A 72,089-nucleotide genomic window follows, 5' to 3' on the forward strand; every position below is an offset into this window, starting at 1 on the left:
GTAACCACAGTTGGTAGGGACTGCTCCACCCTAGGCATCCTAGTTGGATGCTCCTCCTCAGCCCTCCCATCCTCCCTGCCCTCTTCGTGAAGTGCCTCATACTTGTTATGCAAGGGCAGTGGAAGAGGAGGAGAGGGCTGGGGTGGACTTGTCTTACTGCCTTTGACAGGGATTTGTATCCATCCCTCCCTGTTTCCAGGGGCAGTTCCCTTATCAGGGGCGAGCTGCAGTGCCTGCTCCCACAGATCCATCTCCCTTTCATTTTCCCTTATCAACCTGAGCCTGGATACTTCATCCTTCAGCTCAGCCACCTCATCTTACAATTCTGCAACCAAAGTGAGCAGAAAGTTCACCTGCTCACACCTGGAGCAATTGTTCTTCCCTTCCCCTTCTATACAGTGAGTGAGAGGCTCCAGCACTCCCTGCATCCAGTAGCCTGGACTCCTATGTGTTCCAGGGTTGAGTCTGTCTGTGTGCACACACTTTTCCTGCCCTTCATAGTGCGAGTGACAGGCATAGTGCACAGTGATACTGACAGTCAGAAGGAGAAAAAATAAAACTCCCACGCACAGGCAGGTTGTGGCTCTGCAGCCAAAATGGCGGCATACGTCACAAGCGGCGGGGTTTTAAATCTCCTGCGGCTGATGTCACGAGCCCCCGTCACAGCCTCACTCTCTCTCGCGAGACAAGAGCTCTGCCATTCCCCCCTGCTTACCTTAATGTCTCTCAGAACCACGGAGAGCAGCAGAACGGAGCAGAAAAACCGATCCCAGCAGCAATACCCGCAGTGCTTTCTCACTCTCTCGGCTCAGCAGCCATTTCCATAGGAATAGGCTTCCCAGGGAGGAGGTGGAGGCACCGTCCCTGGAGGTCTTCAAGAAAAGACTGGATAAGGCACTTAGCGCCATGGTTTAGTTGACTGGATAGGTCTGGGTGATAGGTTGGACTGGATGATCTTGGAGGTCTCTTCCAACCTGGTCGATTCTATGATTCCATGATTCTATGAAACCTCCCTTCAGGTAGTTGTCAACAGCAATGAGGTCACTCCTGAGCCTCCTCTTCTCTAGGCTAAACAACCCCAGCTCCCTCAGCCTCTCCTCATAGGGTTTATGCTCCAGGCCCCCCACCAGCTTTGTCGCCCTTCTCTGGACACATTCCAGCACCTCAACATCTCTCTTGAATTGAGGGGCCCAGAACTAGACACAGGACTCAAGGTGTGGCCTGACCAGTGCTGAGTACAGGGGAAGAACAACTTCCCTTGTCCTGTGAGAGGCCTCGAGCACAAGCCCTACGAGGAGAGGCTGAGGGAGCTGGGGTTGTTTAGCCTGGAGAAGAGGAGGCTCAGGGGTGACCTTATTGCTGTCTACAACTACCTGAGGGGTGGTTGTGGCCAGGAGGAGGTTGCTCTCTTCTCTCAGGTGGCCAGCTCCAGAACAAGAGGACACAGCCTCAAGCTGCGCCAGGGGAAATTTAGGCTGGAGGTGAGGAGAAAGTTCTTCACTGAGAGAGTCATTGGGCACTGGAATGGGCTGCCTGGGGAGGTGGTGGAGTCGTCGTCCCTGGGGCAGTTCAAGGCAAGGTTGGATGTGGCACTTGGTGCCATGGTCTAGCCTTGGGCACTGTGGTAAAGGGTTGGACTTGATGATCTGTGAGGTCTCTTCCAACCTTGGTGATACTGTGATACTGTGATACTGTGATACTGGCCACACTGTTCCTGACCCAGGCCAGGATGCCATTGGCCACCTGGGCACACTGCTGCCTCATCTTCAGCTTACTATCTATCAGTACCTCCAGGTCCCTTTCCTCTTGGCTGCTCTCCAGCCACTCTGTCCCCAGCCAGTAGTGCTGCTTGGGGTTATTGTGGCCAAAGTGCAGAACCCTGCACTTGGCCATGTCAAATCTCATCCCGTTGGTCTCTGCCCACCCATCCAGGCTGTCCAGGTCCCTCTACAGGGCTCTCCTGCCTTCCAACAGATCAACACCTGCTCCTAGCTTGGTGTCCTCTGCAAACTTACTGATGATGCACTCAATCCCCTCATCCAGATCATCAATGAAGATATTGAACAGGACTGGGCCCAGCACTGACCCCTGAGGAACACCACTAGTGACTGGCTGCCAAGTGCATGTGGCACCATTCACCACCACTCTTTGGGCTCTGCCATCCAGGCAGTTCTTGACCCAGCACAGCATGAATCTGTCCAAGCCATGAGCTGCCAGCTTGGCTGGGAGATTCTTGTGGCAGACAGTGCCAAAGGCTTTGCTGAAGTCCAGGTAGACTACATCCACAGCCTTCCCCACATTCACCAGGTGGGTAACCTGATCATAAAAGGAGATCAGGTTACAGTATCACAGTATCACAGGATTAGAGGGGGACTATTCTGGCCCCTGCCTCCATCTGCCACTTCAGGAGTCCAGTTGTCCTGGAGACAACCTGTCCCACTATTGAAGATTGAGGCAAAGAAGTTGTTAAGCACCTCTGCCTTTTCCTCATCCTTTGTCACTATATTCCCCTCTCTATCTAATAAGGACTGGAGGTTGTCCTTGGCCCTTCTCTTGCCATTCATATATTTAAAGAAACACTTTTTATTTTCCTTGACAGCTGTGGCCAGCCTAAGCTCCAAGTGAGCTTTTGCCTCTCTAATTTTTCCTCTACAAGACCTAGTAACTTCCTTGAACTTTTCCTGGCACACCTCCTCTCTTTTCCAAAGGTGATACATTCTCTTTTTAATCTTTAATTCCTTCAGTAGCTCCCTGCCCATCCAGTCTGGCTGCCTCCCTCGTCGGCTTGTCTTCTGGCTCAATGGCACAGCCTGCTCCTGTGCCTTCAGGAGTTCTTTCTTGAAGTAGGAGCAACCTTCCTGGACCCCTTTGTTTCTAAGAGCTGTTTCCCAAGGAACTTTCTGAGTTAGTTCCTTAAATAGGCTGAAGTCTGCCCTTCGGAAGTCCAGTGTGGAGGTTCTGTGGATGCCCCTCCTGGTTTCTCCATGTATTGAAAACTCTATAATTTCATGTTCACTGGACTCCAGGCAGCCTCCAACCATCACATCCCCTACCAGCCCTTCTCTATTTGTGAGCAGCAGATTGAGCAGGACTGCCCCCCTGGTAGGCTCACGTAACAGCTGGGATAAGAAGTTGTCTTCCACACATTCTAGAAACCTTCTAGACTGCTTGTTCTCTGCAGTGTTTTAGTCCCAGCAGACATCTGGTAGGTTAAAGTCAGCCACCAGAACAAGGGCAGGTGATCTTGAGGCAGCCTCCAGTTCCTTAAAGAGTAATAAATCAACCTCTTCTTTCTGATTGGGTGGTCTGTAACAGACTCCAACCAGGCTTGTTTCCAGTGGGCCTGGTTTTATCCCTTTCCCACTGCAAATCTAGTTTAGAGCTCAATTAATGAGCCCAGTCAACCCCTGTGATAAAAGTTTTCTTCCCTTTTGAGACAGAGGCATCCCATCTGCTGCCTGCAGACTTGGCATCATGTAAGTTGTCCCATGTTCAAAAATCCCAAAGTCTGGCTGGTGGCACCAGGCTCGAAGCTAAAAATTGATCTGGTGGTTCCCTCTTAGTCTTTCTGGGTTTGTTTCTGCAACTGAGGAGATAGAAGAGAACACTAACTGTGCTCCCCCTCTCTTAACCATTTGAATCAAGGCTCTAAAGTCTTTCTTCTTTCAAAGCTGTCATTGCCTATCTGGAAGATTAATAATGGATAATAGTCTGTGGGATGTAGCAGCATAGGCAGCTTTCTTACCACATCCTTAACTCAGGCCCTGCGGAGTGAGTAGACTTCCCTTTGAAGTGAGTTGGGTCTGCATATTGGGTCTTCTGTTCCCTTCAGAAGGGAGTCACCTATAAACAATCACTCTTTTTTTTTTTTTTTTTTTTTTCTTTTTTTTTTTTTTTTTTCTAGACGATGTTTGGATATTAGGCTTGGGTTTCCTTACTCTTGGGAATACTTTGAAGCCACGTGATTCATCTTCCTCACTGGCTGGCTGTACTTGCAGGGTGTCATACATGTTCTGCATGGACACCTGGGAAGATAGGGAAATAACTGAGGCAACATGCCTTCCATGCCAGGCAGGCATATGTTGCCACTGCCCTCTGGCAAGACAGGAGTTTGCTTGCTGCCTTGACCATGGACTTGCCTCTGCTTCCTCTTTTAGTTTAGGTTACCACCTTCAGACATTAAGATCACCTCTCAGCCTACTTTTCTCAAGATTTAACAGCCCTAGTTCTCTCAGTCTTTCTTTGTAGGAGAGATGTTCAGGCCCATAGTCTTAGTCCTAGCTCTCCATTAGACTCTCTCCAGCAGCTTCCTATGTTTCATGAATTTGAGACCCCAAAATAGGCACAGTAATACAGGCGTCTCACCAAAGCAGAATAAAGGGGGAGGACACCTCCCTAGTTCTGCTGGACATGTTTTTCATAAAGCATCCCAGATGCTGTGGTTTTGGAGTTTCCCCCTCCCTCAACTAGATTAACCAGACTAATTTAGATGGCTGGATGTTAAGGAATGAAGCTATATTTACAATGTGCAAATATATAAGCATATATATATATATATATATATAAAAAAAACATATACTGATATGTACAATTATATGCAAGTAAATAATAATACAGAAATTCAAAATTCCTCCTAAACAGCCAGACTGTCCAAGAGGGCTCCTGACCAACCACACTCTTTTTCTCCTCTCACTTCCAATCTCAGAAATAACCAGATAAATCTTTGTATAGCTCACGTGATAAATCTGCAGAGATTTGAGGTGAGATATCAACGGCCAACAAGGAGGTCAGAGGAAAAGGCTAGATTGAGTTACACAGATTTCATGCAAAGCAGTTAAGGCAAAATGCAACCAGACACACAGACCAACAGAGAAGTGAAAAGTGAGTGAGAAACAAGTGCTTTATCTATGTTTGACTATTTGTTTCTTTTAGCAGAACAAATTAGTAATATAGATGTCACTATTATTTTCTTCTCAAATCCAAGGATCTAATTTCTCTCATTAAAATTTCCAATTGGCCTCAAGACAGCACACCAAGATAGCATAGGCCCTCTTGGCCACAAGGGCACATTATTGTCCTATGGAGAACCCACTGTTCACCAGGACTCCAAGGTCCTTCTCCAAGGAGCTGCTTTGCAGCATGATGACCTCTGCTCTGTATTGGTGCCTGGTGTTATTCCTCCCTAGATGCAGGATTCTGCACTTGGCCTTATTGAATCTCATGAGGTTCACCTTCACTCAGCATTCTAGCCTGTCCAGATCTCATTGGATGGCAGCACATCCTTCTAGTGTGTCAGCCAACACCCCAAGTTTTGTATCATCAGTGAACTGGATGATCTTCTAATCCAGGTCTTTGATGAAGATATTGAACAAAACAGCCCATTACTGATCCCTGGAGAACAGCGTTGGACATTGACTTCCAACTGGACTTTGCATCACTGATCACAACTCTCTGAACTCTGTTGTTGAGCCAGTTACCAATCTACCTAACAGTCCAGTCATCTAACCCATTTCTCTTGAGTTTACCTACAAGGATGTTATGGGGCATGGTATCAAAATTCTTGCTGAAGTCGAGCCAGATAATAGCCACTGCTCTCCCTTCATCTATCCATTTGGTCATGCCTTTGTAGAAGACTATCAGGCAACCAAGATTTTCCCCTATTGAATCCATGTTGGCTACTCTTGATAACCTTCTTTTTTCATGTGGCTAGAAACAGCCTCCAGAACAAGCTGCTCCATCACCTTTCCAGGGATGAAGGTGAAGCTGACTGGCATGTAATTGCCTGGATCTTCTTTCTTTCCTTTTTTTTAAGATTGGAGTGGCATTGGCTCTCTTCCAGTCTTTGGGTACCTTTTATGTTCCTCATGATCTTTCAAAAATGATGGAGAGTGGTACATCAACAACACAGACAACTCATGGATGTACCCCGTTGAGACCCATCAACCTGCACCTTTGTATTCTATCCAAGTGATCTCTAACCCAATTCTCACTGACCAGTAGAGTTTTCTTTCACCCAGTTTTTCTCTCTTACATCCAATATCTGAAATTCCTGAGGGCTGGTCCTAAGTAAAGCTTGAGGCAAAGAAGACATTCAGTAATTCCACCACCTCTGCATCATCTGTTACTAAGTCTCCCACCTCATTTAACAACGGACCTACCTTTTCCCTATTCCTCCTTTTACATAGCCTAAATATGCATTTAAATAAATCTTTATAGTTATCTTTTACTTCCCTAGACAGACTTAGTTCCAAGAGAGCCTTAGCATTCCTTGTTTTATTTCCACATACACTGATAGCATTTCTGTAAGCCTAGTTGACCAGACACTTTTTCTGCATACTGTAGACTTCCCTCTTTCATTTGATTTTTTTCTAGAATCTCCTGCAGGTCTCATGTCCCCTCTAATAGATTACTTTTTTCAAAGGTATACATTTTATTTTGGCTTAGAGAAGGTAGTGTTTGAATATAAACAATCTCTCTCTAGAACCCCAGCCCGTGGGACACTTTAAAGTAATTCTTTGAATATGAGAAAAATAATCTCCTTAAAGTCCGGAGTAGAAGTTTTGCTATTTGCCCTGCTTCATCCGCTAACAATACTAAACTCTTGCATTTCATGGTCACTGCAGCCAAGGCTGCCTCCTCCCTTAATATCCTTGACCAGTCCTTCTTTGTTTGTTAAGAAGGTCCATCATCATACTTCTCCTCATTGATTCTTCAACTGCTTGTGTCAGAAGGTTGTCATCACTGCACTGCTGAAACTTTCTGGACTGGGTATGTCTGGTTGTATGATCTTTCCATCTAATAACAGAGTGACTTAAGTCACCCTTGAGCACTGGGGCTGTTTCCAGATGCCCATAGAAGGCTTAATCAACAACTTCCTCTTGGTTAGGTGGTCTGTAGTAGACATCAGAGCCACCCATGTTTGCATGTCATTTAAGTCAACTCTTACCCATAAGTTTTTTACACTTTCTTCACACACACATACACATACACACACACAGTATGGTCTGGGTTAAGAATAATGCATTCTCACATGCACATACTTCCATACACAGCAACTCAACCACCTCATCCTTTCTATCTGTCCTTCCTAAAAAGTATGCAGTCATTCATGATAACATTCTCATAATGTGTGCTATTCCACTATGTAATTGCGATGAGATCATACATTGGATGAGCCACTTAGTGCTATGTTCTAGTTTATTGGCTAGGTTTGGGTGATTGGTTGATTCTATCATTCTTTACCCTATTCATCTTCACCCAGATTTCTAGTTCATCCTATTTATTCCCCATGCTTCTTTCATTGGTATACAGACACCTCAGAAACTTGATGGAGAAAGAAGGTGACCTTGGACCCTGCCCCTTAAGAATTTCAGCTTAAAGACCTCTTGATCAAGTTGACTACCCTGTTAATGGAAGATTCTATTGCCTATTCAATACAAGTATATTCCACTCCTTCCTAGGAGGACAGAGTCATCATAGAATGTCCCATTTTCATAGAAGTCAAAACCTTCACAATGACATCAACTGTGTAGTCAAAAATCAATGCTCATCATTCATTTATATCTTGCTGCCCCTCTTCCTCTAACTGACAAGACAGAAGAAAAGATAACTTGGGCTCAGTATTTTTAACCTGTGTCCCCAGAGCTCTGTCATCTGTCCTCATTTTGCTCAGGTTCTTGCTTTTACTATCTTTCATGCCCACATGTAAAAGTAACAGGTAGTAATCACTGGTCTTCAAGAGTTGAGACACCCTTTCAGTAATGTTATGAATTTTAGCTCCCTCGACGCAGTTAACAGATGGACATCTCCATGAAGACCAGTGATGAGTCACATTCCCCAAGAGACAGTATTGGGACAGACGCAGTTTAACAACTTTGTTGGAACCATGGACCGTAAGACTTACTGCACCCTCAGAAAATCTGACTATTATATCAGGCTGTGTGGTGTAATCCTTGCACCAAAGGAAGGAATGCTATGCAGAGAGACCTTAACAAGCTTGAGAGGTAAGCCTGCGCAAATCTCATGGAAATCAACAAGGAAAGTGAAAGATCCAGCACATAAGTCAGTGCAATCCAGTGCACAAACACAGGCTAAGTGAAAAACTGTTTGAGACCAGCCCTGGGGAGAGTGACTCAGAAATATTGGTCCATGAGAAGCTCAGCATGACTTGGCAATGTAAATTTGCAGTACATAAAACCAACAATAACTTGGGCTGCATCAAAAGTACCATACTTGGCCCTTGGTGAAGGGAATTGACTCTTGCCCTCTACGTTAGTCTCACGAGACCCCTTCTGGAACATTACTTTCAGCTGTGGGGCCCTATTGTGCAGGTTTTAATTGACTGAGGCAGGAATTACAAAAATAGAATTATTTTTATTTTCCCTAAAACCCCACTCCTAAACTATATACAGAATTAGTTTAGGTTTATTTACAGGTTCAAATTTAGTCAGGAACGTCTTCGAAGGATGCTTATGGACAGAATTAGAGATTTAGGAAAGTCATAAGATGGAAAAGACTAAGCTATAAACACAGCTTTACCCCACCATAAATCAGGCTGAGCAGAGAATCTAAAGGAAGCAGCTGTGACAGTTTCAGCTTTACCCATCCCCCACTCTTATGAAAAACCCAGACTATACTCAGCTGAGCTGGAAATTAGAATGAAGCTTTATATTTACAGCTTAGCACAATACACAAAGAGGTATTTACAATATATGCAGACATATAGAGAAATATCCAAGATTAAAAGCTAACATAGAAACACAACACCCCTCCCAGAAACCAGAGTCACTAGAAGGGGCTCCCAACTGCCCTCCTAGCTCCTTTACAACCTTCTACCCTATCCCAGACTTTGCCTTATGTTCAAGGTGAGTTTGGAGAGTCGGCCAGGGTGATAGGAAGCAGACGGATTAGTTACACAGACAGCAGGTTAGGGAGAAAAGTTCAGGCAGCCAGAGACACAGACCCACTGTGTTATTTATGTTTGTGTTCTTGTTTTTACACATCTCAACAAATCTATGAGGGAAGCAGACATCACCACTGTTTCTTTTTCACAGCCTTTGATCTAATTCTTCTTACCAAAAAAATTCAGCTATCTTCGAATTAGCACAGCAGCTTTTTACTCCCTGAGATGAGACAGGAAATTGGAGATGATTCCTTTCTGAATTTCTCTGCCAGCAGCAGACTCTCTCAAATGCAAGCTATATCCAATTGTGGATCCAAGCGGCAAAAGTCCAAGGGGAGTGGAGAGACCCACCAAAGTCAAAAGTGTCTTAGACACAGCTTCTGTAAGTGAGATGATCATGCAAGCAGCACTGCATCAGCAGCACAGAGGAAGACAAGTTGCTGGCATCTTCCCCAGCTAAGTGTAGCAACAGGAAGTTGAGCTTCACAGTGCATTCTGGGAAAAGCCGGGTATGGGTACCACCATCAGCTCTCCCTCAAATGGACCTAAGGACTTGCCAAGCAGTGCACAGCAGATCTTCAGTCAGGACTGGTGATGGGCTGTGAGGTGGGAACTCTGTCAGGTGGGAACTCTGTCAAGGTGGGAAGACTACCCTCTTTCCCTCACTCTATTTATGATTTTTCTAGACAGAGTGTCTATTTTCCATTTATACTACGTGAGAAGAACCCAGCCAACTACCACCCAATTCTGGCGTGGGCTTCCACGTGAGTCAATACACATGTGGAGAAAGGTGCCATTTGCTGTTCCCACTTCAAGCCCAGGATGGGGGGGGAAGCAGTTTTTTGCACCTTCTTCTTGTCCCATTCAGACCTCCTAGAAATGGAAGGTGGGGGCAAAGAAGGAATTTGGAGTGGTCCACAACAGGCCTTCAGCATACAAAGGGCATGGACCTATTAGAATGAGTCCAGAGGAGGGCCACAGAGAGGATCAAAGAGCTGGAGCACCTCTCCTGTGAGGACAGGATGAGAATGGTGAAGTTGTTGAGCTTGGAGAACACTTTGGGAAAACTTTATAGAAACCTTCCGACACCTAAAAGAAGCCTACAAGAAAACTGGATAGGGACTTTATCAGTGTGTAGGAAAAGGACAAGGGATAATGATTTTAAACTGTAAGAGGGCAGATTTAAATTAGATATCAAAAAGAGAGTCTTAGATTAGATATTAGTAAGAAATTCTTTACTGTGAGAGTGGAAATTGGAAAAAGTTGTTTTGAGGTTTGTGGATTCCTTCTACCTGGAGATGTTCAAGGCTATGTTGCATGGGATTCTGAACAACCTGATCTAGTGAAAGTTGTCCCTGCTCATGGCTGGGAAGCAGGAACTAAGTAGACTTTGAGGTCCTTACAACCCAAATCATGATTCTATATTTCTATGACTCTTTGCTAGTTAATTGACTCAGAATTGTACAATAAGTACAATATTAAGTTCAAATTTTATCTGAGTTCTATTTTCTCCATTCAATAAAGTTGGCAAGTCTGAGTGCACCCTCAGCAAGTTTGCTGATGACACCAAGCTGTGTGGTGCAGCAGACATGATGGAGGGAAGGGATATCATCCAGAGGGACCTGGACAAGCTGGAGAGGTGGGCCCAAGTTGGCATCATGGGTTTCAACAAGAACAATAGTAGGATCCTGCATCTGGGTTGGGGCAATCCCAAGCACAAATACAGGCTGGGAAGTGACTGGCTGGAGAGCATCCCTGAGGAGAGGGACTTGGGGATGCTGCTGGATGAGAAGCTCAACATGAGCCAGCAGTGTGCACTTGCAGCCTAAAGGGCCAACCAGATCCTGGGCTGCATCAGGAGAAGTGTGGCTAGCAGGTCAAGGGAGGTGATTCTCCGCCTCTACTCCACTCTGGTGAGACCCCACCTGGAGTACTGCATCCAATTCTGAAGCGCTCATTACAAGAAGGATGTGGATGTGCTGGAGCATGTTCAGAGAAGGGCCACTGGGATGATCAGAGGGCTGGAAAACCTCTCCATTGAGGACAGACTGAAAGAATTAGGGCTGTTCAGTCTGGAGAAGGGGAGGCTCCGTGGTGACCTTATTGTGGCCTTCCAGTATCTGAAGGGGGCCTACAAGAATGCTGGGGAGGGTCTTTTTAGGCTATCAAATAGTGACAGGACTAGGGGAAATGGAGCAAAGCTGGAGATGAGTAGGTTCAGACTGGACTTGAGGAGGAAGTTCTTCACCATGATAGTGGTGAGACCCTGGAATGGGTTGCCCTGGTAGGTTGTTGAGGCCCTGTCCCGGGAGGTGTTTAAGGCCAGCCTGGATGGGGCTCTCGCCAGCCTGATCTAGGGTAGGATGTCCCTGGGCATGGCAGGGAGATTGGAACTTGATGATTCTTGTGATCCCTTCCAACCCTGACTGATTCTATGATTTTATGATTCTAATTCTCTTCCACATTTCTCAGTGTAATAGAACCAAAAGCACATCTTGAGTACCTACCAGAAGCTTAAGATATTTTGCTTGTGTGTGCATGCATGGTTGTGTGTACACAGATGTGTGTTTTTGTGTTTATCATTGATGTCAGTTACTGACAGGTAGTGTTAAGAACTTTTATATATACATATACAAATATGCACACCAATATTTACATGTGCATGTGTATGCACATGGTAGCACAGACACACAGAGAAATTCTTGTAGCCTACTTGAAATTATTCACTTACTCAAAGGCAATAAATGACTACATGGGGTTCACTTATATTTCTGTGTCTGCCTTTTAATTTTTCCCTTACATCATGCTCACAAAAATATGTGAGTGTGATGCAATGGAAATATATCACACTAAAAAATATTTTGTATAGTATCTAAGACTATCATTCTATGACATATGGCATAAAGCAAATTTTTTTAGTGGTATGTTTTCCAGACTGTATAACAGGAAAGTCATATTCCTTAAGTTTTATCATTAATCTAAAAAATATGTGTTCTGGTTTGATTAGAAATCAAGAAACTTAGAGAGGTTTTCTCAGTTCTGCAGACTATAAGCAATCATCTCCTGCTCCTATCCCACTTCTTATCCCATGTAAAACAATGTTTTCATCATCTTGCCTACTTTTGCTTTTAGGTGACTTGTCATATCATTCATCTCCACTGCTTCACAGCAGCAACTGCAAAAGGTATGTACAGGGTAGACTGTCAATGTCCCTGTGTAGGTAGGTCATTGTATTTTGAAGGTAGTAAGCAATGTGTGCCACAAACTGTTTAACAAATAGAGATTCTTGTTGGTTTGCTAAATTAGCATATTGACCGATCACCTGTCACGGAGGAGTATTCTGCCACCTACACCAATTGTGGTGGAGGCAATAAATTAATTGGTGCGAGATGATATTCTATAAAAATATATAATTTATTAACGTAAATATTCTGAACTGTCACCATCCCCAGCCACTGTATTTTAATATTAAAAGGATCTACACAGTTATGAAAGACATTCTAGGATTAATATAAAACCATAACTTATTAATAACTAGCAAACAATGCAAACTATAAAACAGAGAGAGGAGTTTCCCTGTGGCAAATACTGCTTGGGGTCAATATGCTGCTTGCCCAATAGATGGGCTGAAAGCTGTTTCTGATCTATGGCAGGAGGCAATAGAAATTACAGAGGCATTAAAGCATTTACTCACAAATTCTTAATAATTATCAATCACTCTCTGGGGCTATGTCGCAGTCTGTTACTAGTCTCCAAACTTCAGGGGAGTCTTTGCCTATGGACTTTGTGGCTGGGATCCTCCCGGCTTTAAGGGAAAGGAGAATCTTGCCGGCTTCTGGGGAAAGGACAGTCTCTGACTTTGTTCTCCTGGTGAAGAATGCAATCTCTGCCCTTGTCTCCTGGCTTCTCCTGGATGCTCTGTCCAGGGATTCTGAGGCAGGACCTCAGGTGCACAAAGAGTACGATGCTGTGCAGTGTCAGCATGGTGTCACACTGGCCATGCAGGCTGATCGCGTGCAGACAAATGGAGTCTGCTTCCTGGTAACTCAGCGGCAGTGGCGCGCACCAGGCAATAATAAAGCAGTGGGTGTGCGATAGTATGCATGGCTGCATGGGAGTCTGAGCTTCATAGATAAAGGAAGGCAATACAAGATCTAGTCCTATTAACTCACCACAGCGGCGTGCAAGTGTGCACAGCTGGCTGGGAGACTATGGGAGATTCTGTCTCTGTCATAACAGCAAAGCAAACAGACATGCAGGCAGGCATAAACAAAAGCAGTGCTGGTGAGTCTAAGCCTAATAATGAGTGAATGAGCATGTGAGGGAGCCTGAGCAAGCGAGTGAGTCGGGGAGCCTGAGCACTTTCTTTACCTGTGTACCCCTATTTATTAAATGCGGTCTGAGATTAAGGGCCCCTTGGCCACTAGAATGACCAATCAGGTTGGTAGTCAGCCAAACCTTACCATAAGAGGTAAAAGCTACAGGCCTGGACCTCCCAAATATGGAGATAGCATGGGCATAGCACCCTGCAAACATGAGCTGGGCATGTGGGCTTACACAAACATGTTTACACAATCAGGGGTCCTGGACAGGCCAGGCTTTATGGCACCAGGCCTATTGTGCCCCTTTGTTCTTGCTTAATGTGTTTACCTCTGGTGCAGGCAGAAAAACACGTCCAGGCAAGACAAGGCATAAATAAGCCTATTTTCAGGCCTACAGGCCCTCCACAACATCACCCTTCTATGTCACTAGTAGTATTGTATTTCAGTGATAAATACTCCCACTCTCACTCCCTCTTACCTTCCCCTGTTGCAGGAATACAGTGGGGGCTCATAGGAATGCTACCTTTGATTTTGATTTTTTTTTAAGTGTCTTAGCAGCTTCTTCTTCTTGTCTTTCAATATTCTCTTTCTTCTAAGACATCTGATACCCTGGTTTGACACAGGCAAGTAGCCATTTCTTTTTCTGAATGCCATTTCTCATTGACCGTGTTCACTGGCGTAGCCTGCTACTATGAAAATACTCTGCAAATTAGATTGTTTTTGTACAGGTATTGCAGCACAGCTTACCTAATATGCCCTCCCAAGTTGGTACGTCTGTAGATTGCTTGATAATGAAGAGAAAAAAGTGCTCAGTGAAAACAGTAACTATGCACCTCAGACTGTTTGAGACAACTTCTCCTGTCTCCAAGATCCAAATCCGTAGGTGTTGTAACCAGACTTTTTGTAGCTTAACAACTCTAACAAATAATATTTTTCATCTCTCACATGGGGTTTTTTTGCTATTTCTTAACAGAATAAATCTGAAGGAAAGGGAAAAGTGGGGGAAAAAACCCAACATAAAAATAACACCAAACATCACCAATCCCTCAAAAACCACATCACAAAATATGAAGAAATATTGCCACAACCAGAAACACTTAAGTAGGCTTGCATATACCAGTTTGTAAGGACAGTTTTATGTACTTCTGTCCAAATTAGAGTTACATCTCCTGAGACTGTACTTTTTTTTTTTTTTTTTGAAAGTATATATGGTATCTGCAGCATTAAGGGTCACTCAAGCCCCTGACAGTTTTCTTTAAACTAAGCTGAAGAAAAGCTTTTAGGATCCTAATGAAGTCTTACACAGTCATGGAAATAATACAGCTGCCACTCTGTCCATTGACTACTCCTCTTGGAATCTGTGGAAAATTTGGTCTTCATCTGAATCAACAAGAGTTTTGTCACTCACTTCTGTGGAGCCAGAACTTCACCCTCCAGTTTGAAATACTCTGCAGACATCAAATAAAATCATTACCTCACTGTTCTCACAGTCTGTGTCATAAACTGTGACGATTATAATCAGTGAAATACAGATGCTCCCTCCCTCATTCTTTCTCAGCCATCTTTCATCCTCTTTTGTCCTCTCTTTTCCCCTACAACTCTTATTTTCACTTTTCAATGAATTTCTCTGGCATTCGGTACCAGAAAGAGAGACCCCTACATGGGCAATTCATCAATCTTTGGCACTGTTTGAGACTACCATTATCACAAAAGTGAAATGGCTTTATAAATCAAGGAAAAGTTTTAAATGAAGGAGGTTTATAAATACAACAAAATGTCTAATAATTATTCAGAAGGTTTGAAATTTACCCACTCCCGGTAGGAATCCTCTCATTAGCCTCTCCACATGACGACACCACTCATGAATGAAAAGGTCACCTCTTATATCATGAATATAAATTGTGAGCTCTTTAATGCAGTTTTTATGTGTTTCATATTATAGAGTGAAAATGTGAGAGACAAGAACATGTCTCCTAAAAGCGGCAATGCCCAGAGGTGAGGAATGTTGAAAATGTCTGGCCTGATTGGTGCCTACGTTAGGCAGAGGAGTCAGTACTTTTAATAATTCTACTTTCATCTGAAATTCATTTACCCTTCAAAAGGATAGAGAAGAGCCTTTAAATTAAAAGTGGATGTGGCCAGAACTTTATATACAACCAAAAACTGTACGTGTGCAAATGAAGAGAAGAAGAAACAATTTTATCCAGCTAGAGGCCAGAATTCAATTTTGAATGCTGGTATAAGTTTATTTCCTGTGGTCTCATATACACATATGCTGTACTAACAGGAAGAAAATTCAAATACCTAAGCAGCATTATGTAGTCTTTAGCTGAACAATACTGAAAGGGTCTGAGGCCTTTATTTATCTACATTGGTTAATCAACTATTTAGAGAAAGGTGTTCATCATGGAGGAAATATTCTTTTAATATGATATATTTTCCTTCCACCATATACATGCACATACAGATCTTCAATGAATTATTCTTCCCATAACATGCATTATGTGTAGTGTACATGCCATGAATAACTTATTATGTTACCCACCCCCACACTTTGGAAATCATCCAGACTAGACTCAGCTGGCTCTGGAAATATGAATGAAGTTTATATTTAGAGCTTAGAAAAATATACAAGCAGATATTCACAGTATATAGAGTTATATACAGAAATATACAAGGTAAAAGGTAATACAGAAACACAACACCCCTCCCAGAAACCTGAGTCCCCAGGCGGAGCTCTCAACTACCCCTTCACATTCCCCTTGCCCCTCTCAACTGGGGTAAGCCCCAGTCCCAAGGAAGAATGGAGGTTCAGCTAGGCAGATAGGAAGCAAAGTGGATTAGTCAGGAGGTTGAGGTTAGAGAGAGAGAGAGGCACCTCAGAGCTCCCAGCAGGAGAAGTGCCTTATCTATGTTTTTGTTTCTTCTTCTTATACATCTCAGCAAGCCTATGAGGGTAATAGACATCACCATTGTTTTCCTTTCACACCCTGTAATCTAATTCTTCTCACCAAAACATTCTAGCTATACTCAAACTAGCACAATCCACCCCTGTCTATTTCACTCAGAGTATTGATGAGAACTATATTCTAAAGCAATACTTACACTAATGAATATTATAAGGTCAGTTCACACTTCATTCCAACTACCTCAGGTGTAGGTGATACAAAAGCTCAGAACAGTTTGTCTCCTCACAGATGAGATGAGAACAGGGACTCCCAGGTGACACTGGGTTCGTGCTCATGTACTGTAGATTCTCTAGTAGATTCTTTCATTGCTGGATGCTGATGGTACCTAGAACAGAAAACTCCTAACAGCTTGTATTATACACTCTGAATTTAAACTCTCTCAGCTAAGGTTAGATTTCTTTGTGGAATACACTGGATTTCACCATTCTCCTGCATTACCCAGTAGGTGTGACCAGGACCTTCAGCAGACACCACCCCTCCAACAGGTTTCCATTCGCCCGAAGGAGAAAATACCCAAACAGTTTTCCCTAACAGATTCTTTTCATGTAAAACAGGAGCTTTATCACCATCTACTGTTTGCACCAAATCTGATTGTGCTAAATGTTTGTCCCAGTTTTTCAGAGTTCCATCCCCCATGGCTTTTTAGGGTGGTTTTCAGCAAACCGTTGTAGTGCACAATCTTCCCTGAAGCTGGTGCATAGTAGGGTATGTGGTAGATCCATTCAATACCATGCTCTTTGGCCCAGTTTTTCACAAGATTGTTCTTGAAATGAGTACTGTTGTCTGACTCGATTCTCTCTGGAGTTCCATGTCTCCACAAGATCTGTCTTTCCAAGCCAAGAATGGTGTTCCGTGCAATAGCATGTGGAACTGGATAGATTTCCAGCCATCTGCTTCTGGCCTCTATCATCACTAGCACATACTGCTTGCCAGAACGAGATCGAGGTAAAGTGATGTAGTCAATCTGCCAAGCTTCACCACACTTGCACTTTGACCATCTCTCACCATACCGTAAGGGCTTGATTCTCTTAGCCTGCTTAATAGCAGCACAGATGTCACAGTCATCAATGACTTGGGTGATAGCATCCATGGACAAGCCAATTGACTTATTTTAGGCCTATCAGTATGTTGCATTTCTGCCTTGATGTCCAGATGAATCATGGGTCCACCAAGCTAAGACCAGGTCACCTTGGTGTTTCCAATCAAGGTCAAGATCAGAGTTTGCATCAACTTGAGATATCTTAGCAGCTTGGTCTGCCTGCTGGTTGTATTGGTGTTCTGTGGGAGAATTTTTCCCGCAGAGGGGCATGAGCTGTAAACATAAGAACTTGTGATGGGAGATGTCCTTGAGCTTGCTGGGTCCAAGGAAGCTAAGCTGAGGACTGTGAGCAACCCATGCACACTTGCAGAGGGCTGGACCTGCCGGCCCCTGGGAAGGACACAGCTCCAGGGGGCTGACCCTGCCAGCCCCCTGAGGTGGAACCACAAGCTGTTTTGATAAGGAATAACCTATCTGTGCCTTACACATAACTTTGAGCCAATCTGTACTGTCCACTTGTGCCAGCCCCAGGCTGGCTGTATACACCTCCACTGAGCGCTATATAAGACACTGCACTAACCTATTAAATTTTACTGATGCATAGCAAGCTGCTGAGTTGACTCTTCAGTGCCCTGATCTCGCCTCTTGCCAGCCTCCGGACCCTGACAGTGTTCCTCAGTGGCTCTGCTTTTAGGCATGTGTGCATCTACGTGCCGCACCTTCACTGGAATTCTCTTCAGCCTTGCACCAGTGTTCTGCCATAGATCAGCACACCAAATAGGCTTTCCTTTCCTCTGACAACCATTCTTTTTCCAGTCCTTTAGCCAACCCCATAGAGCATTGGCTACCATCCATGAGTCACTGTAGAGTTAAAGGATAGGCCAATTTTCACATTCAGTCACATCAACAGTAAGTTCGACAGCTTTTACCTCAGCAAACTGACTGGATTCTTCTTCTCTTGCTTCGATAACTCTCCTGGTAGGACTCCAGACTGATGACTTCCATCTGTGATGGTTTGGGCTCTTACCTGCCCCCCCACACTTTTTGGAATTGCCCCGGCTAACTCAGACGGCCTCTGGGAATATAAATGAAGCTATTTATTTTACAGTAGCAAATATACAAGCAGCTATTTACAATATATACAGTTATATACAGAAATATACAAAGGAGAAACAATACAGAAGCACAACTCCCCTCCCAGAAACCTGAGTCCCCAGGAGGGGCTCTCAAACCACCTCAACACCTCCTCTTGCCCTCTCAACCTTACCCCAGTTCTCAGGAAAGAAGAGAGGTGCAGCCAAGAGGTTAGGGAGCAAGGTTAGTGGGAGGAAGGTTAATGAGATGTGACTAGGTCTGAAGGCAAAGGCAGAATGAAAGATAAAATGGAGAATGTTTTACTTCTTCTTTCCAGAGTTCTCAGCGTGACTATGAGAGAAGGAGACACAATTGTTTTTCATTTCACTGCCCACTATCTAGTTCTCTTACCAAAACATTCCAGCTTGCTTCAAACTAGCACATTATCTTTGCTTGTTCCCAACAAGACGACAGGAACCATCTGTGAACAAAGCATAGTTCTTTTCCTGATCAGAGAGATCACCATAGGGAGGAGCTTCCTCAGCACGAGTTATTTTCTCCTCCGGAGGTTGAGTAGAGTCTGTGCCTTCTGGCCAGTTGGTGATAACCTCCACCAGACCAGGTCGGTCAAGATTACCCATTCGTGCTCGTTGGGTTATCAAAGCCATCCATTTAGACCAGGTTGCATCTGTGGCATGATGCAGTGATGAACCTTTGCCTTTGAACATCCAGTTTAGAACTGGCAATCTAGGAGCTAACAGCAATTGTGACTCAGTTCCAATCACTTCAGAAGCTGCTTTCTCTCCTTCATAGGCTGCTAGTATCTCTTTCTCTGCCGGGGTGTAATTTGCCTCTGAACTTCTGCAGCTACAACTCCAGAAACCAAGTGGACAATCATGCATCTCATTTGGAGCTCCCTGCCAAAGACTCCACATTGGACCATTGTCACTGGCAGCTTTGTACAGAATGTTCTTAATGTTCGGATCAGATCACACAGGTCCCAAGCCCACTGCAAGGCCTACTTCTCGTTTGATCTGATAAAAGACTGTTTGTTTTTCAGGTTCCACTAAAAATTGTTTCTCTTAAAAGTCACATTCTGCAGAGGTTTGACAATTTGAAGCAATTTGGATTAGAATAACAGAGGTTGAGGTTAGAGGGAGAGATGCAGCTCAGAACTATCTAGCAGCAGAAATGAGTGCGTTATCTATGTTTTGATTCTTATTCTTATATCTCCAAGCAAGCCTATGAGGGAAGCAGACATCTTCATTATTTTCCTTTCTCAGCCTGTAATCTAGTTCTTCTCTCCAAAACATGCTAGCTAGGCTCAAACTAGCACAAATTGGCACTTCCAAATCCTCTATGTCATGATGTCCTACAACTGCAGATTCATCTGAAAGTTCAGGTCTAATGGGCACTTTCAATTTACCATCCTCAGTCTCTACAGATGCTATTCCAAAAGCCCATTTGTGACCCTTAGGGTCTTTGAAACAACCTTGTCTCAAAAAGTCAATTCCCAGAATGCAAGGCACATCTGGACCAGCTACAATAGTATTTTTCTTCCACTCTTTACCAGTTAAACTGATCTCAGCCTTCAACTTAGTTAACCCTTGAGATCCACCAGTGATTCCAGAAGCAGTTCTAGACTCTGTCCCTTTGCAATTGGATGACAATAAAGTACACTGAGCACCTGTGTCAACTAAAGCCTTGTATTTCCAAACCTTTGAACTGCCAGGCCACCTAATGGATACATTCCAATAGATTTGGTTCTCTCCACTACCCCTTTCCTCCTCCTGGCTGGAGGCAGGGCATCCCTAATGCTGAACATGGCATGTAGGGTGTACACAATGATTGATGTTAAGGTGTGAGTGAAATTGCAATTGTTAGAATAATTGCAGTTGCTCTGGGGAGCTGAAGAAGTGACAGCTACTTTTCTGGCATTGCTGCTTCTGTTTCTGCAGTTTCCTGACTCTCTTCGAAAGAACTGAACTAGGCTGACAATCCCACTTGATCACATTTTCACCAAATTAGTCATGCAGAAGTATCCACAGGGACGCACGTGATTGCTGATGTTTAGGTGGAATTTGTCTCCTGCTGGGCTGGAATTGCCTTGCAGGAGGTGGGCGTCAGTTCCTGGTGGCAGAAACACGCACCCATTCAGAAGATGAAGGGATGGTATCATTTACCAGAATGGAAAAGGAGGTTTTAAGATCCTCCTTCAGTTCTCTCATGCTATCATTAATGACATCCTTTATGCTATTTTTAATGCCTTTCTCAGTGCTATTCTTAATACCATCTTTTATCTCTGTACCTAGAGTTTTTATGGCACAGATTATGGCAGAATGTCACAAGCTGTCCTCTACCTGCCTGAGCTGGTCAGTGAATTCACCAACAATGAAAGACTTCCATTATCACTCCTTGATAGAAACCTGTTAGCCAAGATGTTATCATAGAATGAAGGAGCAAGCTTAATCAGGTTCTTCATGAGACGTGTTTCAAGAGGAATGTCATCAGACTCATGTGTGCCATGACCTCCATAAAGCACTTCCTTCACAGCAAACTCCTTCAGATGCTTAATTCCTTGCTCAATTGTGTTCCAGTTCTTGGCTACCCCTGGCAGATCATCTTGGGAAGGATATCTCATAGCCACAGCCAACAGGAGGTGTGTCCACAGGCTAACTTTACCAAGAGGACTTGCTAGGCTTTTTTCCACTCCACTCTCCTTTTGACCCTACCTGCTTGGCAGACTTGTCTCTTACCTGTAGGGCATTGGCACAAATATACAACATCTCACCAGCCAGCTTCAGATTGGCTCTCCTGATTCCCTTGAGTATTCCTTTCTAACTTCCCTGACCTCTCATAAGGGATCATTGGAATCCTGGATGTCATTCTTCTCCTCTTCCTCTTGTTGTTCTGATTGTCCCTAGCCAAGAAACAGAACTTTCCTAGGAGCATTCTTAATCTCCTCAGTACCATCTTCTTTCTTGGCAGCCAATCTCACAAAGGTCCTCTCATCAGAGTACTGGGATCTAAGTTTGTTGGCCAAATCTCAAAGACTATATGTCTCTCCTCTTCCTCCTCTTGTGCACCAGAGGTTCCCTTCCCTAAGTCCTCTTTGAATCACTCTTTGTCAAACGTCTTGTCTTAGCTTTCACTTTGGCAGGTGCCAAGAAGACCTGTGCTGAGATGGATTTTGACAACTCCACTAGTGGTTTTGAATTATTGGGGGTCTGGCCTGAGGCCTTTGAGTTCAAATCTGTCTTAGTGTTAGGTTTTTTTCTGCTGCCTGGGAAGTTGAACTGGATGAATTAGTGTTATTAGTTGCTGGCATCTACCATTGTTAGCACATACTGCTTGCCAGAACGAGATCGAGGTAAAGTGATATAGTCAATCTGCCAGGCTTCTCCATACTTGTACTTTGACCATCTATCACCATACCATAAGGGCTTGATTCGCTTAGCTTGCTTAATAGCAGCACAAAAGTCACAGTCATGGATGACTTTGGTGATAGCGTCCATGGACAAGTCAATTGACCTATCGCGTGTTCATTGGTATGTTGCATCTCTGCTTTGATGTCCAGATGAATCATGGACCTAAGAACAATTCACCTCGGCGTTTCTAATCAAGGTCAAGATCAGAGTTTGTATCAACCTGAGAAATTTCATCAGCTTGTTCTGCCTGCTTGTTGTGCTGGTGTTCCTCAGTGGCTCTGCCGCACCTTCACTGGAACCCTGAGCTTGGCCTGATACTCTTTCACATATAAGGGAAGACTCTGCAATTTGGGACATCTTTCTCTGTTAACTCCAAATACATCTACAATTCTACAGCATCAGTTACCACACAGAGCCTTGTCAAAAATGTAGCACACATGGACTCTTCCATGACTGTGATGATCATCTGGATTTTTGGTCTTTTGAATAGTGATTCACTGCTGCTTTCATAGCATCAGAGGTAGCAATGGGAAAAACTTTGCGGTTATTAGATAGGCTTGGTTATTGGCTTGTTAAACAAACTAATGCTACTAGCAGAGTTCTATTGGGTTTGTTATTAGATGTTGACAGCGTTCGACATGCGACTTTGCAAACCAGGTCTGCCATCGACCTTTTGCCTCTAGCACAAGGCCATGGGTGTGATTTCAGGGAACCTGTCTGATCATCCAGAATCGACACACACCAGCATCCAGCTCTTGAAAGATGGTGTATCAAGACTCAAGAAAGAAGACACACGGAATTGGCTTGACAAGATCTTTAGAGACTAGGGACTAACAGGATGGTTTAGAAGCCTGGTTGATATGACTGTATATATCATTGTATTTTTACCATATGTAACAAACATGTACAAGATATGATCAGCAGCGTAATATCTGCAATATTTAAAAGAAAGGGGGAAATGCCAGGGTTTGAGCAGGGCTAACTGAACAGATTGAGGTCATTCCAATAAGGAGACACAGCTGCAGAAAAGTGGCCTTGGGAGGTGAGCAGAGAAGCTGTTATCTGTAGCTGAGCTTTGTGAGGAGGCCAGGTTGGTCAGCCCTGGAAACAGGAAAATATTGTGTCTAGCTACACAAAGGGAGGTTAAGGGGAGTAGTTGGTGTGAGAGTCTAAATCCTCTCTCTCGCTCATCAACAAAGATAAAGATTGCATCATCTCTCCTTAATCAACAAAGATAAAGAAGATTGCATCATCTCTCTTTAATTTTGTTACTTCTGGGACTCAGACTTGGTGCTTGGCCAAAGCTCAGGGATGCAAATCAACAGACAACACCTTCGAAACTCCTGGACCTCACCCTGTCTGGAATGCCCAGGAGGCCTACATCTTATCTCAGATACCCCCAAGGGAAAAGGTTTATGTGTATGCAGGGTGTGGACAGGTGCAGCCCGGGAGGGGGCGGAGGCCCTCTCCCCGGGGGCGCCAGACCCTGGTGAATGCATGAGAATGCAATGGGGAGCTGCAGCTGGACACTGAGCAAAAAACTGTATAAAAAGGCAGGAGAAATGCCTGCCAAAGTGTGGCACTCCCAGCAGACCACCAGTGGCACCTCTACTGGACCACCGAGGGCAGACAATCACCAGACCACCAGACCTGCACACCATCTGAAGAACCTCTGACAAACTCCACAGAAGATCATCCCTGGGCCACGCACCCATCTCTCTCTCTCCCCTCCATCTGCGACTGAGGGTAATATGATCACAGTCTTTTCCCCTTCCCTGCTCCTTCTTCTCTTCTCTATCGATCCCTTTATCTTTTTCTCTCCCCCTTCTCCCCTCTCTCCCTCTGTTCTGATCTCTCTCTCTCCTCCTTCTCCCCTCTCTCCCTCTGTTTCGCTCAACCTTATCCTTTAATAAATAGTTTTGTGGTGATATATGGTCTTGTTTGCACCTTAATTTTGCAACACGGAATCCATAAGAACTGGTCTTGCTCCTCTGGACAGAGATACTGTTAATCTCTGCTCCTCCGTACCTTGAGAATTGGTCAAATCTGCCTCTATGCATGCGATAAAACACCTTCTCCCACCTCTCCTTTCTTCCTAGGACTAACTTGAGTCTCAATTTCTCTATCTCCTCCTCCCTGTCAGCATGGAGACATGGATAATGGCAGTTGCAGTCAGTTGAGAGTTGTTTCTGGTACTTCCTCCTTAGGGGGAGGACTCCTTACACTCTTCCTCTGTATCTGGGCGGGGTTCCGTCCACACATGACAGTACTCCATTAATTTCTCCAACATGAGTACCTATAACAGACTACTATTCTTCACAAAGTGCTCCAGTATGAGTCCTTTCAATGTGGTGTAGTCTTGCAGAAAGAGATTGCTGCAGTGTCGCCCCCACTGTGAAGTTGAAAGTTCTGCCAGCAAACCTGATCTAGAGTGGGCTTCTTTCTATATGGGTCTGCCAGGTGGAAAAGGATTTTTTTATTTCAAATATATTATCACAGAGGTGCTACCACCATCACTGATAGGCTCAGCTTTGACCAGTTGTGGGCCTATCTTGGAGCCACATCACATTGCCTATAATGGACATAGGAGAAGCTTTCAGAAGTTTCTCACAAAAGTCACAGGATTATAGGATCACAGGATATTAGGGGTTGGAAGGGACCCAAGGAGATCATCGAGACCAATTTCCCTGCCAGAGCAGGACAATACTGTCTGTGCTAGTTTGAAGCAGGCTAGAATGTTTTGGTGAGAAAAAGTAGATCATAGGCTGTGAAAGGAAAACAATGCTGATGTCTACTTCCCTCAGAGTCTCGCTGAAGGAGAAATGAAAAACATTAGATAACACTCTTGCCATTTTGTCTTCACTTTCTGGCTGGGCTCTGACTGAGCTGCATCTCCCTAACCTCACCCTCCACTCACCTTTGCTTCTTAACCCCTTGGCTGAACCTCTTTTCTTCTTTAGGACTGGGATATGGTTGAGAGGGGCAGGGGGAAGGTGCAGGGGTGGTTGAAAGCCCCTCCTGGGGACTCATGTTTCTGGAAGGTGAGTTGTGTTTCTGTATTTCTTTTACCTTGTATATTTCTGTCTATAACTCTATATAGTGTAAATATTTCCTTGTATATTGTGCTAGCTGTAAATAAATAGCTTCATTTATATTCCTAGAGCCGGATGAGACTAGTTGGGTACTTCTAAAGTGTGGGGGGTGGGTACCACCCAAATAATCACATAGTTTTTATTTGACTTTCCCCAACATGGGGCAAATTCATTTGAGTGACTGTTAACTAACTCTGGGAATCAGAATGAAGCTAATGAAGCAGCTATTGTACTTGGTGGGGGTTATTACGTGGCCTATTTTCTGTTTTCTTGCATTCAATTGGATCAAAGCCCAAATTGTTTAATACTTTCTTAATGTAGCTGACATGAAGGGTAAAGCTAAACTCTGGGGTGATCTCATTCTTGGGTATGCTGGTATTAATGTAACTGAAAATCTTGCCAGCAACATTACAGGGGTATTTACCAATAATATTACATCCAATCAAAATACTGCTTTAATTACCACATTGATGAGGGTAATTTACCCCAGAACTGAGATGTCAGACCCTTGTTCAGAATTCTACTCAAGTCAAATTGTGGCATGTCTGGTGTGTGTCATCCTGGGTCTTATAATTTTTGATTTTATAATACTTTTAACATTCTGTGTGAAAAATTTGAATGCAGTGCCTGTAAGAACTAGGAAGGTCTCTGTCTCAAAAGCAAAAGGGACAGTGTCTCAACAACAGCTACCTTCTCCCTAGCCAAATTCAGGGACAGTCACTACACCTCCCTCTCCAGATTCTGGGAAGGCTGCCAAAACTCCTAGTGGGAATGACAACAAAGCAGGATTGGCAGGCATCCCAGGAGCACAGGCAAATAATACTACTGATAATACTAGTAACACTAACCCAGTCGGTTCGAACCCTCCCCAGTCACCAGTAGACCAGAACCCTGTTACCTCTAAGGCAGATCTGAACTCAGACTTCAAGCCAGACCCCCAATGATTCAAACCCTCCAGTAGACACATCAAAGTCTGTTGCTGCTCAGGCCATATTGGCACCTGCTAAGGCAAATGCCAAGACACAGTTTTTGACAAAGTGTGATTCAAAGAAGGATGTAAGAGAGGAGACCTCTGGTGAGCAAGAGGAGGAAGAGGAGGCATTTAGCCTTCGGAACCTGGTAAACATGCTCAGATCCCAGTACTCTAATGAGAAGAATGCTGTGAGGTTGGCTACAAGAAAGAGGATAGTTCCAATGAGTTTAAGAGTGCTATGAGGAAGGTTCTGTTTCTAGGCCAGGGACAACCAGAACAACAAGAAGAAGAGGAGGAGGATGACATCCAGGACTCCAACGATCCTCTCAGAGAGGTCAGGGAAGTTAGAAAGGAATAGTCAAGGCAATCAGGAGAGCCAATCCTAAGCTGGCTAGTGAGATGCTGTAGCATGGGTGCCAATGCCCTGCAGGTAGGAGACAAGTCTGCTGTGCTAGTTTGAAGCAGGCTAGAATGTTTTGGTGAAATGAACTAGATAATTGGCTGAAAAAGGAAAACAATGGTTGTGTCTCTTTCCCTCATCAGTCTCGCTGAGAGCTCTGGGAACAAGAAGGGTAAACATTAGATAAAATTCGCCATTTTCTCAATTTGCTTTTGCCTTCAGACCGAGCCACATCTCCTTAACCTCACTGCCACTAATCTTCCTTCTTAACCTCTTGGCTGCACCTCTTTTCTTCCTGGGAACTGGGGTAAGGTTGAGAGGGGTGGGGGGAGGTGTTGGGGTGGTTTGAGAACCCCTCCTAGGGACTCAGGTTTCTGGGAGGGGAGTTGTGCTTCTGTATTACTTTTCCTTTGTGTATTTCTGTATATAACTATATATATTGTAAATAGCTGCTTGTATATTGTGCTGCTGTAAATAAATGGCTTCATTTATATTCCCGGAGCCTGTCTGAGTTAGCTGGGGCAAATTTAAAAGTGGGGGGGGGGGGGGCAGATAACATCCAAACCGTCACATTCTTTTATTTCGCTTTCCCAACATGGGGCTAAATTCATTTGAGTGGCTGTTGATTAATTCTGGGAATCAGGATGAAGCTAATTAAGCAGCTATTGTATTTGTTTGGAGCGTTACTCTGGTCTGGTTTTGGTTTTTTTTGGCATTTAGTTGGATAAAAACTCAAATTGTTGCTTATTTTATTGATTTAGCTTATAAGAAGGCTAAAGCAAAAGTTTCTGGTTTTTTTGGGCCTGGAGTGATTTTATTCTTGGTTATGCTGGTTTTAACGTCACTGAAAACCTTACCAGTAACATTACAGGAGCACTTGTCAATAATATTACAATTAAGCCAGCCACAGCTCTGATGAGAGTAATCCACCCAAGAACTGGCATGCCAGACATTTGTCTAGGAAGCTGCTCATGTAAAACTGTTTTGGTTCTCCAAATTTTAATATATGTCTCGTGGGTTTAATTTTCATATTAATTTTTACACTATGTGTAAAAAATTCAAAGGTAGTGCCGAAATTAGCTAAGAAGGTGTCTGTTTTAAAAGCAACCAGGAAAATTCCTTCTCCCTTGCCAGCCTCAGCCCCTCCTTCTCCAGATTCTGGGGAAACTGCCAATGCTCCTGGAGGGAATGTAAACAAAAACAATCCACAAGCTTTGGCAGGAGTCCCAGGAGTTCAGGCTCCAAATCAGAATGTTCCTAGCAACACTGAAAACACCACCTCAGCCAGTTCGAATTCCCAGCCAGCAGACCAAAATCCTGTTAGATGTAAGGCAGATCTGAACTCACAAGCTCCAGGTCGGACCCCCAATGATTCAAACCCTCCAGCAGACACGTTCAAGTCTGTTGCTGTGCAGGCTTGTTTGGCACCTGCTAAGGCGAAAACCAAGACACTGTGGCTCAAAAGAGGATGTAAGAGAGGGGACCTCTGGTGAACAGCAAGAGGAGGAAGAGGAGGTATTTAGTCTGCGAGACCTGGTAAACTTGCTGAGATCCCAATACTCAAATGAGAAGAGTGTTGTGAGGTTGGCTGCCAAGAGAGAGGATGGTTCCAATGAGTTTAAGAGTGCTATGAGGAAGGTTCTGTTAGGCCCGGTACCACCAGATCAGTAGGAGGAAGAGGAGGGCAATGATATCCAAGGCTCCAACGATCAACTCAGATAGGTCAGGGAAATTAGAAAGGAATACACAAGGGAATCAGGTGAGCCAATCCTAAACTGGCTAGTGAGATGCTGTGGCATTGGTGCTAATGCTCTGCAGGTAGGAGACAAGTCTGCCAAGCAGCTGGGACCACTCACTAGGGACAGTGAAGTGGACAAATACCTAGCAAGTCCTCTTGGTAGAGTTAGCTTGTGGACACGCCTTTTGTTGGCTGTGGCTATAAGATATCCTTCCCGAGATCATTTGCCATGAGCTGCCAAGAAGTGGAATACTATTGAGCAGAGAAGGAGTTTGCTGTGAAGGAAGTGCTTTATGGAGATCATGGCATACATGAGCCTGATGACATTCCTCTTGGAACAGGTCTCATGAAGAAGCTTATTAAGCTTGCTCCTTCATCCTATGCTAACATCTTGGCCAGCAAATTTCTATCAAGGAGTGATAATGGAAGGTCTTTCAATGTTGGTGAATTCACTGACTAGCTCAAGCAGAGACGACAGCTTGTCACATTCTGGTCTAGTCTCTGCCATAAAAATTCTGGGTACAGAGCTTAAAGAAGGTATTGAGAATGGCATCAAAGACAGCATGAAGGAACTGAAGGAGGATCTTAAAAACATTTCCAACCTGGTCAAGAATACCATTCCTGCATCATCTGAATGAGTGCATGCTTCTGCCATCAGGAACAGACGCCCACCTCCTGCAAGGCAATTCCAGCCTAGCAGGAGACAAATTCCACCTAAACATCAGCAATCACGTGCGTCCCTGTGGATACTTCTGCGTAACACATATGGCGAGAACATGAACAAATGGGATGGCCAACCTACTTCAGCTCTTTGAAAGAGAGTCAGGGATCTGCAGAGTGGCAGAAACAGAGGCAACAATGCCAGAAAAGTAGCTGTGACTTCTTCAGCTCCCAAGAGCAACTGCAATTGTTCCAACAGTTGCAATTTCTCTCACACCTTAACACCATTCATTGTGTACACCCCACATGCCATGTTCAGCATTAGGGGTGCCCTGCCCCCAGCCAGGAGGAGGAAAGGGGTAGTGGAGAGAACCGAATCTATTGGAATGTATTCATTAGGTGGCCTGGCAGTTCAAAAGTCCAGAAATACAGGGCTTTAGTTGACACAGGTGCTCAATGTACTTTGTTGCCATCCAATTGCAAAGGAACAGAGTCCATATCTATTTTTTGAATCACTGGTTGATCTCAAGAGTTAACTAAGATAAAGGCTGAGATCAGTTTAACTGGTAAAGAGTGGAAGAAACATACTATTGCAGCTGGTACAGATGTGCCTTGCATTTTGGGAATAGACTTTTTGAGACAAGGTTGTTTCAAAGATCCTAAGGGTCACAAATGGGCTTTTAGCATAGCATCTGTAGAGATTGTGAATGGTATTTTGAAATTGTCCATTAGACCTGAACTTTCAGATGAATCGGCAGTTGTGGGACATCATGACATAGAGGATTTGGAAGTGCCAATTGCTACTCAAACTGTTCTCCACATGCAGTACAGAACTAACCATGACTCTTTGTTGCCCATTCATCAGCTGATTCATCAACTGGGGAGTCAGGCTGTCATCAAGAAAACTCATTCACCTGTCAACAGTCCCATCTGGACTGTGCGTAAACCTAATGGTGATTAAAGGGTGACAGTTAATTTTCGTGCCCTCAATGAGGTGACGCCACCCATGAGTGCAACTGTGCCGGACACGCTGGAACTCCAGTAGGAGCTGGAATCAAAGGAGGCTAAATGGTATGCAACCATAGACATTGCTAATGCTTTCTTCTCTATTCCCATAGCAAAGGAGTGCAGGCCTCAGTTTGCATTCACCTGGAGAGGAATCCAGTACCAGTTCAACCGTTTGCCTCAGGGGTGGAAATACAGCTCAACAATCTGTCATTCAGCCATCCACAATGCACTGGAGAAAGGTAAAGCTCCAGAGCACATACGATTTATTGATGTCATCACTTTGTGGGGCTAAACTGCTGAGGAAATCTTCAAGAAAGGTAACAAAATCATTGACATTCTGTTGCAAGCAGGCTATGCCATTAAGAGAGACAAGGTCAAAGGACCTGCCAGAGTAATTCAGTTTCTGGGAGTGTGGTGGCAGGATGGTCACCATTACATTCCTCAGGATGTGATTAACAAAGTCTCTACCATGGCTGTTCCCACCAATAAGAAGGAGACTCTCTCTTTCTTAAGGTGTGGTGGGATTTTGGAGACTACACATTTCCTGGTTTCAGTCAGATTGTCAAACCTCTGTATGATGTGACTCGTAAGAGAAACAATTTGAGTGGGGACCTGAACAACAAGTAGCCTTTGATCAGATCAAGTGAGACGTAGTCCATGCAGCGGGTTTGGGACCTGTGCAGTCTGGTCCAGACATTAAAAATATTCTGTACATGGCTGTCAGTGACAATAGTCCAACTTTGAGCCTTTGGCAGAGTCCTCCAAATGAGACATGTTGTTGTCCTCTTGTTTTCTGGGGTCGTAGCTACAGAGGTCCAGAGGTAAATTACACTGCAACAGAGAAAGAGATACTAGCAGCCTATGAGGGAGTGAAAGCAGCTTCTAAAGTGATTGGAACTGAGTCACAATTGCTTTTAGCTCATAGATTGCCAGTTCTAAACTGGGTGTTCAAGGGCAAAGGTTCATCACTGCATCATGCCACAGATGCAACCTGGTCTAAATGGATGGCTTTAACAACCCAACGAGCACGAATGGGTAATCCTAACCGACCTGGTCTGGTGGCAGTGATCACCAACTGGCCAGAAGGCACAGACTGTACTAAACCTTCAGTGGGGAAAAAACCCCATGCTGAGGAAGCTCCTGCCTATGGTGATCTCTCTGATCAGGAAAAGAACTATGTTTTGTTCACAGATGGTTCCTGTTATCTTGTTGGGAACAAGCGAATATGGAAGTCAGCAGTTTGGAGTCCTACCAGGAGAGTTACCGAAGTGAGAGATGGATAAGGAGAATCCAGTCAGTTCGCTGAGGTAAAAGCTGTTGAACTTACCGTTGATGTGACTGAATGTGAAAATTGGCCTATCCTTTAACTCATGGATGGTAGCCAATGTGACTCATGGATGGTAGCCAATGCTCTATGGGGTTGGCTAAAAGACTGGAAAAAACATGGTTGTCAGAGGAAAGGAAAGCCTATTTGGTGCACTGATCTATGGCAGAACACTGGTGCAAGGCTGAAGAGAACTCCAGTGAAGGTGTGGCACGTAGATGCACACATGCCTAAAAGCAGAGCAGATCAATTGACTTATCCAAGGATGCTATCACCCATGTTATCCATGACTGTGACATTTGTGCTGCTATTAAGCAGGCTAAGCGAATCAAGCCTTTGTGGTATGGTGAAAGATGGTCCAAGTACAAGTATGGTGAAGCCTGGCAGATTGACTACATCACTTTACCTCGATCTCGTTCTGGCAAGCAATATGTGCTAACAATGGTAGAGGCCAGCACCGGATGGCTGGAAACCTATCCAGTTCCACATGCTACTGCACGTAACACCATTCTTGGCTTGGAGAGACAAATCCTGTGGAGACATGGAACTCGAGAGAGAATCGAGTCAGAAAATGGCACTCATTTCAAGAACAATCTTGTGAAAAACTGAGCCAAAGAGCATGGTATTGAATGGATCTACCACATACCCTACTATGCACCAGCTTCAGGGAAGATTGTGCACTAGAACGGTTTGCTGAAATCCACCCTAAAAAGCCATGGGGGATGGAACTCTGAAAAACTGGGACAAACATTTAGCACAAGCTACCTGGTTGGTAAATAGTAGAGGTTCAGTAAACAGAGCAGGACCTGCACAATCAGATTTGGTCCAAACAGTAGACGGTGATAAAGTTCCTGTTGTACGTGAGAAGAATCTGTTAGGGAAAACTGTTTGGGTATTTCCACCTTCGGGTGAAGGGAAACCTGTCCGAGGGGTGGTATCTGCTGAAGGTCCTGGTCATGCTCACTGGGTAATGCAGGAGAATGGTGAAATCCAGTGTATTCCACAGAGAAATCTAACCTTAGCTGAGAGAGTTTAAATTCAGAGTGTGTAACACAAGCTGTTAGGAGTTTTCTGTTCCAGGTACCATTGGCGTGAAACACTGAAAAAATCTCCAAGATAATCTACAGTACATGAGCACGAACCCAGTGTCACCTGGGAGTCCCTTTTCTCATCTCATCTGTGAGGAGACAAACTGTTCTGATCTTTTGAGTCACCTACATCTGAGGTAGTTGAAATGAAGTGTGAACTGAACTTGTAATATTGTTTTAGTGTAAATATTAGTTTAGATTAGATCAGATAGTTCTTAGCAATACTCTGAGTGAAGTAGACAGGTGTGGACTGTGCTAGTTTGAAGCTGGGTAGAAAGTTTTGGTGAGAAGAAGTAGATAATTGGCTGTGAAAGGAAAACAATGCTGATGTCTACTTCCCTCAGAGTCTCACTGAAGGTGAAATGAAAAACATTAGATAACACTTTTGCAATTTTGTCTTCACTTTCTGGCTGGGCTCTGACTGAGCTGCATCTCCCTAACCTCACCTGCCACTCACTTTTCTGTATTAACTTTTACCTTGCATATTTCTGTCTATTACTATATATACTGTAAATATCTGCTTGTATATTGTGCTAGCTGTAAATAAATAGCTTCATCTGTATTCCCAGTGCCGGCTGAGACTATTTGGGTACTTCTAAATTGTGGGGAGCAGATATTTACAGTTATAGACAGAAATTTACAAAGTAAAAGTTAATACAGAAACACAACTCCCCTCCCAGAAACCTGAGTCCCCAGGAGGGGCTTCTCAACTACTCCTTCACTTTCCCCATGCCTCTCTCAACCTTACCCTAGTCCTAAGGAAGAATAGAGGTTCAGCCAAGAGGTTATGAAGCAAAGTGGGTTAGGCCAAATGGAAGGATGTGTTAGAGAGATGTAGCTCAGTCAGCAGCCCAAGCGAGAGTGAGAGAAAATGGCAAGAGTGTTATCTAATGTTTTCATTTCTTCTTCTAGTACTCCTTAGCAAGACTGTGAGGGAAGTAGACATCACCATTGTTTTCCTTTCACAGCCTGTAATCTAGTTCTTCTCACCAAAACATTCTAGCCTGCTTCAACCTAGCACACTGACGTATTTGACAGAGACCTTCTTGTTCTATTTTACTTCCATTGCCAGCTTCAGCTCCAAGAGAGATTTGGTCTTCCTTGTTGCTTTCCTACAAGCCCTGACTACTTCTCTACAGTTCTCCCAAATGACCAATCCCTTCCTACATCAATTGTAAGATTCCTTCTTCCCTGGGATTTCCTTCAGGAGCTCCTTATTCAACCATGCAGGTCTCCTAGCACGTCTACCTGATTTTTTACTCAGGGGAACACACCTAACTTGGGCTTTGAGGAAGTGGTTTTTAAAAACTAGCTAACTTTCTTGGTCTCCTTTACCATCCAGAGCCTTAGCCCATGGGATTTATGCGAGCAGTCCCTGAAGAGCACAGTTAGCTCTGCAGAAGTCCAGGGTTGCAATTCTACTTGTTGCTCTGATTCTACCCTTTAGAATACTAAACACCACCATGTCATGATCACTGTCTCCAAGGCTGTTGCTGACCTTAATGTCCTCAAGTCACTCCTGTAGACCTATCTTCTACCAAAACTTTGCTATGTAAATTCAGTAGGTTTTCTATTCTTTGGAAGGATGTATACTATCCAATCAAATCTATGTGTCATGAATCTTGGAATTACTCTGTGTATGTAATACTGTGTATGTATGTGAAATATTTACTTAGCACATATACAGAAAGTCTGATGCTTCTGGAATAATGGAATTCAGCTCGTGCATTATGTAGTGTGCATTAATACATTTTGTTTTGATCATTGTAGAAAAAAACTGTCTCATCACTATTGCTTCTAGAAAATTTGAATCAATTCTATTGGCAATATCTTTTCAAAGGTAGTGGTTTTTTTCCATGTAAGCAGATACTCTTTAATCAATTACATTTTATTTTTTGAATTATTGATAGTGGTTCTAATAGCACATGTTAGTCAAAAACCTTTCTACAGAGAATATTGTTTGGGAAAAAATATAACAATTATTTTTAAAAATGTCCTCCCCCCCCCCAAAAAAAAAAAAAAAGGAAAAGAAAAAAAACTAACAAACAAACAAAAAAACCCAAGAATTTTTTCTCCAAAGGACTTTTAAAAATATGAATCTATTTGTGTAGCTTAAGAATGATAAGAAATAACAATTTAATCTGCATGAAAAGAAGGCATTGTTACTGTGTGACTTAATGTAGAGGAGGCAGGAAAGGTTGAGTAATTGTGGAGAGAGTAGTTTCCATTGCTTATTTACAAAACAAAATAGCTGGCATTATGTCTCCAGAAGAGGAGTAATTGAAGAAGTGTAAGATTTTTCTTACAAGACCTAAGGAAATAAGTATCCTTTTCTTGTTCCTTGGACCAGCTATACTGCAAATGTTCAATCTGTAATATCAGAGAATCATAGAATGATTTTTAGTAATATATTAATATATTTTATACGAATATATTCAAGTTTCTTTGATTATTCCAAAGTGACATTTCCAAAACAGAAAATTGAGTCCTTAATCTCACACGTAATATGCCATAAAACATCTTGTGTCCTCAGTTATATAATATCAGAAGCCATTAGACAAGTGAAACTACATTCATCTCCTAACATGTGTAAGTGGGAAAAACATTGTTTCTTATGTTAGTAGGACTTTTGCACGCTGATTTTTTTTCTCCTTTAAATTTTCAGAAAATAATTTCACTTTATTGTCATTTTAAATCAAAAGACAATAAGAACATCTTTTCAGCCAATGTCAAGGCCCAAAGTTGTGAAAAGAGTGATACTGGAGAGCTTTGAAATGCAAACAACATCTTGATAAAAGCACGTAAAAAAAAAATAAAAACAAAGGAGTGTGTGCATAACCCCCTATGTTGTAGTCATAGAGAGGATTATACTCAAATGTGTTATTTTCAGAAAATATCTGGTCTTTAATCTGATTTAAGATGATGAACTATAGATTAAATACTTCTTTGGAAGATAATGAGCCTCCACAGACTAAGGGCAAACAAAAAGACCTCTGAGAAATATGCCTTCTAAGTAATTGTTGTTGGGCACTCCAAAGTCCTTATTCCCCTCCCACTCCATCTCCAGAGGTTTGAATGGGGGAAGAAGGCATGAAAAACTTTTCCTCCACCCTTCCGAGATTGAAGGCAGAACAAGCAAAATGGGCCTTTTCCACATATGTACTGACTCATGGGAAAGCCCACACTGGAATCGGCTGGAGGTTGGCTGAATTCTTCATGTGCAGTATATATGGCAAGTGGACACATCGTCTGGGAAAATATTAAATAGAATGAGGAAAAAAGATCGGGTATTCCACCTCATAGAGTTCCCATTTTGGAGAGCTCCCACTTGTGGACAATTTCCACTTTTGGATGGCTTCTGGTTTTGCCCCATTCTATGCAGTTCCACTCTTGCACAGTTCATGCCATGCATCCATCAGTCTGCAAATTCAGCAGGTCCTTGGGTCAATTATGGATGGAGTTGCCAGAGGCACCTGGACCTGGCTTCTGTCGGGCCTCACAGTGTCCTGACTTCTTGCTTGCTACCCTAAGCTGAGGAAGAAGCTAGCAGTTTCACTTTCACCTGCACTGCTGAGGCAGCACTGCTCCACAGATCTCTTGCCTTGTGGAGCCTGTGTCTGAAGACACTCAGACTTTTGCTGTGTGGATCCACTATTGAGTATAACTTACAGTTTCAGAGGCTGCTAACAGAGAAATTCAGCAAGAGATCACTGCTAAATTCCTACCTCACCTCCATGAGTAAAGTATGCTGTTTCCCTTAGATTCTCTGCTCAGGTTAATTTATAAGTGGGGTAAAGCTGTGTTGTAGGTTAGCCTTTTCCAGCTTCTGACTTTCCTAAATGTGATGGTTTGGGTGTTCCCCGTCCCCCCACACTTTAGAAATGACCCAGACTAGTCTCATCTGGCTCTGGGAATATAAATGAAGCTATTTATTTACAGCTAGCACAATATACAAGCAGATATCTATTTACAGTATATACAGTTGTATACAGTTATATACAGAAATATACAAGGTAAAATGTAATACAGAAACACAACTCCCCTCCCAGAAACCTGAGTCCCCAGGAGGGGCTCTCAACCACCCCTGCACCTTCCCCCTGCCCCTCTCAACATACCCCAGACCCAAGGAAGAATAGAGGTTCGGCCAAGAGGTTATGAAGCAAAGGTGTGTTAGAGAGATGCAGCTCAGTCAGCAGCCCATGCAAGAGTGAGAGAGAATGGTGAGAGTGTTATCTAATGTTTTCATTTATTGTTCAGCAAGACTCTGAGGGAAGTAGACATCACTATTGTTTTCCTTTCACAGCCTATGATCTAGTTCTTCTCACCAAAACATTCTACCCTGCTTCAAACCAGCACACTGCACTTGCTCATAAACATCCTTGTGAAGATTTCCCAATTAGAGCCTGTAAATAAACCTCAACTACTTCTGCACATAGTTTTGGAGTGGGGTTAGCAGGAAAACAAAAAAAAATATTATTTTTGTAATTCCTGCCTCAGCCAATAAATTCTGAATCAAATCAGTAATTTACCAAAAAAGGAAACATACCTAAACCCAAACTTAAGTTACACCATACACCTATGAAAAGATCCTCCTATGCTTGTAAAGAGGTGGATATACAGCAAAGTTTTCTGTGTTTCTCTCAATGCTTGTTCCTAGCATTCATGAACCTTTCACTTCATGTTACCAACCAGATCATAGAATAATTTATGTTGGAAAGGACCTCAAAGATCATCTAGTTCCAACCCCACATCATAGGCACGGGCACCTCCCATTGGAACAGGCCACTCAAAGTCTTGAACACTGCCAAGGATGAAGCATCTACAACCTCCCTGGGCAACCTGTGCTAGTGTCTCACCTCCCTCACTGTAAAGAACTTCCTAACATCTAGTTTAAACTTCCCCTCTTCCAGTTTTAATCCTATTACTCCTCATCCTGTCATTACATGTAAATAGTCTCTTCCCAGCCTTTCTATAGGCCACCTTAACATACTGGAAGGTTGCTTGTTCTGGAGTACTCCAAATTCCTTTCTTCTCCTCCCTCCCCTGCCCCGCCCCTCACCCAACCCCCCAGGTTTAAATGGGAAAAAAAAGAAGGCACAAAACCAGCTTTTCCTCTACACCACCCTGAAGGCTTGAAGGGGGAACAACAGGAGATGCCTTTCCACACATGTGCCGACCCATGTGGAAGCCTGTGCTGGAGTTGGAGCTGGTGCTTGGCCAGGTTTTTGCACCCAGTATAAACCAGCAAATGATCACTTTGTCTAGAAAAGCATAAATAGAGCAAGGAAGAAGGTGTGGTGTGATTCCCCCCTTGAAAGAGTTCCTTCCTAGACAGAGCTCCCAACAAGACAGGTTTCTGCCATGACAGAATTCCTGTTTTGGACCATCCCTGCTTACGGATGGCTTCTACTTTTTTCACAGATCTTGATTTTACACTGACCCTGCTGTGCTAGTTTGAAGCAAGCTAGAATGTTTTGGTAAAAGAACTAGATAACGGGCAGTGAAATGAAAAACAATTGATGTCAACTTCTCTCACAGTCTCGCTGAGAACTCTGGGAAGAAGAAAGACTTTCTCCATTTTTGTTTCTCACTCTTGCTTTTGCCTGAGACCGAGACACATCTTTCTAACATCACTGCTTCCTTACCCTGCTTCTTACCCTCTTGGCTGCACCTTTATTGCTTTCTCAGGATTGGGGTAAGGTTGAGGGGGCCGGGGGGAGGTGTTGGGGTGGTTTGAAAGCCCCTCCTGGGGACTCAGATTTCTGGGAGGGGAGTTGTGCTTTTGTATTGTTTATCCTTTGTATATTTCTGTATATAATTGTATATAACTGTATATATTGTAAATAGCTGCTTGTAAATTCTGCTAGCTGTAAATAAATTGCTTCATCTATATTCCCAGGGTCCGTCTGAGTTAGCTGGGTACCTACAAAGTGTGGGAGGGGTGGGGTAACCCCCAAACCATCACATTTTGAAATTGGCTTTCCCAACGTGGGGCTAGAGATTTTTGAGGGATTGGAAATTAGCTCTGGGAATTAAGATGAAGCTAATCAAGCAGATATTGTACTTGGTGGGGATTGCTGTGTGGCCTGTTTTCTGTTTTTTTTGTGTACAATTGGATCAAAGATCAAATTGGTTATTTCTTGCTTCATGTAGTTTTTAAGAAGGTCGAAGCTAATCTTTCAAACATGTTCTGGAGCTGGGGTGCTTTTATTCTTGGTTATGCTGGTTTTAGTGTCACTGAGAATGTTACTAGTGATATTACAATAGTTTTTGTCAATAATGTTACAATCAATCGAGAGTCTGCTTTATCTACTGCTCTCATGAGGGTCATCCAGCCCCAAACTGAAATGCCAAGTCCATGCAAGGATTTTTACAGAAAAGAGATTGTGGCGGGGTTGCTGTGCAGTAATCTGGCTTTTATGATTTTAATTTTCATATTAATTCTGGTATTATTGATGAAAAATTCAAAACCAGTTTCTGTAAGAACTAGGAAAAATTCTGTGTCTCAGAAGCAGTCTCTTTCACAGCAAAACAAGGGAACACAGTTATTGGCTTTCCCCATGCCAGTCTCTGCCCCTCCTTCTCCAAGTGCTGGGAACACGGCTGATGTTCCCGCCACTAACATAAACAATGATAAGGATAGCAAAGACAATAACGGGCAGAGTTTGGTAGGAGCCCTAGGAGGACAGGCAGGTACCCAAAATCTGAATGTTCCTAGCAAAAATCACAACAATCCACAGAGTTCGGCAGGCATCCCAGGAGGACAGGTAAACAATTCCACTAATGCTGGTAACGCTAGCCCAGTCAGTCCAAATCCTAATGACACCAGCTCAGCCAATTCTAACCCCCAGCCAGCAGACCAGAACCAAAATCCTCCTGTTAAAAGCAAGGCAGATTTGAACTCACAAGCTCCAAGTCAGACCTCCAATAATTCAAACCCTCCAAGTCAGACCCCTAATGATTCAAATCCTCCAGCAGACACATCCAAGTCTGTTGCTGCTCAGGCCCTTCTGGCACCTGCTAAGGCAAAAGCTAAGACAAAGAGTAGTTCGCAGGAGGATGTAAGAGAGAGGTCCTCTGGTGTTCAGCAGCAAGAGGAGGAGGAGATAGTTAGTCTGCGAGATCTTGTAGATGTGCTGAGACAACAATACTCAAGTGAGAGGAGTGCTGTGAGGTTAGCTGCCAAGAGAGAGGATGGTTCCAATGAGTTTAGGAATGCTATGAGGAAGATTGTGTTAGGCCCAGTACCACCAGATCAACAGGTGGAAGAGGAGGTGGAAGATGACATCCAGGGCTCCAAGGACCCTCTCAGAGAGGTCAGGGAAGTTAGGAAGGAATACACAAGGGAATCAGGTGAGCCAATCCTAAGCTGGCTAGTGAGATGCTGTGGCATTGGTGCTAATGCTCTGCAGGTAGGAGACAAGTCTGCCAAGCAGCTGGGACCACTCACGAAGGAGAACAGAGTAGACAAATACCTAGCAAGTCCTCTTGGTAGGGTTAGCTTGTGGACACGCCTTTTGTTGGCTGTGGCTATGAGATATCCTTCCCGAGATGATTTGCCATGGGCTGCCAAGAAGTGGAACACCGTTGAGCAGGGAATTAAGCTTCTGAAGGAATTTGCTGTGAAGGAAGTGCTTTATGGAAATCATGGTACTCATGAGCCTGACGATATTCCTTTGGGAACAGGTCTCATGAAGAAGCTGATTAAGCTTGCTCCTTCATCCTATGCTAACATCTTGGCCAGTAAGTTTCTATCAAGGAGTGATAATGGAAGGTCTTTCACTGTTGGTGAATTCACTGACCAGCTCAGGCAGATTGAGGACAGCTTGTCAAATTCTGGTTTAGTCTCTGCCATAAAAACTCTAGGTACAGAGATAAGAGATGGCATCAAGGAGAGTATGAAAGAACTGAAGGAGGATCTCAAAAACATTACCAATCTGGTAAAGGATACTGTTCCTGTATCATCTGAATGGGTGCATGTTTCTGCAATCAGGAACAGACGCCCACCTCCTGCAAGGCAATTCCAGTCCAGGAGGAGACAAATTCCACCCAGACAGCAGCAATCACGTGCATCACTGTGGATACTTCTGCGTGACACATATGGGGAGAACATGAACAAATGGGATGGCAAACCTACTTCAGCTCTTTCAAAGAGGGTCAAGGATCTGCAGAGTGGCAGAAACAGAGGCAGCAATGCCAGAAAAGTAGCTGTCACTTCTTCAGCTCCCGAGAGCAACTGCAATTGTTCCAACAGTTGCAGTTCCTCTCACAACAACACCAATCACTGTGTACACCCCACATGCCATGTTCAGCATTAGGGGTGCCCTGCCTCCAGCCAGGAGGAGGAAAGGGATAGTGGAGAGAACCGAATCTATTGGAATGTATTCATTAGGTGGCCTGGCAGTTCAAAAGTCCAGAAATACAGGGCTTTAGTTGACACAGGTGCTCAGTGTACTTTATTGCCATCCAATTGCAAAGGGACAGAGTCCATATCTATTTTTTGAATCACTGGTGGAGCTCAGGAGTTGACTAAGTTGCAGGCTGAGATCAGTTTAACTGGTAAAGAGTGGAAGACACATACTATTGTAACTGGTCCTATATGCGCCTTGCATTTTGGGAATTGACTTTTTGAGACAAGGTTGTTTCAAAGATCCTAAGGGTCATAAATGGGCTTTTGGGATAGCATCTGTAGAGATTGAGGATGATAAATTGAAACTGTCCAGTAGACCTGAACTTTCAGAAGAATCTGCAGTTGTAGGACATCATGACATAGAGGATTTGGAAGTGCCAATTGCTACTCAAACTGTTCTCCACAGGCAGTACAGAACTAACCGTGACTCTTTGTTGCCCATTCATCAGCTGATTCGTCAATTGGAGAGTCAGGCTGTCATCGAGAAAGCTCATTCACCTTTCAACAGTCCCATCTGGCCTGTGCACAAACCTATGGGTGACTGGAGACTGACAGTTGACTTTCGTGCCCTCAATGAGGTGACGCCACCCATGAGTGCAGCTGTGCCAGACATGCTGGAAATCCACTACGAGCTGAAATTGAAGGAGGCTAAATGGTATGCAACCATAGACATTGCTAATGCTTTCTTCTCTATTCCCATAGCAAAGGAGTGCAGGCCTCCATTTGCATTCACCTGGAGAGGAATCCAGTACCAGTTCAACCGTTTGCCTCAGGGGTGGAAACACAGCTCAACCATCTGTCATTCAGTCATCCACAATGCACTGAAGAAAGGTAAAGCTCCAGAGCACATCCAGTACATCGACGACATCATTGTGTGGGGCCAAACTGCTGAGGAAGTCTTCGAGAAAGGTAACAAAATCATTGACATTCTGTTGCAAGCAGGTTTTGCCATTAAGAGAGACAAGGTCAAAGGACCTGCCAGAGAAATTCAGTTTCTGGGAGTGCGGTGGCAGGATGGTTGCCGTTACATTCCTCAGGATGTGATCAACAAAGTCTCTACCATGGCAGTTCCCACCAGTAAGAAGGACACACTTTCTTTCCTTGGTGTGGTGGGATTTCTGAGAGTACACATTCCTGGTTTCAGTCAGATTGTCGAACCTCTGCATGATGTGACTCGTAAGAGAAACAATTTGAGTGGGGACCTGAACAACAAGCAGCCTTTGATCAAATCAAATAAGAAATAGTCCATGCAGTGGGTTTGGGACCTCTGCGATCTGGTCTGGACATTAAGAACATTCTGTACACGGCTGCCAGTGACAATGATCCAACTTGGAGCCTTTGGCAGAGAGCTCCAAAGGAGACACGTGGTCATCCTCTTGGTTTCTGGGGACGTTGTTACAGAGGTTCAGAGACAAATTACACTGCAACTGAGAAAGAGATTCTAGCAGCCTATGAAGGAGTGAAAGCAGCTTCTGAAGTGATTGGAACTGAGTCACAATTGCTTTTAGCTCCTAGACTGCCAGTTCTAAACTGGATGTTCAAAGGCAAAGGTTCATCACCGCATCATGCCACAGATGCAACCTGGTCTAAATGGATGGCTTTGATAACCCAACGAGCACGAATGGGTAATCTTGACTGACCTGGTCTGGTGGAGGTGATCAAAAACAGGCCGGAAGGCATAGACTGTTCCAAACCTCCGGAGGAGAAAATAACTCGTGCTGAGGAAGCTACTCCCTATGGTGATCTCTCTGATCAGGAAAAGAACTATGTTTTGTTCACAGATGGTTCCTGTCGTCTTGTTGGGAACAAGCGAATATGGAAGTCAGCAGTTTGGAGTCCAACCAGGAGAGTTACCGAAATGAAAGATGGAGAAGGAGAATCCAGTCAGTTCGCTGAGGTAAAAGCTGTTCAACTTGCTCTTGATGTGGCTGAACGTGAGAATTGGCCTATCCTTTACCTCTACACTGACTCGTGGATGGTAGCCAATGCTCTATGGGGTTGGCTGAAGGACTGGAAGAAGAATGGTTGTCAGAGGAAAGGAAAGCCTATTTGGTGTGCTGATCTATGGCAGGACATTGATGCACGGCTGGAGAAACTTCCAGTGAAGGTGCGGCACGTAGATGCACACATGCCTAAGAGCAGAGCCACTGAGGAACATCAACATAACCAGAAGGCAGATCAAGCTGCTAAGATTGCTCAAGTTGATACCAATTCTGACCTTGACATTGACCTTGATTGGAAACACCGAGGTGAGCTGTTCTTAGCTCGGTGGGCCCATGACTCATCTGGACACCAAGGCAGAGATGGAACATACCGATGGGCTCACGATAGGTCAATTGACTTATCCATGGACGCTATCACCCAAGTCATCTATGACTGTGACATTTGTGCTGCTATTAAGCAGGCTAAGCGAATCAAGCCCTTATGGTATGGTGAAAGATGGTCCAAGTACAAGTATGGAGAAGCCTGGCAGATTGACTACATCACTTTACCTCGATATCATTCTGGCAAGCAGTATGTGCTAACGATGGTAGAAGCCAGCACTGGATGGTTGGAAACCTATCCAGTTCCACATGCAACTGCACATAACACCATTCTTGGCTTGGAGAGACAAATCATGTGGAGACATGGAACTCCAGAGAGAATCGAGTCAGACAATGGTACTCATTTCAAGAACAATCTTGTGAAATACTGAGCCAAAGAGCATGATATTGAATGGATCTATCGCATACCCTACTATGCACCAGCTTCAGGGAAGATTGAACGCTACAATGGTTTGCTGAAAACCACCCTAAAAGCCATGGGGGGTGGAACTCTGAAAAACTGGGACAAACATTTAGCACAAGCTACCTGGTTGGTAAATAGTAGAGGTTCAGTAAATAGAGCAGGATCTGCACAATCAGATTTGGTCCAAACAGTAGACGGTGATAAAGTTCCTGTTGTACGTGAGAAGAATCTGTTAGGGAAAACTGTTTGGGTGTTTTCACCTTCGGGCGAAGGGAAACCTGTCGGAGGGGTGGTTTCTGCTGAAGGTCCTGGTCATACATACTGGGTAATGCAGGAGAATGGTGAAATTCAGTGTGTGCCTCAGAGAAATCTAACCTTAGTTCAGAGAGTTTAAATTCAAGCTGTTAGGAGTTTTCTGTTCTAGGTAACATCGGCGCCCAACACTGAGAGAATCTACTATAGAATCTACAGCACGTGAGCACGAACCCAACATCATCTGGGAGTCCCTGTTCTGAGCTTTGGAATCACCTACATCCGATTGAAGTGTGAACTGAACTTGTATATATTGTTTTAGTGTAAATATTGGTTTAGATTAGATTGGATAATTCTCAGCGATACTATGAGCGAAGTAGACAGGGGTGGATTGTGCTAATTTGAAGCAAGCTAGAATATTTTGGTAAAAGAACTAGATAATGGGCAGTGAAATGAAAAACAATTGATGTCAACTTCTCTCACAGTCTCGCTGAGAACTCTGGGAAGAAGAAAGACTTTTTCTCCATTTTTGTTTCTCACTCCTGCTTTTGCCTGAGACCGAGACACATCTTTCTAACATCACTGCTTCCTTACCCTGCTTCTTACCCTCTTGGCTGCACCTTTATTGCTTTCTCAGGATTGGGGTAAGGTTGAGGGGGCCGGGGGGAGGTGTTGGGGTCGTTTGAGAGCCCCTCCTGGGGACTCAGGTTTCTGGGAGGGGAGTTGTGCTTTTGTATTGTTTATCCTTTGTATATTTCTGTATATAATTGTATATAACTGTATATATTGCAAATAGCTGCTTGTAAATTCTGCTAGCTGTAAATAAATTGCTTCATCTATATTCCCAGGATCCGTCTGAGTTAGCTGGGTACCTACAAAGTGTGGGAGGGGCGGGGTAACCCCCAAACCATCACACCTGCTTTTAGGAGGTTCTCTGCTGCAGACTGCACTGCTTGTTATCTTTTCTGTCCATGGGAACCGTGGTCAAGCCTGCAGACCAGTGACAATCTAGGCCTAACCACACAGGACTCCAGACGATTCAATGTGAATTATGCCAGAGACAATTTATTACATTAGAACCCGGGTATATATACACTCAGCCAGTAGAGCACACACCTATACATTAGCATAATTAGTCAAGGACAACCCACTACATCAGTGTAAACCATACCTTGTTATTCTTGTTGTCCATTATCTATCCCTTCTGTTATAACGAAGTCTGCAGCTGGTGGGAATCAAGGTCTGTTGTTATCAGGATCCATCTGTTGTTATCCTTGCTCATTCCATTCCCACAGTTATTCTGCACCTGCATGCCCACAGTTCTCTGCCACGTTGCATCTGGGATAAAATGACTCTGGGTTCACCAGTATGGTTAGATGGTCATTCTCCAATTTATTTCCGCGTTATAATGAGTTATATGCTTTCTTGAAAGAGGCATGCACAACTAATTTAGTTTAGGATTGGTACATGTGGATAACTCAGGGTTGGTCCAGGATTACTGACATGGCATGGATAGGTGATATTACAATAACGATCTTGTGAAATCAGCCCCTGGGCTGGCTAACCCGGCCCCCTTAGGCTGGCTAACTCTGCCCACATGCAGATGGCACTCCACCCCCTGCAGTTGCATGTGGAATGCTATTATTTACCACCTAGTATCTTAGGCCCAAGATGGACTCAAGGACACTTCCCATCATGGGTTGCTCATGTTTATCATTTCATGTCCTGTTAGCAAAAATCTCTCCACAGTTCTCCCCACTTTTTCACCACTCTGTGCAAACTAGCAAGCTTGGAAAATCCTAGGGGTACATTTGAGAGAGCTGCTCCAGCACCTGGACCTGGCTACTCTTGGACCAACTTCCTGGGTGCCATTCCAGACTGGGGAGACCCTAGCAGTTTTGGCTCTCCCTTGCCACTGCTGAGGCAGTCGCTTCCACAAATCCCTATCTTGTGTAAGCCACATCTCATGACATTTCTGAGTTTGGCAGCTTTGCCACTCACCTTGGGTCTCTGCTGTGGGGATCCAGGCTATTAGATATTGCTTGCAGTGTCAGAAGGCAGTTGAGCTGCAGAGAAATCCAGTAAGGAATCATCACTGAATATCTATCTCACCTCTGTGAATAAAGCCTGCTGTTCCCTTAAATCTCTGCTTATCCTGATTGATAGTGGGATAAAGCTGTGTTTCCAGCTTGGCCTTTTCCATTTCTTGACTTCTTAAATATCTTTGTCCGTAACATCCTTTGAAGAATTCCAGAACAAATTAGAATCTGTAAATAAACCTAAGCTAATTTTGTATATAGTTTGCAGGCAGAGTTTTCAGGAAAATAAAATAATTCTATTTTTATAATTCCTGAATCGGCCACATTAATTGCCTGTCTCTGGGACACTACTACAATGTCTTGTTAAAGCCTTCTCTTCTGCAGGCTGAAGAACCTCAACTCTCCTAACCTGTCCTCATAGAAGAGGTGCTTCAGCCCTTTGATCTTCTTTGTGGCCTTCCTCTGGACTTGCTCCAACAGTTCAATGTGCTTCTTGTGTTGGGTGCTCCAGAACTGTACACAGTACTCCAGGTGGGGTCTCATGAAAGCAGTGTAAAGGGGAAGAATAGCCTCCCTGGCCCTGCTGGCCATGCTTCTCTTGATGCATCCCAGGACACGGTTGACTGGGCTGCATGCATACATTGCCAGCTCATGTTGAGCTTTTCATCAATGAAGACCCCCAGGTTCTTTTCCTCCGGGATGCTCTCCAGGCATTCAACACCCACACTTTATTTGTGCTGGATGTTAGCTATTCTGTTGAATGAGTAGGATGATCTTCCTCTTTCCAGTATCTCAACAAAATGTATTTTGGCAGCTAAAACCAGAGTCAGAAACCATTCTCAGAGAAGATAAAACATACCTTAGATAAAATGCCCACTCAATACATTTTACAGAATGGCTCAAATTCTTTAAAATTCAAACTCAGTGTTCAAGAACTATCCAGATGTGGGTAGGTAGGGCCCAGCAGATGGAAGATATCACGCTGTACGGAAAGATAGGGCCCCTCTCCTTATTGCCATAACCAATAATATTTAGCAGTGATGTAAGCAGACGGAAATTATGTATTATTCCACACTATATAACCCAGTGTTGCACACTAAATAAATGACATTTGCTTTCCACTGCATTGGTGTTTGTGGGCTGATGGTCCGCACGGCCGAGACGAGACGCTGTGTCATTACTGAACCAGGTCGCTGAAAGGCATCAAGTGGTGCCGAAACCCAGGAAAATCACCTGCTTTCGAGTGAACAGTTGTTGAAGCTGCAGGACCAGCCCGGCAGGGAGAAGAAGGGGGGATGCCCCCTGGACCCGCAAAGAGGATGGAAGCTCTTGTGAAGGTCGTATGTCAATTACATAAACAGTGGCGTATAGTTTGTATGGTTAAGGATTTTACTCTCGCCATTGAAGACTTTTGCAAATTTAGGTCATTGACCAGCTGGTGGATATCCTCCACCCAGAGGTGTGGGCTAATAGCCAAGGAGATTAAATCCACGGAATGTGCAAAACACATAAAGGTTTGGGGGAGAGTCGAACAGGCTCTGAAAAAAAGCCATAGAGGAGAAAGAAACATGGAAGGTGGCTAAAGAGTATCTGTTAGCCACTCTGAAAGTGGAAGTCAGGGTGGTCACGCAGACCCCAGACCCCCCAAGCAGAAACAATCTTGCTGAGGCAAAAGATCGAGAGAGAAACGTCCCTCTGCAACCCCCCTCCCCCCACCCTCCCAATTTCAACCCACCAGAGGAGGAACAGCTCCCTACTAAGTCCTTCTGGGATAAGCTGATTCAGAAGGCTAGGAATATAGTAAGTGGGGGGAGAGTCTGAAGAAATATGGGCAAAGCCGCTGCCCTATGCACCTAAAGATGGCACCAAGTGGCAAGGTGAAGGGCGGGGCAAAGGTGCGCACGGCGGGGAGAAAGGGAAGGCAGATGAGTCAGAGTAGGACAATGAGAGTGATGACACAGAGGGAGGAAACACAGATAAGAGACAAAAAGCCAATCAGAATACACACAAGGTGGATGCCCCACCCCACGGCAGGTGGAACAAGTCGGACAAAGAGAAGAAAACCACCTGTAAGAAGAAGGGGCAGAATCAGAGCCCGAGTAAGGGGCAGGGTGGGCCAAGGAGGAGGGAGTCTGCAAACAAAGAAAGAGGACGGGGTCGGAGTCCAATGAAAAGGTACCAAGATCCAGAAGCGAGCAGTCAGTTGGCTTCCGGCTTGGGATCAGACACCACCGAGGGAGAGCGATCCGGCAATTCGAGCTCAGGGGAGGAGGAGATGGAAGTGAATAAAAATAAACATCAAGAGACTTCTAATAAAAATAAAAAGGGGTTGTTAGGGAAACAATTACCTATCACAAACTGGAGAAAAGTGAATGTGGTATGCATCGAGTGGGTCCCACATTCCAAGTTAGCATACCCGGTCTGAGTGGTGGCAGGGGGAGAAACAACCTACTCTCTGGTGAATCCCAAGGAGGTGCAAGAGATTGTTAAAGCGATCATGGAAAAAGGCCTTAACTTGACCGTGGTGTCCACCCTTGTAGATAGTCTCTTTGGGAATGATGATATGATCCCAATTGATATAAGACAAGCTTGTAAAATGGTGCTTGGTGGATCAGAGATGGTTGTTTTTAAACAAGATTGGGAGGAGAACTGTACAAATAAAATAACTGAAATAACAGGGGCAGATCACCCACTACATGGCTCCAGTGTACAATGGCTTATGGGCAGGAATCCAACAATGCCCTCCCCTATGCTGCAAGCTGCAGGCTCGAGACCTCATGAAATCCTGACAACTACCCATGCAGCCAGAGATGCTCTCCGCACTACTTTTGCAGCTGTCACAAAGCCATCACCATGGACCACAATAAGGCAAAGTGAAAATGAAAGTTTCAAAAAATTTGTGGATCGCCTCCAAGCTGCGATCAATTCCTCAGCCCTACCCGCAGAAGCAAGAAGTCAAATAATGGCGGAATGCATGCACCAACACACAGCAACCAGAGAGATACTGCGAACACTGCTAAGAGGAGCAATCATTGCGAATATGATCAGGCACGTCATGAAAGAAGAACAAGACCTTCCAATCCAAGAGGTTGTCCGCACTGCAATGGCTAAGATGCAGGAAACAGTGAATGCTATACATACCACGTTAGCCAATACAATGGTGTGTATTAAATGTGGCCAGATGGATCATCTAAAAGCAAAGTGCCCCCAAAAAGGGGAAACACCAGCAGCACCTTCCCCGCACACTAGCTACTTTAGAGGGATACACTGGGTCTGTGGAAAGAAAGGATGTTTTGCTAAAGAATGCAGATCAAAGAACTCGGGAAACAGGGGAAGGAGGGGGCACCCAGGCCGCATCCAGCCTTCTCCCAGTTGTAGTATGAGGCAGCCTAACTACACCTACCCAGCGTGGGATGAGGCATATCCCAGCCCACATATCACATACGCACCCCCCCAAGAAGCAACCAGTTTCACAGCCTAGCCAACAATCCAGCCAGATCTGCAGCCATCAAGGCAGCCAGAACTGCAAACTGGGGGAAGGATCCCAGGGTGGCATTGGTAATAAAATGTGACAATTGACCAGTGATCTGGGGAATTTGTTCTCTTCACAGTACTCCAAATAGTGTTACCATCAGTGTCCCTTTCCTAATCGATACAGGAGCAAATGCTTCAGTCATCCCTGAAGCAAATTGGCCACCAGATTGGTAATTAGTAGAGCCCCCCATGGTCGGACGAGTGGGGGGCATATCAAAAGCTAGAAAGAGTGCTGGACTGATAGCAATAACACTTTGCCAACTCTTGAAGCCACGAGCGTGGCTGGCAGTAACTGTAGATACCCTCAGCAGAGTGATAGTGGCCACACAACATCTCAAAGCTGACTCCAAAGCAACCATTCAACATTCGTTAACAGCCATAGTGTGGATCTGTATCCCCAATCAGATTAAAGCAGAAAATGGCCCAAATTTTGTCTCTAAGTCAGTTCAAGTGTTTATTTCAAAATGGAGTATCAGTCTAGTTCACGGGATTCTGTACAATAGCATGGGACAGGCCACAGCTGAACGAGCAAATCAGACTCTGAAAACAAAATTAGAGGTATTAGTGAAATGAGAAGGATTAGACGATACCATTCCGTCAGGAGATCAAGCACATCTGCTGACGACTGCCTTATTAGCATTAAATCAGTTCCCGAGAGGGGAGGAGACAAACAGCCCTTCCCAAAAACACTGGGCCACTCAGACATTAGAAGAGGGCCCATCAGTCATAGAATGAGTTAGGAGAATGGGAATCAGGATGGAAACTAGCTTTAACAGGGCATGGATATGCCGCAGTCAGAAAAGATGGCAAGGTCAAGTGGTGTCCACTTAAGTCTATTAAACCGGACCTTCAGAATGAAAACTAATGAAAACTATGAGTTTCTGTCCACAGGACCTCTTGATTGGGCACCCTTGTAACGCATACTTCCCAGTGGCAGAGAATGATGACAATCCGAAAAGCGCTTCACCCCCACCCACGCCAGAAAGTGTCACACCAACTAGATCCAAGCAACAGCAAGAAGGCCCTCGAAATGGAGGGTTGCAATGTCTCTGTATGATTCTGATTCTGGGTATGGTAAGACCGTCCAATGGCTCGTATGATCGCCAACCATGGGAATGGGTGCTGATGAGGTGGGAGGATCAAAAGGTAATACAGAAGAGGATTACCCCGGGACCCCCTAGATTTCACCTTACTTTATGTGAGGTAATTTCAGTTAGACCATGTTATCAAGAAGCGAGCATCTATGTTTGCCCCAGCTCTAATCCAGGAAAACCCTATTGTAATCTTCCCGATCATCACTTTTGAACTTAATGGGGGTGTGAGACTATAGCTACAGGAGACTATAGCTACAGATTGGGAACCAGGATCGGGACCAGATAGATTTTTGAAAATAGGCCGAGGACCTGGTGGATGCACCCCGTTTCCCAAACTTTACCATAGAAGATGGAGAAATGCGCCAGCCTATGGTGGACCCAAAAACTGATGCAAGTACCATACATTTAATGTGACAAGAGAGGATGACCTGGGTTGGACCACTGGCAAAACTTGGGGTCTAAGATTCTGGGAATCAGGTACAGATAGGGGAGGACTATTCTTTATTAAAAAAAACAGGAAGTAAAGAGCAGTACAGCGACTGGCCCTAATGTGGTAATTAAAAGTGACAAACAGCAGAAAAAGGAAAGTGTACCTTCTCACACTGAGCCTCAAACAACAAAACATGTGAGCCACACAAATAAACCAGATGTGGAACTTGACCACTCATCGGAGCAATTGTTTTTTGATGTGCTAAATGCATCCTTTAGGTCCCTGAATCAGTCAAACCTGAATTTCACCAAATCTTGTTGGTTATGCTATGATGTGAATCCCCCTTTTTATGACGATGTTTCCCTCAATGCCTCTTTTAGCTATTCTTCAGATAGTAATCCAACACAATGTTGGTGGAATACACCACGAGAAGGAATTACCCTAAGTCAAGTAAGGGGTCAGGGTGTATGTTTTGATAACACTGCACTATTCGACCAAGGAAAGGAAGTTTGCACGAGAACCATCAAGGTCAATAAAAATTACAAATGGGCTATCCCATCTATACCTGCAATGTGGATTTGCCACCAATTAGGAGTAACACTTTGTGTGTCCCTTGAACGCTTTAATACTTTTGCTGATCTTTGTGTTCAGATTTAAATTGTTCCCAGGGTCCTATACCATCCAGAAGACGAGATGTACTACTATTGGGGAGAAGATAACGGCAAACTTCACAAAAGGGAGATTCTGACATCTGTGACGATAGCAGCTCTACTCGGTCTGGGAGTAGCCAGTACAGCAACAGGAGTGACTTCCATGATAACCCAACAACAGGACCTATCCCAGCTACTGGCTGTCATCGATGAGGACCTGCAAAAACTAGAAAAATCCATGACCTCCCTAGAAGAATCTCTCTCATCACTTTCTGAAGTTGTTTTACAGAACAGACCTTCTGTTCATGCAGTCAGGAGGCCTTTGTGCTGGTTTGAAGGAGGAGTGTTGCTTTTATGCAGATCACACCAGAGTAGCTAGACACTCGATGGCTAAATTAAGAGAGAGATTGGCCCAAAGGAAAAAGGATAGGGAAGCCCAGCAAGGATGATTTGAATCATGGTATAATCAGTCACCATGGCTAACCACCCTGATATCCTCCCTGATGGGACTGATTGTGATGATGGTGTTGACTCTAATTTTTGGACCCTGCATACTGAACAAGTTTATATCATTTGTTAAAAGTAGGTTGCAGACAGTAGACATCATGCTTGTAGAGCAGTAAGATATACTCTAAGATACCTCCAATATTCTTATTATCTTGCACAATGTAGCTTAGGTTTTCACCAAAGATTGTAATACTGTGAAAAAAATAGTTATAGAAGATGGGGGTAGTACAATATATGGCAGATGACTTAGTTACATATATAGGGAGTTTTCACGTGTGATAGGTACGCGCACTTTAGTTTTTACTAACAATACTGTGAAGAATGTTCTAATCTCATACTTTTAAACTAACTACACTTGGTTGCACTACATTATTCTCTACAGTACCTAATTTAAAGTGCCTAACTACTGAGTTTTTTACTGTTAAGATCTTTTGATACTGTGACTATTTTTCTATGCTCTTTTTATATAGAATATTATACTTTTTTACAATTTTATACTTTTTTAAGAAAATGTTATATCTTAGCTAGTCTTACTGAGCATAGGGAGGGGGGAAATGTGGGTAGCTAGGACCCAGCATCCGGAAGATATTGCACTGTATGGGAAGATAGGGTCCCTCTCCTTATTGCCATAACCAATAATATTTAGTAGTGATGTAAGTAGACGGAAATGATGTATTATTCCACACTATATAACCCAGCATTGCACACTAAATAAATGCCATTTACTTTCCACTGCATCAGTGTTTGTGGGCTGATGGTCAGCACAGCCGAGGATGAGCTGCTGTGTCATTACTGAACCAGGTCACTGAGCGCTGAAAGGCAACATCCAAGCACCAGTTGAAACATCCAGTCAATATTTTTGGAACTTGACGACATCATTACAAAGTAGCGTTTGTGTCAAAACCAGGACTAATGTATCCTGACAAATTCTCCAGAATCCCTGACTATTTACAACCACTTTCTGAAAAGCACACATTCAAGGAACCAGGCATACCAAACAAAAATTTTACACTCAACAGCTTGGTTATGTGCTGTTGGTATAATTTGTCAGGATAACGGCTTGTTGTTCTATACTGATTTGATATGATGATTTGGAAATTGGTAGTATTTAGGATAGGAAAAGCATAAATATTTTGTAGTAGATACTAGCCAAGTATTTCTAAGAAGGGAATCATCTGTCATAGTTCCTCCATAAAAGAAGTTGCATCATTTGACGTTTTAGGGAAGGAGCAAAATAACAGTCCTCTTTGCCAAGTTTTGGTCCACTGAATCACAGGATGAGGTTCAAAGTGACCTTTCTAGGTCTACTCCTCCAGTTCTCTAGAGAAGGTTATCTAGAACCATGTCCAGACAGCTTTGAACATCTCCAAGTGCAAGCTGGGGCTCTCACCTTTCCACTGACGACAGGCAGCAAATTAACTTCCATATTCTTAATGGTCATTCTTCACTTGTAACATATTCAAGACACAGTCTTGAGAAGCTCATGTCGCAGTGTTCCATTCCCTACAGTGTGTAGGTCTTTGGTTTGGGGAAAAAATGCAGCTGCCGGAAAGAATCTGGATGTTTATTTAACACAACTGTAGACAAAATGCTGAGTTCACAACTCTACTCTGCTTATGTGCTCACAAGCTTCTAGGCTGTAAGGATCCCAGAGTTGTGCCATGCTCTGTGACTGTGTTTTGCTCGGTGGCTCCTCACAGGCCTCCTTCAGTCAGAAGAATGGATATTGTTGATGGCCAAGCTCTGCAAATTTTCATGCCATTGTGCAAAGAGATGTTCTCCAGACTCTCAGTATGACCATGTTATTTTCATGGTGATTGGACAAGGGGGCCACATGCATCTAGGCATGCCTGCCCACAGGGTAACTTTCTGCCCAGGTGTTAGTGCAAGGAAGGTAAGACAAAGGGTTCTGAGCAGAGGAAGTACTTGTGGCTTTGAATGGGAGAGGCTCCAGATGGGTCTGCCACAGAGTAGAGATACATGAGGCCAGGCTGGAATGTGCTCCTGTCTCTGCTATCCCTTGGACATGGGCTTCCAGGAAGGAGGAAGAGATAGAGGAAGATCAGGAGAAGAAGCTTGAGTCTTCTTATCATCTCCCCAGTGTTCAAACAACCCATGGAGGGCTACTGGGGGCTCCTGGGAAAAGAACTAAAGAAACTGAGCCTTTAAAGCACCTATGCTTCCCAATATTAGCAGTTGGGTTAGCACAGGGCACCTATGCCATGGAATGGAGATTGACAGGTTCTGCGCTGCTGCACAGCCAGATAGAAGAGAGAGAAGTGCTGGAATGGTCTGCCTTTGCTCAGTGCCCACAGCTGTTGCTCTACCCCACATCAAAGACCAAACACCATGCCAGAAGTTCTGCCAGAGCCTGCATGCCTTGGGTATGTACCTACAAGAGCTCTGGGCAAAATGCACAGAGACAGAGTCTGTCAAAATGCAGTGAGGTCATGGGAAGTCACAGCTACCTCCTGGCAATATCATAGGAGCGTGAGGGGTTGTCCTGATTACAATGCATCTCTAATTCTCTCTCAGAACATCATTAACTGGGAAATTCCTAAATACTTATACTTTCTCTTGTGTTTAATGAGACTCTGTCATTGATGTTTATTCTGATGTTCTTTGAGGTAAGCACCTAAGCATGTTGGAAGAAGAATGTTATTTCTTCAGCTTTGAAAAGTCATACATACTTGCAATCTAATATGATACAAATGGATACAAAATGGATACAATAGAATTTGAATACAATAGAATACAATAGAATATTAGAATATTGAATACAATAGAATATTAGAATCAAAGAGTTTTTTATCTGTTTTCATATTTTTTTCTGTGAAAATGATTCACTCATATGATAGAAGACCTTGTCTTGCCTTGTCTTGCCTTGCTTTTCTCCTCATGATTTTTATCTACCTTCTGCCTTTTTTTTCCCTTTGTCTTCTGACTGCTGGCATGTTGGCGCATTGTTTTGAGACATAGAAAGAGCTTTTCCTGCACAGTGATCACAAGTATTATTCTTCAGATATTCAGAAAGCCTAAGGACATACACAGGTGTTGGTGCATTGAACTGAACCTGCTTAATGGAGCTGCAGCTGACTCATTGCCTTTTGCAATATTAGGCTGTACTCTCTGTTTGTAGATAGGGGTTTCATGTCAAACTTGTCATGTTAAATTCCTATAGCTGCATTCTTCCCTGGCTTTTTTTTTTTTTCATGCCCAGAAGAAGCATCTTCAGGTAAACAAGACAAACTGCAGCCTATAATGGAACACACCTGCAAGGCTCTGCAAGACTGCAGTTTTGGTTGTTTGGTTTTTGTTTTTTTTTTTTTTTTTTTTCTCTGTTTCATGTGCTGACTTGTGTTCCCTACATCTGACATATTGCAGTGATGTTTCTGGTCCTTAGGCAGGTTACAGAAGTGTCTGCTCACAGAGACAAATCTCAATATCTTTGTCTCCTGCTGTGGTTATTGTAGGACTATGAATGCCCAACTGAATATGATCTGTAGTTGAAAGCTATCTTTGGAGCAAGCAAATATTTTATTTTTTTCAGTATGCCCTCATTTATGGAGTTGGCTAGTACCAAGCATGAAAAAGAACAAGATTTCATTGTTTTAGACAGACTAAGAGGAGAAGGTGCTTGGTGAGTAGGAAGGCTCCTCATTACCTGGGTCATTGTAAGAAACTGACTAGAAAATTCAGAGGCTTTGGAGAAAAAAAACTGTAGTAGTATTAATTAATGAATTATGGAGATAAAAATTAGTCAAATAAACCATTTTTCTCATGTTAGTAATAAAAATATATATTTTTTGCAGAGTGCCTATGTTGTAATATATTGATGAAATATGTAAGGAAGAGATTAAAAAGACAGATGGTAGCCATGTAGACTGTGAACTTTGTAGGTAACTATAGTTCATTAAGTTCATAAGAGACTACTGTTTATTTCAAGTGCGGTTAGCCTGTCTTGAAAAGTTGAGCGAACCTTAACTGAGCAGTGAACATAATTAGCAGGTGTAATGAAGGGGAAATTAATGCAAGACGATGTTTTTCCAAAATTAATGTTGTTTATTAATTTTGATATTCAGAACACTCACAACTCCTGAGCACTAATTTTCATAGTAATAATTGGTTCTTTGCAGAGTCATGGGAACATTTTTACAGATAATAATTAGCTCTAGTAATAATCAGCAAAATATAAAAACATTAATTGAACTGGAAGAGAAGATTCCTGCAGTCCAATGCCACTTGCGTTCAATATACTGCTTGCCCACGACATGAACTCAAGGAGCTCCTTCTGCTTATGGCAGAAGGCAATAGAGAATTACAAAAAGGATTTTAAGTATTTCTCACAAAATTATTATTGCCCAACTCGTGGGGCTAGCCACAGCCCCAGACAGTGCTGTCAAGATCCAGAGAACAGAGATTAACAATATCTCCATCCAGAGGAGCAAGATCTGTTCTTACGGATTTCCATGTTGTGAAATCAAGATACAAATGAGATCATATATCACCATGAAACTATTTATTAAGGGATAAGGTTGGACAAAACAGAGGGAGAGAGGAGGAAGTGGGAGAGAGAGAGAGAGAGAGATAAAGAGAACCAAAGGGAAGGGAAGGGAAGGGAAGGGAAGGGAAGGGAAGGGAAGGGAAGGGAAGGGAAGGGAAGGGAAGGGAAGGGAAGGGAAGGGAAGGGAAGGGAAGGGAAGGGAAGGGAAGGGAAGGGAAGGGAAGGGAAGGGAAGGGAAGGGAAGGGAAGGGAAGGGAAGGGAAGGGAAGGGAAGGGAAGGGAAGGGAAGGGAAGGGAAGGGAAGGGAAGGGAAGGGAAGGGAAGGGAAGGGAAGGGAAGGGAAGGGAAGAAGCAGGTAAGGAAAAGAGCTGTGATTATATTACCCTCAGTCACAGGTGGGGGGAGAGAGAGAGACAGGTGCTTGGCCCAGGGATGATCTTCTGTGGAGTTTCTCAGGGGTCTTTCCAGTGGTGTGCAGCTCTGGTGGTCTGGTGGAGATCCACCTTTGGTGGTCTGGTAGAAGTGCCACTGGTCACTTGGTGGAGGTGCCACTGGGGGTCCGGTGGGAGTGGCACATTTTGGCAGGCACTCCTCCTGCCTTTTACACAGTTTTCTGCTTGGTGTCCGGCTGCAGCTCCCCAGGAAATCTTCCTGCGTATTCTTATGCATTCACAGGGGTCCGGTGGGAAGCCTCTTCCACCGGGAAGAGGGCTTCTGCTCCCTCCCTGGCTGTACCTGTCTGTTGTGGAACGGAGTTTAGGGGAATTTATGGGGAAAAACATGCGAGGCCAATTTGTAAAGAGGATTAAATGATTTATTACTAAAACACTAAAAATCCCCTTCCCAAACTTATTTATAACTACCCTACATAAGCTCTTGGTTCACGGTTGCAGATTAAAAATGCAGAATGGCTAAAATAAAGAGAGTCTGTGATTTTAAGAGAGTTCATTTGAGTCTTGAGAGATTATTCAGTCTCTAGATAAAGAGTTTGTCGGTTACTCACTGTCCAAATGCAGTTCAGCAGGGTCTTAGAGTATTATTCTTAGAGTATTATGAATTTCAGGACGTTATCTGAGCCTTCTGCAAGTTCAGGATGAGGTGGGCCCTGGCTTACAAGGCTTACGAGGATCGGGCGTTGCCGAGTTCATGCCGAGCTGGTTGTAATTTTTAATGCTGCGATGTGAATACCGAGCGATGCACGTGCAGGCAGAGTGTCATTCAGAAGAAGAGCAGGGTTGAGAGCGAGAGGGTCCAGAGGTGCAGAGGGGATAATTGATTAAGGCAAATGCAGCATTTTTATAGTGTTCAAAAGAGGTGTGTTTAGCCAGTTCAGGCGATTTTACATTAATTTTACAGATTGGTACAAAGTTATAATCAATTAATACAATTGGACAATTCTTACCACAAACAACCTATAAGACCACCCAGGGGTCAGCCCCTAACAGGTGTCCAGCGAGCTATGGGAACCAAGGTCTTTGGCTCAAAACATAGCTAATGTTTACCTTCTACCCCTCCTGGAGGAGAAATATTCTCAGGGGCCCCGTAGCTGCTGGAACATCAGATAGGTATATCATTTTGGGTTTTGCAATGACTTGGCCTTCAATGTGAGCCACGACCCTATGTACAACTGGGGCCTGCTAAAGAGCTCTGCTACCTTCCATGACACTGTCTATACCCTGAATACACATAAACTTTTTCTCTTGGGGGTAGCTAAAATGTAGGCATCCTGGGCATTCCAGCCAGGATGAAGTCCAGGAGTTTCAAAGGCATTGTCTGTTGATTTGTATCCCTGAGCTTTAGGCCAAGCACCTAGTATGAGTCCCGGAACTTGATAAAGGCAATCTTTATCTTTGTTGATGAACAAGAGAGAGGATTTAGACTCTCACAAGTACCCAAACGCTTTCAGGGAACTCTGTCTTGTCAGCCACTTGTACTGGAAATTAATAATCTTTATGAATTAGGACTATTAATTTATGTATGGATATTATTTTTTATTATTACTATTAAAAAATCAGTAAATTTCCCTAAGATTCTTTTGATTTTTGGTCAGCAGGAAGCAATTGCACAGAATTAAACAGTTTAAACAACCAGAACTTGGAAAATAGTAACATGGAAACAGGAAAAATTCTAACTATGCTTATGGAGTTGCAGCATTTACTCTGGCATATGTACTCATGACTCTTTTGGTCCCTGAGTAAGTCTCCTGTATGAAAGATGTTTTCAGACTTGTGATGATCCCAGGGTGAAATATAAAATATTTCAGGCAGAGCGAAGAGATGCTGCTAAGCCACTAGTGTTAGCTGCAACATGTGGGTGCCTTTAACAAGCCACAAACAAGGAGAGGCAGGGAGGCTCTGTGCTGAATGCAGAAAGGCTGAATGTAGAAAAGCAGAGTATAGAAAAGCTAATGTAGAAGGGCGTGGTTTCTAAATCATCCTCCTTTATATACTTGCTTTTGAAAATCAAAATGGCCAATAGGCATGAGCGCCACTGTTCTGGTCAATGAATTCAAAGCTTCATGCCTCCTTTGACCACCCAGGCACAGTGAGGGCAGCACAAGACACCTGACACAAGATGCTAAGCCCCCTAGCCCTCAAGGCTTTGCTGGGATGAAACTCTTATTGTTTGCTCATCTAACTCACTCCTGGACCCCGCAACAGAAAGAGGAGAGACAGGCTTAAACCTGCCTGGCAGGATTTATGGCCTACCAGGACACCACTGAGACTTGATTCTTCCCAGGCTTCTGTGGAAGGGAGGCAGACAATCTCTGACCTTATGTTCTGGCTCCTCTGGACAATCTGTGTATCTCCAGAATTTTTCATCTTGGCGGGAGACTTTCAGGTGTAGGCAGGATGTCCTGTGATATGCAGTCTTAGCACAATGTCATGCTGGCTATGCAGGCCGATTGTATTAAGGCATTTAGGGCCTGTTCCTGGCAAACTCATGACAGTGGAGTTTCCAGGCAAACAACAAGGCATTAAACAATAGCAGCAGGCACCAGCTTGCATGAATAAAATGACAGAGAATGGCAGAGCACACATTGTGTTTACCTGCATATCTCTTTTACCAATGTGAGCTAAGATTAATTTCCCTTTGGACACAGAATAGCCAATCAGAATGGCAGTCAGCCAAACCTGACCATATTAGACAAAGCTTCACCCAAATTTGGGAGAAGCATGGGCCTTGCACAAGGCAGGCACAAGCTAAGTGTGTGTACCTTGTTTCCTACAGGAGAAAAGCATGCCTGGGCAATCCAGTACATGTATAAGCCTATTTTTGGCTCATCAGGCCTACCATGACAGCAGGTGCTCTCTTCCTTTCCCAGTACTGAGCTTCTGGGTTTGGTTACTTAAATTGTGGCACAAGTGAGGTTTTGACTTCTGATTTTTTTTTTTTTTTTTCCTTCTGCAGTGAGTTTGTCCCTTATTTGTAAATCCTTAATTAGTAATTGACATGACACTCAAGGATAAATAGATAATTAAGCTCCTATCTGAGTATTTTTTCTTCTAAAATTTGATTGAGATGCTTAGGTGATCCAGCTTCATCAAAAAGTGAAAATAAGAATTTTTTAGAAGAGGGAGAGGAAACCCACTTGAATATCTTGAATAAAACATCCAAAGATCAGATGTCATCTCTGGCACTAACATTTAGAAACTGATTTTTGCTATAGCTTGAACAATTGAGTCTTGCAAAATATCATCCAGCAAATTTTAATTAACACCCTGGGGACTGACAAATTTCAGAACAAGTTTACGGGACACACTCCCCCATCCAGTGAAAAAGCTTGTTGAGTAATTTTAGATCAGTCTGCCTGTCAAAGTGGATCAGTTCCATCTTACCACTTATGCTGAAAAAAATGCATCTGCTTCTATGTGTAAATACAGTGCATTATCTGCCAATTTGTGCTGTTTATTTTCACTGCTGTGTAAGTTAGACAAGTGGAAAATATGAACACATTCGTAAACCAAGGGGATTAGAACTGGTGAAAGAGGTTCATGGGTGAAAAAGAGCAATGAACAAGTTATTGCAGGACCCACAAGATGCTTTCTAAGTATCATGGGCTTCTACTAGAAGTGTATAAAGGAAAATACTATTGCCTTGTATTTTTGAATCAAAGGAAAAACTAACTAGTCACCAAGAAAGTTCAGTAGAATAAAATGACACTGCTAATGACAGAACAGGCAGTATTTGAATAGTCATAAATTCTCCTTAAAACTTTATAAGACAGGATAGACATTCAGCTTTAATATTCTCAGTTCAATTTTCTGAGTAGACTAGATGACCTTTAGAGGTGCTTTCCAACCCAGACTATTCTATGACATAAGAATTTGCTATATAGACTCAATAAATATTGCAATAACTACCTCTGATTATGTTTTCACTACTACAAAATAATCTAATAATCGTGGTGGTTATGGGTGTTACCACCTCCCCCCCCACACACACACACAAGTATTCACGCAGAGTAAACTCAGTCAGGAAAGGAAAGAAGCTTTGTGTATTTACAACTTAGTACAATTTACAAACATATATATATATATACAGAATATTACAGATATTTGCAACTATATACAGTAATACACAAGTTAAAAGTAATACAGAAATACAAGTTTCTTCCCCACAGCCAGAGTGCCCAGGAGGGTCTCCCAAATATCCTTCGACTTTGTTTCCACTCTCTCCCTTATCTCAGAATTTCCTTTATATGCAAGGTGATCTGGAAAAGTTCAGCAAGAGGTGTTAGAAGCAGAATGATTAGTTGGGAAATGTGCAGGCTCAGGCAGAAGAGTTAATAGGGCAATAACCAGGCAGAGACTGTCTTATCTTTGTGTCTTTGTTTTCATATGTCCCAGCAGAACAAATGCATAATATAGTCATCACCTTGTTTTTCCTTTCACAGACAATGATCTAATTTCTGTCATCAAAACATTCAATTTAGCTTCAAACCAGCACAAAAATGAATTAATGTGCTAGTTTGAAGCTAGCTAGAATGTTTTGGTGAGAAGGACTAGATCATACGCTGTGCAATCAAAACAATGATGATGTCTATTTCGCTCACAGTCTTGCTGAGAAGAATGGGAACAAGAAACAAAAACATTAGATAACACTGTCACCATCACTTTTCACTCTTGCTGGGGCTACTGGCTGAGCTGCATCTCTCTAGCACACCCTCCATTTTGGCTAACCCACTTTGCTTCATAACCTCTTGGCCGAATCTCTATTCTTCCTTGGGACTGGGGTAAGATTGAGAGGGGTAGGGGGAAGGTGTAGGGATGGTTGAGAACCCTTCCTGGGGATTCAGGTTTCTAGGAGGGGAGTTGTGTTTCTGTATTACCTTTTTACCTTGTATATTTCTGTATATAACTGTATATAATGTAAATAGCTATCTGCTTGTATATTGTGCTAGCTGTAAATATAAACTTCATTCATATTTCCAGATGTGTCTGAGTCTAGTCTGGGTAATTTTTAAAGTGTGTGGGGGCGGGGAACACTCAAACCATCACAATGAAAAAGGAGTCCTTGGTTATAACTTAATCTCAAGAGCACGAATAATTTTATCAGAGAGAAATCATTAGAGTCAGTTAACATCCATAGTTCAGTGGAGGATAAAATCTATGAAAGTTTTCAAACACCTTAGACATTACACAAAATGCTTTCATGGCACTGGCTACAACATTTCAAAAGCATTGAAAGTGTGGTCAGCTACAGCTACTCCACAATAAGTAGATTCTAAATAATATTTAATTAAATAATTATGAAATATCTAATACCATTTGTTCATTTTTTTTTTTTTTTTTTTTTTTTAATGTGTGATGGTTTGGGTGTTACCTACTCCAGTAAATTTCAGAAAATCACCCAGACTAGACTCAGCAGCTCTGGAAATTGAATGAAGCTTTACAGTTACAGCTTAGCACAATATACAAGCAGATATCTACAGTATATGCAGAAATATACAGAAATATACAAGTTGAAAGTTAAAATAGAAACACAACACCCCTCCTAGAAACCTGAGCCCCCAGGAGGGGCTCTCAAACACCCTTCCACATTCCTCCCACCTCTCTACCTTACCTAAGATGCTGCCTTACACCGAAGGAAGATTGGAGGGTCAGCCAGGATGGTTAGGAAGCAGACGGATTAGTCGCACAGACGGCAGATTAGGTTAGAAAGAGAAGTTCAGTCCACAAAGCCCAGAGAAAGACATTCTTATTGTGGTGGTTTTGGGTGTAACTTGCCCCCCATACACTTTAGAAGGTACCCCACTAGACTCAGCCGGGCTCTGGGAATATAAATGAAGCTATTTATTTACAGCTAGCACAATATATATGCAGATGTTTGCAGTATATACAGTTATATACAGAAATATACAAGGTATATTTCTGTATATACAGAAACACAACTCCCCTTCCAGAAACCTGAGTCCCCAGGAGAGGCTCTCAACCACCCCTGCACCTTCCCTCTGCCCCTCTCACCCTTACCCCAGTCCTAAGGAAGAATAGAGGTTCAGCCAAGAGGTTAAGAAGCAAAGGTGAGTGGCCGGTGAGGTTAGAGAGATGCAGCTCAGTCAAAGCCCAGCCCGAGAGTGCAGAGAAAATGGTGAGAGTGTTATCTAATGTTTACATTCTTCTTCAGTGAGACTCTGAGGGAAGGAGACATCACCATTATTTTCCTTTTTACAGCCTATGGTCTAGTTTTTCTTACCAAAAAATTCTAGTCTGCTTCAAGCTAGCACACTTATCTATGTTTGTGTTCTTGTTCTTATACATCTCAGCAAGCCTATGAGGGAAGTAGACATCACCTTTGTTTCTCTTTCACAGTCTGTAATCTAATTCTTCTCACTAAAACATTTTAGCTAGATTCAAACACAATCCACTCCTGTCTATTTCACTCAGAGTATTGCTGAGAACTATTCTGTCTAATCTAAAACAATATTTACAGTAATGAATATTACAAGTTCAGTTCACACATCATTCTGGTTATCTTGGATGTAAGTGATACAAAAGTTCAGAAAACAGCAAAGTTTGTCTCCTCACAGATGAGACAAGAAGAGGGACTCCCAGGTGACATTGGGTTCATGCTCACATACTGTAGATTCTCTCATAGATTCTCTCATTGGATGATGATAGTACCTGGAACAGAAAACTCCTGACAGCTTGTATTATTCACTCTGAATTTAAACTCTCTCAGCTAAGGTTAAATTTCTCTGTAGCACACACTGGGTTTCACCATTCTCCTGTATTACCTAATATGTATGACCAGGACCTCCAGCAGAAACCACTCCTCCGACAGGTTTCCCTTCTCCCAAAGCAGAAAATACCCAAACTGGTTTTTGCTTAACAGATTCTTCTGACATACAACATAACTTTATCACCGTCTACTGTTTGGACCAAATCTGGTTGTGCAGTTCCTGCTCTGTTTAATGAACCTCTACTATATACCAAGCAGGTAGCTTGTGCTACATGCTTATCCCAGTTTTCCAGAGAGAGTTCCACACCCATGGCTTTTAGGGAGGTTTTCAGAAAACCGTTGAAACGTTCAATTTTCCATGCAGCTGGTGCATAGTAGGGTCTATGGTAGTTGAACTCAATACCGTGCTTTTTGGCCCAGTTTTTCACAAGAGTGTTTGTGGGGAACTGGCTGGAGAATGGGGGGCACAAGCCCCCAGAACTGTGTACAATCAAGCCTTGGATATGAGGTCTGAGTATTGAAGCCGGTAAGCCGCAGGGCTGTATGTGAGAAAGCTCAGAGGAATTTGTCCCTGAGCCTTCTGATAAACAGCTCCTGTGGAGCTGTGCACAAAGCAGGAGGGAATTGGGAGGAATATGCAAATTCCAATACTTAGGTGCACTAAAAATGCTTTTGCAGTAACTGCAAGTAGGGAAGATTATGCATATTCAAATATTTAGATGCTCGAAATGCTAGTGAAAAGTACTACGTTGTATACTGTATGCATTTCAAAATTTTCACCCTAAATGAAAAGTATGATGCTCTCAATAAAGTATCGGAGCTTGGATAGCTTAGCTCAAATTGAGCTGTCACCAGTTCCCGTCCCCTTCCACGATTGTTCTTGAAATGAGTGCCATTGTCTGACTTGATTCTCTCTGGAGTTCCATGTCTCCACATGATTTGTCTTTCCAAGCCAAGAATGGTGTTATGTACAGTAGCATGTGGAACTGGTTGGGTTCCTAGCCATCCAGTGCTGGCCTCTACCATCGTTAGCACATACTGCTTGCCAGAATGAGATCGAGGTAAAGTAATGTAATCAATATGCCAGGCTTCACCATACTTGTATTTGGACCATCTCTCACCATACCATAAGGGCTTGATTCGCTTAGCCTGCTTAATAGCAGCACAAATGTCACAGTCATGGATGACATGGGTGATAGCGTCCATGGACAAGTCAATTGACCTACTGTGTGCCCATCGGTATGTTCCATCTCTGCCTTGATGTCCAGATGAATCATGGGCTGACCGATCTAAGAACAGTTCACCTCGGTGTTTCCAATCAAGGTCAAGATCAGAATTTATCAGTTTGATCTGGCTGCTGGTTGTGTTGGTGTTCCTCAGTGGCTCTGTTCTTAGGCATGTGTGCGTTTATGTGTTGTGTCTTCAGTGGAATTCTCCTCAGACATGCGTTGATGTCTTGACATAGATCAGCACACCAAGTAGGCTTTCCATTCCTCTGCCAACCATTCTTTTTCCAGTCTTTTAGCCAACCCCATAGATCGTTGGCTACCATCCATGAGTCACTGTAGAGGCAAATCTTCATGTTCAGCCACATCAAGAACAAGTTGGACAGCTTTTACCTCAGTGAACTGACTGGATTCTCCTTCTCCATCTTTCACTTCATTGACTCTCCTGGTAGGACTCCAGACTGCTGACTTCCATCTTCGCTTGTTCCCAACAAGACGACAGGAACGATCTGTGAATAAAGTGTAGTCCTTTTCCCAATCAGAGAGATCACCATAGGGAGGAGGCTCTTCAGCACAGATTATTTTCTGTTCTAGAGGTTTTGTACAGATTGTGCCTTCCGGATAGCTGGTGATCACCTCCACCAGACCAGGGCAATCAAGATTACCCATGTGTGCTCATTGGGTTATCAATGCAGTCCAATGGATTGGGTTATCAAGTCATGTTGTAAAGGGGTTTTGTTTGGATTCGGGGGATTAATTATGAGGCTGAATTTAAAAGGGTTTAAATAATTTAATATTATATACACATGGAATCCCCCCCTTCTCCAAACTTATATACAGCTAACCTGCACAAGTCCTTTGTATGCAGTTGTGAGATTACTTTACAGAATGTCTATTTACAGCAGGAATCAGAAAATTTAGTAGAGGTTTGGAAAGGTTTGGATAGAGAGAGTCTTGTGGCATAAACGTGTTACAGGTAAAGTCTGAAAGTCTAAGCTGCTCTAATCAAGATCGCTCAGTTACTCACTGGCTGGAGTCACAGTCTCGGCTATCCCAAATATATGTAGCAAAAGCCACGTTGTTGACCGTCATGGGTTTGAATAGTTCAGTTCAGGTATTATTGGGGTGCGCTGTCTGAGAGACTCCATGGGCATGATTGAGCTGGGAGCGACAGGCTGGACCATCAGTTTGCCGGGAGCGCCTTGGTCAATTTTCCCTGGGCTGGTGCCAAGTGCCGTGGGTCTGAAATCATGCAGTGGCGGTGGCCCCAGAAGTGGCAAAGTGGCTAGGAGTGGCAGGTGGAGGAGGGTGGCAGAAACACTGAATTGCCGCTTCTATAAGGTATGAGACCGAGATTGATGGTCCTTGGCCGCAATTCTAGCAGCAGGTCAAAACATGCCAAATAAGGTGAAATCCACGGGTATGGTACCCCCATATATGGAGGGGACTCAGGTGGATCCCCACCCTAGGCACGTGAGCTTACATAACGTGTTTGCTTCAACCTTGCAAACAGGCAGGCCAGACTTGAAGGCACCAGGCTTATTGTGCTCCTTTGTCCCCCTTAATTTGTTTTCCCCTGGTTTGGGCAAGAAAACACCTTTCAGGGAGACAACATATCCAGGCAAGAATAGGCTTGTAAACATGGCTATTTGAGACTATGTGGTGGCCCTCTACCACAACGCAATCTCTTGGGAGAAGGAAAGAAATGGACACCGCATCCAATATGGATTATAAGCAGGTGACAACTTTATTGGAGCAGTAGCGTACTTTTATAGCAAGCAGTTAATGTATTCCACTGTCAGCAGTTACATTATCTGTAGATCTACCGGACACACTTGCGCGGCTTCTTCTTACAAAACAAGTAGCTGTTTTCCTTCAAAACCAGGAAACACATCCTTTTCCCCCTTGTCTACCACTTCGCTCAAGGACAGCGTCCTTGGGCACTTGTCACACCAGCATGTTGCAATCTCTTCATTCTGCTGACCCACCAACTTCATATATTCTCCACGCCCATTCTCTCTTAGCCATTCCTCAACAATTCCCCCGTTTTGTTTTTGGGCCAGCAGAATGGGTGCCTGAGTTGCTTTCTCCACACCACGTAAGATGCATGAGTAGGCTATCCTAATAATCAAGAGTACAAGGAGAACTATTCCTAGCAAGTGAAGCCCTTCCTTAATAAGGCTCAGGAGCCATGGTGAAAGTCCACTGACAAGAGACTGGAGCCATTCGTCAAAGGGGCTCGTCTCCTGCTTTATCATCTGCGTATGTTCCTTCAACCATGTCAGTTTTTTTGTGAATTGACTCAATATGATCTGACAGATTAAAGCAACACATACCTTCAAAATCTTCACACCCATGGCCCTGGGCAAGCAACAGGAAGTCTATAGCAGTGCAGTTTTGAAGCAAAGCGTGTCTAAGGCTATTCTGATCTACTAGCAGCTGCTCTAAAATGTCAGTTGTTATATTGGCTTGTTTAACCGACCAACATGCCAATTTATCTGTTTGTCGCAACATCGGGGCAGCAGCAACCCCAGGTGCGAAAAAGGAGGAAAACACCCTAGCGGTGAAAGACCTAAGCTCTACATCATCCTTGAAGCCCAGACCTAGCGTGGATATTGAACGCTCCTCCCGCCTTACCAGGCCTGACAGTTTGGTTATGTTCAGCCAATCCCAATGGTGAGGGCAAAGAGACTAAGCTTCCCTAAATAGCAGGGACCACCATAGGCATACCTCGGTATCCCCTGCCATGCTCTATCGCCACATATTAGAAACACATTGGGCTGTAAGGCCTTGGCTGTCTTGTTCCATAGCAGGGGTATGTTGCCTTCCCTAATTTCCTCGTCACTACTGAAAAGAACATTGTTGGCTCCATAAGCTCCTGTACTACAATTATAAGCATGAACTCCACTGTGCGCGTTACAAATACTAGTGCCACAGTATCTGCCAGGAGATAAGTCATCATAAGGTGGCACAGGTGACACCTCTGTCCATTGGAATTTTTTCTCAGGGCCTTTAGACAGTATACCCAGCATTTGGGCTACATGTACCACAATGTTCATACCCCTAAACTTGTCCCCAGATATGAAGCAAGTCTTACTCCACCCCCCTTTTTGATGTCCTATCCTTTGGGAGCCCAATAGTTGCAGCTCTTGAGGGTCCCATGGCATTAAGACATTCAGCCCCTGCAAGAGGGCAGCTGAGCACTCAGCAGGGGTTTTGGAGTTGGTACAACTGCCAGTGGTATAGTTGCTAAAATCACTGGGGCTAAACCCAGGGGATCCTACTAAGCAAGTTTTAAATGTTCCAGTCACTGTCTGCATGCTGAGACAGAAGTCCAGGTTACCCATCTGATTGGCCCATATGACCCACATGTTGGTCCTTTGGTTGATCTTCGCTAGGTGTGTCACACTGGGGGAGATTTGTGTCAGCAGGATCGGGATCCAAAGCCACCTTGGTCCATTTTTCAGGTACCCACAATGGGCCTGTTGGTGTAAGCACACACATGTAACCCCTGCCATAGTAAATGACCTTGGCAGGAGCCATCCAATTCCCTGTTTTGGGATCCTGGTAGGTGACGCTCATAGTAGGTTGCTTTTCTTTACCCACCCCAGCCTGATGGAGTTGCATCGGGGTTTTCTGACTGTCCCCAAAAATACATAAGTGGTTAAGTGTAAAGAGCAGGTGGGCTAGCTGTTCCCCTATGTCGGCTGTATGTTTTTGTTTCTCTAAATAATTTTTCAGCGTTTGGTTTGCACGCTCTACCACAGCGTGCCCCATTGGGGAGTTAGACAACCCATGAATGTGCTTCACACCCCACTGCTGCATAAACCTCCGAACCCTCTCCCCGGCATATGCAGGACCATTGGTTTTGATTTGTTGTGGCACTCTGTGCTACTTTGAAGCAAGCTAGAATGTTTTGGTAAAAGAACTAGATAACAGGCAGTGAAATGAAAACAATTGATGTCAACTTTTCTCACAGTTACGCTGAGAACTCTGGGAAGAAGAAGTAAACATTCTCCATTTTGTCTTTCACTCTTGATTTTGCCTTAGACCAAGACACATCTTTCTAACATCACTGCTTTCTAACCCTGCTCCCTAACCTCTTGACCGCACCTCTCTTCTTCCTGAGAACTGGGGTAAGGTTGAGAGGGGCCAGGGGAGGTGTTGGAGTGGTTTGAAAGCCCCTCCTGGGGACTCAGGTTTCTGGGAGGGGAGTTGTGCTTTTGTATTGTTTATCCTTTGTATATTTCTGTATATAATTGTATATAACTGTATATATTGTAAATAGCTGCTTGTAAATTCTGCTAGCTGTAAATAAATTGCTTCATCTATATTCCCAGGGTCCGTCTGAGTTAGCTGGGGCAAATACAAAGTGTGGGGGGCGGGTAAGAGCCCAAACCATCACATTTTGAAATTGGCTTTCCCAACGTGGGGGTAGATAGATTTGAGTGATTGGAAATTAGCTCTGGGAATTAAGATGAAGCTAATCAAGCAGCTATTGTACTTGGTGGGGATTATTGTGTGTCCTGTTTTCTGTTTTTTTGTGTACAACTGGATCAAAGATCTAATTGGTTATTTCCTGCTTCATGTAGTTTTTAAGAAGGTCAAAGCTAAGCTTTCAAACATATTCTGGAGCTGGGGTGATTTTATCCTTGGTTATGCTGGTTTTAGTGCCACTGAGAATATTACTAGTGGTATTACAAGAGTTTTTGTCAATAAGTTACAATCAATCGAGAGTCTGCTTTATCTACTGCTCTCATGAGGGTCATCCAGCCCCAAACTGAAATGCCAAATCCCTGCAAGGATTTCTACTCGAAACAGAGCATGGCAGGGTTGCTGGGCATTATACTGGCTCTTGTAGTTTTAAATTTCATATTAATTTTGGCATTATTTGTGAAAAATTCAAAACTAGTTTCTGTAAGAACTAGGAAAAATTCTGTGTCTCAGAAGCAGTCTCTTTCACAGCAAAACAAGGGAACACAGTTATTGGCTTCCCCCATGCCAGCCTCTGCCCCTCCTTCTCCAAGTGCTGGGAACACGGCCGATGTTCCCGCCACTAACATAAACAATGATAAGGATAGCAAAAACAATAGGCAGAGTACGGCAGGAGCCCCAGGAGGACAGGCAAGTACCCAAAATCAGAATGTTCCTAGCAAAAATGAAAACACGTCAGGATTGGCAGGCATCCCAGGAGGACAGGCAAACAATCCCACTAATGCTGGTAACGCTAGCCCAGTCAGTCCAAATCCTAATGACACTAGCTCAGCCAATTCGAACCCCCAGCCAGCAGACCAGAACCAAAATCCTCCTGTTAAAAGCAAGGCAGATTTGAACTCACAAGCTCCAAGTCAGGTCCCCAATAATTCAAACCCTCCAAGTCAGACACCCAATAATTCAAATCTTCCAGCAGACACATCCAAGTCTGTTGCTGTTCCGGCCTTTCTGGCACCTGCTAAGGCAAAAGCTCAGACAAAGAGTGGTTCGCAGGAGGATGTAAGAGAGGGGACCTCTGGTGATCAGCAGCAAGAGGAGGAAGAGGAGGCAGTTAGTCTGCGAGACCTTGTGGATGTGCTGAGACAACAATACTCAAGTGAGAGGAGTGCTGTGAGGTTAGCTGCCAAGAGAGAGGATGGTTCCAATGAGTTTAGGAATGCTATGAGGAAGATTGTGTTAGGCCCAGTACCACTGTCATGGAGAGTAGCAAAAGGCTCTCTAAGCTTTTGCTATATTGTGTAGTTTCTAGTGCCTCACATTCAAGCCAGAAGCATCGAAAAACCAAAACAATCTTTCAGTCCCATGGGAAGATTTCTCCCAGAGTAAGTGAAAAGGTAAACACTGGCCATGTTTTCCCTTCCACTTGACCTCGCTTTTCAGACAACAGGATATTGTTTTGGTTAGGTAGGAACGACTATCTCATGTCTGCCCAACACCTGCAGGTGGGCTGGCCTGAGGAGTGGTCTTTATATTGTTTGAGTAAAATTATCCAATTATATAGATTGCTTACTGTCTTTTACCAATATATGTGAACAACGTAAAAGTGGTCCGAGTTGTGGGCTAGTCCTGTTTTGGAACATTATAAAAATGGTGGACAGGCGAGGATCGGCGCTCTCTCTTGCTCTAGCCTGCCTCATGCACTTCTGGGTTTTTCCAGCCTTTCTGGTTTTTTCCCCGGACTTAACAACAACAAACTGCTCGCCAATCTAGTCTCGCCTCGGGCGGACGCCGAGTCGCAGAGACTAAAGCCTGCATGCCTGGACCCTTATCGGGAGAATGAGAGACTCCTTACCAAGCTACAGACTGTGAGTAGCTAACTGACGAACTATTAACTCAAACCACAAAGACTCAAAAGAACTCTCTCTTTAAACATCATAGACTCTTTAATTTGCCATTTTCGGAAATGTTACTTTGATCTCAATCAAAAAGAATTCACAGTGGTGGTGTAGTTTTGGGAAGAGGGAATCCGCATTCTTTGCAATAAATCACTGATAAAATAGTCAACGCCTCGCGTATTTTCCCCATAACTCTGCCGCGAAACTGCGTTCCATGACAACCACCAGATCAACAGGTGGAAGAGGAGGTGGAAGATGACATCCAGGGCTCCAAGGACCCTCTCAGAGAGGTCAGGGAAGTTAGGAAGGAATACACAAGGGAATCAGGTGAGCCAATTTAAGCTGGCTAGTGAGATGCCGTGGCATTGGTGCTAATGCCCTGCAGGGAGGAGACAAGTCTGCCAAGCAGCTGGGACCATTCATGAAGGGGAGTGGAGTGGACAAACACCTAGCAAGTCCTCTTGGTAGGGTTAGCTTGTGGACATGCCTTTTGTTGGCTGTGACTATGAGATATCCTTCCCGAGATGATTTGCCATGGCTGCCAAGAAGTGGAACACCACTGAGCAGGGAATTAAGCTTCTGAAGGAGTTTGCTGTGAAGGAAGTGCTTTCTGGAGATCATGGTACTCATGAGCCCGATGATATTCCTTTGGGAACAGGTCTCATGAAGAAGCTTATTAAACTTGCTCCTTCATCCCATGCTAACATCTTGGCCAGCAAGTATCTATCAAGGAGTGATAATGGAAGGTCTTTCACTGTTGGTGAATTCACTGACCAGCTCAGGCAGATTGAGGACAGCTTGTCACACTCTGGTCTAGTCTCTGCCATAAAAACTCTAGGTACAGAGATAAGAGATGATATCAAAGAGAGCATGAAAGAACTGAAGGAGGACTTTACAACTTCAATTTCCAATCTGGTAAAGGATACCATTCCTGCATCATCTGAATGGGTGCATGTTTCGGCAGTCAGGAACAGACGTCCACCTCCTGCAAGGCAATTCCAGCCCAGCAGGAGACAAATTCCACCCAGGCATCAGCAATCACGTGCGTCACTGTGGATACTTCTGCATGACAAATACGGTGAGAACATGAACAAATGGGATGGCCAAACTACATCAGCTCTTTCAAAGAGAGTCAGGGATCTGCAGAGTGGCAGAAACAGAGGCAGCAATGCCAGAAAAGTAGCTGTC

Source organism: Pogoniulus pusillus, chromosome Z (assembly GCF_015220805.1).
Source record: "Pogoniulus pusillus isolate bPogPus1 chromosome Z, bPogPus1.pri, whole genome shotgun sequence".
NCBI lineage: Eukaryota > Metazoa > Chordata > Aves > Piciformes > Lybiidae > Pogoniulus > Pogoniulus pusillus.